The sequence below is a fragment of the Ostrea edulis genome, chromosome 3, assembly GCF_947568905.1.
Source record: "Ostrea edulis chromosome 3, xbOstEdul1.1, whole genome shotgun sequence".
NCBI lineage: Eukaryota > Metazoa > Mollusca > Bivalvia > Ostreida > Ostreidae > Ostrea > Ostrea edulis.
In genome coordinates, this window is record NC_079166.1 from 95,689,923 (window position 1) to 95,762,011 (window position 72,089).

General features: G+C 34.7%; 1 protein-coding gene and 1 long non-coding RNA gene across 2 annotated transcripts; both read right to left on the reverse strand.

Annotated features, from left to right (window-relative positions):
* Window positions 1-24,092: 24,092 nt before the first annotated feature.
* LOC125674353 (uncharacterized) lies at window positions 24,093-30,494 on the reverse strand. Its single transcript, XM_056161104.1, has 6 exons — window positions 30,327-30,494; window positions 29,852-29,980; window positions 28,698-28,889; window positions 28,282-28,534; window positions 26,695-26,886; window positions 24,093-26,517 (listed from the first exon to the last, which is right to left on the reverse strand). Exons 1-6 carry the CDS (start codon window positions 30,492-30,494, stop codon window positions 25,700-25,702), a joined length of 1,752 nt encoding a protein of 583 aa, XP_056017079.1. The 3' UTR covers window positions 24,093-25,699.
* A 4,491-nt stretch (window positions 30,495-34,985) lies between these two features.
* On the reverse strand, window positions 34,986-40,083 carry LOC130053048 (uncharacterized). Its single transcript, XR_008801498.1, has 3 exons — window positions 40,038-40,083; window positions 35,871-36,065; window positions 34,986-35,410 (listed from the first exon to the last, which is right to left on the reverse strand). It is a non-coding gene; the product is annotated as an uncharacterized LOC130053048 (long non-coding RNA).
* Window positions 40,084-72,089: the final 32,006 nt, after the last annotated feature.

The following is a 72,089-nucleotide window of genomic DNA, read 5'->3' on the forward strand; positions in this document are numbered from 1 at the left end:
GTCAAGGTCATCGTGAAAATTATTAATTAAATTTTCTTGGTCATTTTGAGTTTCGTATATCATCTTAAATATTCTTTAAATGTCTTTTTTAAAATCATTGCAGGTGGAAAGCCCTCTAATTGTTCGCGAACAATTAGGATCACTAGTTATTATTATTATTCTTTTTTTTTCTCCTTACCGATTTTTGTGCAGAAGATTTCTCGGAGATGGCTGGATCGATTTGCTTGAAATTTTCAGGATTGATGCGTTGCCATTTGAAGTTTGTACCGCCATTTCAATTTTTGAAAAACCACTTCCGGTTGGAAGTTATCCCTCTTTTATCGATTTTCAGATGACCATTTTGTCCAGACAAAAACTCAAAAACGATAAAAGCTAGAATGCTGAAATTTTCAGTGATGTTAGACGACATGTTGTAGTTGTGCACCTGGGTTTTCAAAATTTCCGGAAGTGCCTAGTATGGAAGCTCGGTAGGGGTCGAAAATGGAGTTTTAAAAAGTGTCCAATTTTTTTCCACGTTTTGAATCATAACTTTTTACTCGTAAATATTTTGTTTAGACATATATAACAAAAGTTGTACAGTTTATTAAGATCTTTCGTGCCATATCAAGAAATGGGCCCATGGGCCTCATGGCTCGCCTGAACCATTGAATTTCTGTTACAATGATTAACTTTTTTCTCAAGAAACTTTTGATAAAACATGTAGAATAAAAGTTGTTCAGTTTTGCAAGTTCTATCTAATGATATCTAAAAATAGGCCTCCGGACGTCATGGCTCGCCTGAACAGTGGAATTTGTATCGCAATTAATAACATTAATAACTTTTTCCTCGAGAAACTTTTGACGAGACATGTAGAACAAAAGTTGTTCAGTTTCGCAAGCGTTAACTAACGATTTAAGAAATAGGCCTTCGGGTCTCATGGCTCACCTGAACAGTTGGGTTATTGTTGCAATCTATCACATTTTTGTCAAGAAACTTTTAATAAGACATCTAGAACAAAAGTTGTTCAGTTCTGCAAGATCTTTCCAACAACATCATGAAAAAGGCCAACGGGCCTCATGGCTCGCCTGAACAGTTTGTTAGTGTCACAATTACTAACTTTTTTCTCGAGAATCTTTTGATAAGACATGTGGAACAAAAGTTGTTCAGTTTTGCAAGATCTTTCGAACGATATCAAGAAAAAGGCCCACGGGCCTTATGACTCGCCTTAACAGTCTGATAAATGTCGCATAACTTTATACTGGTAAATATTTTGTTTAGACATATATAACAAAAGTTGTACAGTTTATTGAGGTCTTTCATGCCGTATCCAGAAATGGGCCAATGGGCCTCATGGCTCGCCTGAACCATTGGATTTCTGTTACAATGATTAACTTTTCCTCACGAAACTTTGATAAAACATGTAGAATAAAAGTTGTTCAGTTTTGCAAGTTCTATCTAATGATATAAAAAAAGGCCTCCGTGCGTCATGGCTCGCCTGAACAGTGGAATTTGTATCACAATTAATAACATTAATAACTTTTTTCTCGACAAACTTTTGACAAGACATGTGGAACAAAAGTTATTCAGTTTCGCAAGCGTTAACTAACGATGTTAAGAAATAGGCCTGCGGGTCTCATGGCTCAACTGAACAGTTGGGTTATTGTTGCAATCTATAACATTTTAGTCAAGAAAGTTTTAATGAGACATCAAGAAAAAGGCCCACGGGCCTTATGACTCGCCTTAACAATTTGATAAATGTTGCAATCAATAACTTTTTTCTCAAGAAAATTTTGATAGGACATGTAGAGCAAAATTTGTTCAGTTTTGCGAGATATATCTAGAATGATATATATATATATATAAAAAATAGGCCTCCGCGCGACATGACTCGCCTGATGAGTCGAATTTGTATCGCAGTAAATAACATTATTAACTTTTTTCTCGAAAAAAGGCTGACCTCTTTAATTAGTGGCCGAGAGGGACAGAGAGTCTTTAATTTATAACACTTAAATGATTAATATTTATAAAACATTACTGACGCTAAATTGTACGTTTAGACAATATATTTGTATAATTATTTATGAACGAAAATCTCAGTCAAATTCTTATCTCATCACATCTAAAATTGGACGGAAGACCCACTCGTTGCTCGCAACGAGATCGCATCTAGTTATTATTATTATTCTTTTTTTTTTCTCCTTACCGATTTTTGTGCAGAAGATTTCTCGGAGATGGCTGGATCAATTTGCTTCAAATTTTCAGGATTGATGCGTTGCCATTTGAAGTTTGTACCGTTATTTCAATTTTTAAAAAATCACTTCCAGTTGGAAGTTATCCCCCTTTTATCGATTTTCAGATGACCATTTTGTCCAGAAAAAAACTCAAAAACGATAAAATCTAGAGTGCTGAAATTTTTAGTGATGTTAGACGACATGTTGTAGTTGTGCACCTGGGTTTTCAAAATTTCCGGAAGCGCCTAGTATGGAAGCTCGGTAGGGGTCGAACATGGAGTTTAAAAAAGTGTCTCATTTTTCTCCACGTTTTAAATCATAACTATTTACTCGTAAATATTTTGCTTAGATATATATAACAAAAGTTGTACAGTTTATTGAGATCTTTCGTGTCATATCAAGAAATGGGCCCATAGGCCTCATGGCTCGCCTGAACCATTGAATTTCTGTTACAATGATTAACTTTTTTCTCACGAAACTTTTGATAAGACATGTAGAATAAAAGTTGTTCAGGTTTGCAAGATCTATCTAATGATATCAAAAACTAGGCCTCAGGGCGTCATGGCTCGCCTGAACAGTCGAATTTGTATCACAATTAATAACATTAATAACTTTTTTCTCGAGAAACTTTTGACAAGACATGTAGAACAAAAGTTGTTCAGTTTCGCAAGGGTTAACTAACGATGTTAATAAATAGGCCTGCGGGTCTCATGGCTCACCTGAACAGTTGGGTTATTGTTGCAATCTATAACATTTTTGTCAAGAAACTTTTAATAAGACATCTTGAACAAAAGTTGTTCAGTTTTGCAAGATCTTTCGAACAACATCATGAAAAAGGCCAACGGGCCTCATGGCTCGCCTGAACAATTTGATCAGTGTCACAATTACTAACTTTTTTCTCGAGAATCTTTTGATAAGACATGTAGAACAAAAGTTGTTCAGTTTTGCAAGATCTATCAAACGATATCAAGAAAAAGGCCCACGGGCCTTATGACTCGCCTTAACAGTGATAAATGTCACATAACGTTATACTCGTAAATATTTTTTTTAGACATATATAACAAAAGTTGTACAGTTTATTGAGATCTTTCGTGCCGTATCAAAAAATGGGCCCATGGGCCTCATGGCTCGCCTGAACCATTGAATTTCTGTTACAATGATTAACTTTTTCCTCACGAAACTTTGATAAAACATGTAGAATAAAAGTTGTTCAGTTTTGCAAGATCTATCTAATGATATCAAAAAATAGGCCTACGGGCGTCATGGCTCGCCTGAACAGTCGAATTTGTATCACAATTAATAACATTAATAACTTTTTTCTCGAGAAACTTTTGATAAGATATGTAGAACAAAAATTGTTCAGATTCGCAAGTGTTACTAACAATGTTAAGAATAAGGCCTGCGGGTCTCATGGCTCACCTGAACAGTTGGGTTATTGTTGTAATATATAACATTTTAGTCAAGAAACTTTTAATAAGACATCTAGAGCAAAAGTTGTTCAGTTTTGCAAGATGTTTCGAACAACATCATGAAAAAGGCGAACGGGCCTCATGGCTCGCCTGAAGAGTTAGTGTCACAATCAATAGCTTTTTTCTGGAGAAACTTTTGATAAAACATGTAGACCAAAAGTTGTTCAGGTTTGCAAGATCTTTCAAACGATATCAAGAAAAAGGCCCACGGGCCTTATGACTCGCCTTAACAGTCTGATAAATGTTGCAATCAATAACTTTTTTCTTAAGAAAATTTCCATAGGACATGTAGAACAAAATTTGTTCAGTTTTGCGAGATATATCTAGAATGATATAAAAAAATAGGCCTCCGGGCGGCATGACGCGCCTGATCAGTCGAATCTGTATCACAGTAAATAACATTATTAACTTTTTTCTCGAAAAAAAGCTGACCCCTTTAATTAGTTGCCGAGAGGTAGAGAGAGTCTTTAATTTATAACATTTAAATGATCAATATTTGTAAAACATTACCAAAGCTAAATTGTACGTCTAGACAATATATTTGTATCATTATTTCTGAACGAAAATGTCAGTCAAATTCTTATCTAATCACATCTAAATTTGGACGGAAGACCCACTCGTTACTCGCAACGAGATCGAATCTAGTTATTGTTATTTTTTTTTTCCCTTTCGTCTCCGAGACCGTAGGATGGATTTTCCTGAAACTTTCACAGGTTATAGGGAACGATGGTACCTCGAGGCATTTTTTTCATTTTTTCAAAATTCACTTCCGTTCGTCAGATACGTCCGATTTTCCGGTTTTTGAAAGAAACTTTGTCCGGGGGTAAACTTGAAAACCACTAAAGATAATCGAATGAAACTTTCAGGGATGATAGATCTATTTTCTCTATGGTGCATGCACGTAATATTTTTTGTCGCCGTCACTTCCGGTCGTCACCGGAAGTGATCAAATAAATCATCAATTTCAAACTTTTTTCTTTCAAATTGAAACCTACTTTGGTTTACTATATCTCGTTGTAATTTTCAAAAAATGTTGACTCCACCGGAAGTTGAATCTCCAACTTCCGGTTATATCAAAGAAAGACTATTCATTCTCTCATTTTTCAGTGCCATAAATCTCGGTCATGAAACTAGTTAATGAGTTGAGTTTTACATATATTATAGTCACTATAAATGTCTAGAGTAACGTCAAATATTTTTGTAAAATTCACTTCCCGTCGGCAAATACGGCTTATGAGCTGTTTTCGTTGTCAATCGTTTTTCTCAGAAACGGTAAAAGATAGAGTCACCAAAATTTCAGAGTTAATAGATCTCACTTTGTAGGAGTGCAGTAGGGGGGTAAGAATGTCGGCCGTCACTTCTGGTCGTCACCGGAAGTGATTAATAAATCATAAATTTCAAACTTTTTTTTTTCAAATTGAAACCTATATCGGTTTATTAGGTCTCGTTCTAATTCTAAAAAACTATTGACCCCACCGGAAGTTGAATCTCCAACTTCCGGTTATATGAAAGAAAAACTATTCATTCTCTCATTTTTCAGTGCCATAAATCTCGGTCATAAAACAAGTTAATGATTTGAATTTTACATATGTTATAGACATTATAAATGTCTAGTGTAAATTTAAATATTTTTGTAAAATTCACTTCCGGTCGTGAGATATGGGGTGGACATATTCAAATCTTGTTTTTTCAGTTTCTCAATAATGAATATAGATAGACGCTTGAAACTTGTAGAGTTGATCAACTAACATTAGTCCATTGTACACATACATTCAATTTTTTCGTTCGTCACTTCCGGTCTATACCGGAAGTATTTGAAAAATGTCGATTTTCCGATTTCTTCGAGTGATTTCTCAGAGATGGTGGATAGATTTTCTTGAAATTTTCAGGAATAATGTCTTATGAAAGGACCTTCCTATAACTATTTTTGTTTTTACAAAATTCACTTCCGGTCGGAAAATATGGCCGATTTTCTGTTCTCAAAAGGAATTTTGTCCAGCATTTTTCTTGGAAAAGGTAAAATATAGGTTCATCAATTCTTCAGGAATTATAAATCTCCGTTTGCAGTCGTGCAGTAGAGGGTTGAACATGTCGACCGTCACTTCCTGTCGTCACCGGAAGTTATTGAAAGAATCGCAAATTTCAAACTTTTTCTTGTAAATTGAAACCTATACTAGTCTATTAAGTCTCTTTGAAAGTGTCAAAAGAATATTGACTCCGTTGGTAGTCAAAACAACTACTTCCGGTTTCTTGATAAAATACATTTTTACTTTTCATCTCTTTGTCACCATAAATCTCGCGTATATTTGAAGTTTTTCATATGATTTTCACATGTCATAATAAAAGTATCAACTTCTAGAGTTTGGATCATTTTGTTTTTCAAAATTGACTTCCGGTCGATAGTAACCTACTACTTTTTCTTTCTTTAGTCTACTTCTTTTTGTTGAGAACTCTTTCAGATAGAGACGTGAAATTTTCAGGGAATATAGACAGTAAATAGTCGCTGTCATTTATAGGAAAACGCATCATAAAAGTACTTCCGGTCATCACCGGAAGTTACGAGAAATGAGTAAAAAATTCGATAATACATTTCTCATTCATTGTTAAGGCACATTTTCTGATATATTTAAATGGTTTTCGTAGGAACAGAAAGCTCTTTACCGGAAGTGATCTAACGGAAGACCTACTCATTACTAGTAATGAGTTTCTAGTTATTATTATTATTTTTCCCCCTTTCGTCTCCGAGACCGTTGAATGGATTTTCCTGAAACTTTCACAGATTATAGACAACGATGGTACCTCGAGACATTTTTTTCATTTTTTTCAAAATTCACTTCCGTTCGTGAGATACGTCCGATTTTCCGGTTTTTGAAAGAAACTTTGTCCGGGGGTAAACTTGAAAACCACTAAAGATAATCGAATGAAACTTTCAGGGATGATAGATCTATACTTTTTATGATGCATGCACGTAATATTTTTTGTCGCCGTCACTTCCGGTCGTCACCGGAAGTGATTAAATGAATCATCAATTTCAAACTTTTTTCTTTCAAATTCAAACCTATATCGGTTTACTAGGTCTCGTTCTAATTCTCAAAAAATGTTGACCCCACCGGAAGTTGAATCTCCAACTTCCGGTTATATCAAAGAAAGACTATTCATTCTCTCATTTTTCAGTGCCATAAATCTCGGTCATAAAAGAAGTTAATTTTTTATTTGAATTTTACATATGTTATAGACACTATAAATGTCTAGAGTAAATTTGAATAGTTTTGTAAAATTCACTTCCGGTCGTGAGATATGGGGTGGACATATTCAAACCTTGTTTTTTCAGTTTCTCAATAATGAATATAGATAGACGCTTGGAACTTGTAGAGGTGATCAACTAACATTAGTCCATTGTACACATACATTCAATTTTTTTGTCCGTCACTTCCGGTCTATACCGGAAGTATTTGAAAAATTGTTGATTTTCCGATTTCTTCGAGTGATTTCTCAGAGATGGCTGGATATATTTTCTTGAAATTTTCAGGAATAATGTCTTATGAAATCACCTTGCTATAATTATTTTTGTTTTTACAAAATTCACTTCCGGTCGGATAATATTGCCGATTTTCTGTTTCTCAAAAGGAATTTTGTCCAGCATTTTTCTTGGAAAAGGTAAAATATAGGTTCATCAATTCTTCAGGGACGATAAATCTCCGTTTGCAGGCGTGCAGTAGAGGGCTGAACATGTCCACCGTCACTTCCTCTCGTCACCGGAAGTGATGGAAAGAATCGCAAATTTCAAACTTTTTCTTTTAAATTGAAACCTATACTTGTTTATTAGGTCTCTTTAAAGGTGTCAAAAGAATATTGACCCCGTCGGTAGTCAAAACGAATACTTCCGGTTTCTTGATAAAATACCTTTTTACTTTTCGTCTCTTTGTCTCCATAAATCTCGCTTATATTTGAAGTCTTTCATATGATTTTCACATGTCATAATAAAAGTATCAACTTCTAAAGTTTTGATAATTTTGTTTTTCAAAATTGACTTCCGGTCGATAGTAACCTACTACTTTTTCTTTCCTTAGTCTACTTCTTTTTGTTGAGAACTCTTTCATATAGAGACGTGAAATTTTCAGGGAATATAGACAGTAAAGAATCGCTGTCATTTATAGGAAAACGCATCTGAATAGTACTTCCGGTCATCACCGGAAGTTACGAGAAAGGAGTAAAAAGTTCGATAATACATTTTTTATTCATTGTTAAGGCTTGTTTTCTGATATATTTAAATGGTTTTCGTAGGAACAGAAAGCTCTTTACCAGAAGTGGTCTAACGGAAGACCTACTCATTACTAGTAATGAGTTTCTAGTTATTATTATTATTATTATTATAGGGTCTCCGTGGCCGAGTGGTTAAAGCATCGCGCTCAAAATCACACGGCCTCTCACCTCTGTCGGCGCGGGTTCGAATCCCGCTCGCACCGGTAAGTGAGAAAGTTTCCCAGTTTACTTTAGGTCGGTAGTCTCTTCCCAGGTACATTGTATCTGGGTTCTCTCTTCGACCAATAAAAACTGGGCGCCACCAGATAACTGAAAAATTGTTGAGTGTGGCGGAAAACATCAATCAAACAATCATTATTATTATTATTATTATATAATATTATGATTATCATTATCATAATTATTATTAGTATTATTATTATTATGCATGTATATAGCGCTTTATCTAATAAAACAATTACTCTAAAAACAACTTTACATCTAAAATAATAAAACAACCTAAAACAAAGAATAATAAATACATAGAAAAGGGAATAAAATAATACTAAATCTGAATTTTTTCAAACCGTATTTATCAATACCCAATGACAGATTAAATGCAAGTTTAAAAGCTATGGATGTTTTTAGTTTGTTCTTAAAACAGCTAATGAACCATTGACCAGGAGATCCAACGGGAGCCAGTTTTTAAGAAACATTAAACCTCTTTCGCCATATAGTTTAGTACGAGCACGTGGCTTTAGAAGGTATAACGAATCCGCAGAACGAAGTGTTCGCTATGGATGTTAGATTTGAACTAGTTCCTGGATGTATGCTGAAGCTAATCCATATAAGGCCTTGAAAGTATATAATGGGATTTTATATTTCGTTCGATGTGTCATAGGTAGACTTATTCAAGTCTCTATGTTGTTTTTATCATTTCTTCGAAATTATCTGCTCTCTGCCATACTTAAATGTCATCAAACATAGAGACTTGCAAACCCTTAGCAGGGCTTATCAGCATCCTAGTTAAATATCTCATCATATGCACCTTTGTAGGGTGCTTTCCCCAAATCAAAATGTTTTAGGTTAGCTCTTGCATTCCTAGTGTTTCCATTCTTAACTGATGATGAATTCACTTGGCAGTTTCTAAACTGAGGAAGGTTTTTGAGTTTTATTAGGTCACCTTAGTAAACTGAAGTGACCTATTGCAATTGATCTGCGTTCACCGTGCATTAACAGTTTCTGATAAATACCACTCCAATTCTTTTCAAATGATATGAAGCATCCTTGGGATAAGGGGGGCATGGATTGTAATTTCCAGTACTCCTACACCACTTGTGCCTTAGGGCAGGGCAAAACTGTCAAAACATCTTCTTCTCGAGACCCACACATATGTAAGAAAAACTAGATGCACTGTGATGTAGAGCTGGAAGGACTCTACCAAAATTGTAAATTTCATAATTCCCGGGATAGCGGTTCTGACCCCAGGGAAGTGCTTAACCTACTATATTGTGTCAATGTGTAAAACACTTAAATAGCATCTTCTTTAGTGCCATTGGTACTTAATTGAAACTAAATGAATATTTAGAAAGAAAAAGTAATCCTTTACCAAAATTGTAAATTCGATGATCTCAGCTTTGGTATCAGGGTGGGAACAAAATGGTCAGTTAATGAATGTGTGAAAAATAGAACTGTTTTAACTGCTTCTTGATAACTACTATTCCAATTCCTTTCAAATTTGGTATGAAGCATCTTCAGGACAATCCCGTGGGGATCCGGGTTAGAATAGGTCCGCAATACCCCCTTCCTTGTTGTAAGAGGCGACTACATTGGGCGGTCCTTCGGATGAGACCGCGCACACTGAGGTCCCGTATCGCAGCAGGTGTGGCACGATAAAGATCCCTCACTGCTCAATGGTCATAAGCGCCGAGCATAGGCCTAAATTTTGCAGCCCTTCACCGTCAGTGGTGACGTCTCCATATGAGTAAAATATTCTCGAGAGGGACTTAAAACAATATTCAATCAATCAATCAATCTTCAGGACAAGGTAGACTCAAATTGTAAATTTCAGGACTCCTTCACCCCTGGGACCTTAGGGCGGGACAAAAAACCAAAACTCCACCAATTTGCAAACTCTTCCATACAATTGAATATCTTTTAAGAAAAATTAAATGCATAGTGATATAGAGCATGAAGGCCTCTGCTAAAATTGTAAATTTCATGATTCTAGGTGGCACGACTTTGCTTTTATGGTGGGACCAAAATTATAATAGTGATTATGGTCTTTATCGTTTGAAGGATTTATGATCATTGTCTTTATCATTTGAAAGACTTCTTTAAGTTTAATGATACAGTATAAAAACGGATTGCATAGTTAGAAAAAGTAGAAAAGAATGTACAAAATATGGCGAATTTCCCAAAATTATTCCAAGGATCATATAAGACAGAATAATGTGTGTTAATTGAGAAATACTTGCACATTGACATAAATCCGACACCTATACTGATAAAGTTTGCCGTAGATATGCATGAGCAGTCAGTAAGGTGAATGAACGTGTTTTTAAACTTTAGAAAATTATTAGCGAACAATAGGAAGTCTACTGGAGTTTAATGGGTATGGAACATTTAATAGTTTGGTTTCTTGTTAAATCATGGAGACTTAAGCAAGCCAATGTCACGTGGAAGGATATGAGAATTGGTGTAATTTACTCTTGTTTCCATGAACGTGTAACGTGTTATGAACTTTCTGTAACTTCTGCAAGGATGCTGAATCAACAATATAAAGAAGTGCATTTCCATAATAAGACGTGATGTAATCAATGATCTGACAAGTGACATACACGCATCCTCCGTTATAAGATATCTAATTCTACTGATATTATGAAGTTGGAAATAACATGATTTATTCGATGAACTTATTTGGCATTCAATGCTAAGTGTGCTGTCGAAAAATTTTCCAAGATTTTTGACACATTTAGCACTAGTGACGACAGTTCCACTGAACGCCAACTGATATCCTGAGAATTCACTAGGTTTACGTTTTGGTGTAAAAATCATAAGTTCTGTCTTTCTCTTATTTAGCTTGAGTATGTAGTTTTGCATCCAGTTTTCAATATCAGAAAAACACCGTTGATGTATTACTGTAATGCTGTCCCAGCTGTCGTTTGGATTTATAATCAAGTATACCTGAGTTTCATCCGCGTAGTAATGATAACACAGAAGAAATCAAAATTGATCGGATTTCATTTCGTATATCATGTTTTTGGTCTATCGTTAAACACGGATGTTACAATACCTGTAGATAGTTACTCTTCCTTATTCAAAGTATAGAGCAGAGATGTCACTATCGTAGAATTTAGTGTACAATGAGACACGGAAGTCAGGAATAGTTATGTTGTATCATTTCTTTCACCGAAACATTGTTAGTGATTGGTATGAAGTTCTTTGGATTATATGACCTACATTGATAGCATTTATTTTTGTAATCTAACGCGCATTCAATCTCTCCCCCTCTGATCGTTCTCATTCTAACCAGTTCCCTTAAAAATATCAGGAAAACAATCATTGCCGTGTATTAGCACTTTGTCAAATTGAAATATGTATGCACTTTCCTCTCTCCAACAAGTATGGACCGGAAAATTACAATAGCAATATCTTCCTCAAACTTTCAAATTCCCTTATTAACTTTGATACTAACGTAAAACTATTTAACACAAAAATAAATGTAAATTATTCTCTCCTGATCCTTTTAATGGTAAAAGATATACATTTATATGGTGTGCATGATTTTCCTTCGAAGGGCACACACACGAGCGATTGATAATACCCCCGGTAAATGTGTTGCGATTAAATGATTACTATTTGGAAATCGTACTCATCGAGTTCCAAGTTCCTCTCAGTGCTGTAGGATTTAAGAATTTTGCTGAAGCCAATCAGTGCGTGTTACATTCATCCGATGGTCTGATCCACTGTAATTCACTATTGACTATATATTTTGAATAACAAAGGGAAAACAAACAATATGAAATTTGTACTGTAAAAGCATTAGGGAATTTAGCTTATGTTTAATGCAAGCTTTTCTGTTCATGTCTAAGTCTTTTAACATCACTAATGTAAATCGTTTTGTTTTGTTTGTCCAGCAAAAGGGATAGTTAGTTCCCATATATTAAAGGGACTGGTTCACGTTTTTCGAAAGAAATATGTTTCACTTTTTATATTAAAAAATTAAAAATATAACTCATTTAATGTTGACAACCAAACTTTGGACCGTCTGAAAGCAAGGCTAAAAGCAATATTTCAACTTTGGTTCCGTGTTATGTAAACAAAGACTAGAGTCTTTTTACGTAAACAAACAAACCAGTCAAACGTTAATTTTGTAATTTAAAGCATCTGCATTTTGTACTTTTACATGTTTCAACTTTTAGATGACACATTTTACCTAATGTGATATATATAATAACCTTAAATCAATATCCATTTATTTTGAAAACACCGTAAACAATAACACACCCCAATCTTTGTTTTCAAAACAAATAATAAACTCTCTATAATGAGCTTTTGTCATAATGAATAACCTTATTTTTTTGTGAAACCCTCTAAACATATTAGAATGTTCATTTTGATCATCTTTAGTGAAAAACATTTTTTTTGGGGGGGGGGGGGGGAGGTGTCGTATATCAGTCAATTTAATGTTTTGCATATAATCAATCTTAGGATTTTTAAACCCAAGTCTAACACTTGTATTGCAACTTTTCAATCACTTTAAACGTGATAGAATTTGCGAAATGTCGACTGTTCAAACCCTTGTGGTTGCAAATCATTCATATGCCATTTTGAAATATTCCAGTGAACTTGACGAAAAAATCACCACGAAGTCGTTGAAAGCTGTTTTTTGTAATTCAACTTAAGAACAAACCACGTGAACAAAACATACTTGTCGCACGGTCATATTTATCCTTTTGTATTGCTTATGGGATTTATGTGATTGATCTTTGTTCGTTATCTTCACCTTTCACGATAAAAGGTGAAGACAAGCAATACAAAAACAGCCGTTGGGCGATCACGGACCCCCGCACACACCAGAGGTGGAATAATGTGCCTAGAAAGAGTAAACAATCCCTGTCGACCGGTCACACCCACCATGAGCCTAGAACTTTTGCACCTGGTCATACTAGATAATTTGTTAAATTTGGAAGTTTTCCAAACACTGACACTTCCCAAACACTCATTGCCATGAAACGGAGATGTAAATACTTGTTATGGCAATTTGCTTTATTGAGATCCTCCGTTTTCAACAAAAAGACGTTGTGGAAACAATTTCTCGGATAAGCGTCGGCCGATTTTCGGCAGATTTTCAGGGACTTGAACTCGATAGTTTTTTTTTAATATTTCGTCACCTAATACGTAAGATACTGTATGACAAACCGTATGATTTCAGCTTCTCTATCGTCAACTTCCCATATTCATGTAGCAATATTCCAGTATCACCTGCTTATGGTGTTTATATATCTCAACTCATTCGATATGCAAGAACTTGTTCTGGGTATAGTCAGTTTTTAAATCGAGGTAAGCTACTGACAAACAAGTTGATGGTACAGGGGTTTCAACAGTCTCGATTGAAGTCAGCATTTCGCAAATTCTATGGTTGTTATAACGTTCTAGTTCGTCAATACAACCTATCCTTGGGTCAAATACTGTCTGACTTGTTTCATACCGATTGTTAAGCTGTTCTTGGCACACTGGTTTGACTGCGGATAACTCCGTTTACCTGATCAGGATATGGGGCTCACGGCTAGTAGGACCGGTCAACAGGGGATGCTTACTCCTCCTAGGCACCTGACCCCACCTCTGGTGTGTCCAGGGGTCCGTGTTTGCCTAACTATTTATTTTGTATTGCTTGTAGGAGTTATGAGATTGATCACTGTTCGTTATCTTCACTTTGCATCACCTCTTGAGGAATTCAGGGGATAACTCCTAAAACTGAATATCATTTATATTTAGAAAACTGAAAACCTTTTCTGAAACGTTATAGCACAAAAGCTGTAGTTACTGTCATGAGGTACATATGTATTCAATAATATCAAGTTTTGGGGTAAGCCCCTGAAATAAAGGGGCAACAGTTGTTCAAATATTTTCTTAATATCATAAAAGCTGAAAAAGAATTTGGTAAACATTATTGAAGTAAATTTGTTTGTTTTGACGACCAGTAACTGATGACGTGGATTGTTCCAATCAAGATTTTATCTGATCAGAAATCTGACGGATTTGCTCGCAACGAGATGGTGTTTCCGTCTAATTATTTTCGCTTTGAAATGTTTCCAACAAGTCCAATGAATAGCTGATTCAAATTTCCTTGTTTACTCTTTTGATTTCATCGTGATCTATGTAAAACTGATTTCCGTCCTTAACAACGGTCATTCAAATGAACAACATAGTATGTTACTTGTTTGTCTTATTTTAGACATCAGCTAACCCATGCATCGAGTTGGGTGTAAGCAACAGGTATTATAAAACTAGTTTTAACAGATTGTTAAAACTTTTCTACCTGTGTAACCACGATTCACAAATTTCACAGATGAGGAAGTCCACTACTTTAGAAATTGAAATGTTCTACAACCATTATTTTCTCCCCTTGCTGTTAATATTTGAATGCTAAGGTTAATTATGTTTTGATGAGGACAATTCACACTGAACATGCCGCGCGTAAATCCATAATAGATTGAAAGCCGGCGCTCTGAAATGGGGCCCACAGGCTGATATAACCTAAACTATGAATTCCAGTGCGTGCTATTCTCTTCAACACATACTTAAATATTGTCTGGATACAACAGCTTGTTTTAGGAGGAAATTCTTATTAGATTTTACATACTGATAACGTATCTTCCTTGTGCAAACATTCTTGGAAGTCGGATAATACTTTGTATATAGTTAATATTCATTATTAATTATGTAAGTCCGACTTTAATAAAATATTATTCATTTATATTATCCGTTGCATGCGGATTAATTTTTGCAATTTCAATGTGGACCAATGAATATTTGTTGAATACCTAAGTAGTGATGATTATAACTGTTTTAGATTTCATTTTTTTCACCAATCATACGAATAAGAGCATTACTTGTATTCATCTCACAAAACACGACAAAGGCTTACTTGCTATAAAATTAAAGATAAATACATACTCTGATTGATATCTATCATGGTAGATTTATGAGATTGATCAATGTTACTTAATAAGTTTGTCACTGACTGTCTACGAATATATACCTGATCAATCTCATAGATGGCAAGGCGGGGTCAGTCAGTTACAAAACCAATCAGTGATTTATTTTCTCGAGGATTATTATGTAATCAGAAAGGTTAAGATAACGAACAGTGATCAATCTCATAACTCCTATAAAGGTGAAGATAACGAACAGTGATCAATCTCATAACTCCTATAAAGGCGAATATAACAAACAGTGATCAATCTCATAACTCCTATAAAGGCGACGATAACGAACAGTGATCAATCTCATAACAACTATAAGGAACAGAAAATACAGATTTGAATAAACACCATACCAGAGCTGGAGTCAGTTGCCTAGGAGGAGGAAATATCCCCGGTCGAATGGTCATACACAGAACAAGCTCTTGCGTCTCGAATCATTTGAGAGATATAAACGACATATGCTGGTAATGATGGGATAGTGCTGCATAAAAGAAAAACATATGGAAAGTTGACGATGGAGAAGCGGAAATCATCCAGTTCATCATCAGCTATAATCATCCTAATGTCATTAAAAGAGAAGAGACATCAACAGCTGAAATAAACAACATAAAGTGTTGATTGCACGATTTCAAGTATACCTCCTTTGAAATGTTTCCGAAAAGTTTAATGAGTATGTGGTTCAAGTATCATGTTTGTGTATTGTGATTTCATACATATGTAATTGACACTGATATATGTTCCTTTGCCAGGAAGAAAACTTATTAAAGTGAACAATACACTATGTTACTTGTTTTGTCTTATTTTGGATATCAAATAATTTGTTCATCCAAATGTATATTACACAAAGCAGCAAAAGTGATAAAACCACATTATTTAATAATGTGTTCAAACGGTTGCCAAATACCAAATTGACGAATGTTTATAGTTGGTATATGAAATGTGAAGATAATGAAACGAACAGTAAATACGGACCTCTGGACACACCAGAGGTGGGATCAGGCGCCCAGGAGTATGTAAGCGCATTTTCAAAATATAACGCCTTTTTAAAAAAGAAATAGTCCTATCTTTCATGTTTTGCAACATGAAAATTAGCAGGAAATCGACGTATTTTCCATTATGGCAGATTTCTGATACATTGAAACATACACAGGTATAATAATTGAATATCTCTCTGACTGTCAAGTCCAGCGTAAATATCACGATGGGATTTCAAAAATTGAGGAAGTTTTCTGCGTTTGAATTTTAAATGTTGTATCAATAAAAAACACATTGATCAAAATTCTGATGTGCTAATATCAATTGTAATTAAGTACTGAAAGAGACCCATGAGCCACATTGCTCACGTGAGTCACCTTGGCTCATATTTAAAGATTTATCCTATATTATGTAAACCTGTGATCCCTATTGTGGCCCCAACCTACTCCCGGGTGCCATGATTTTTACAAAATCGAATCTGCACTATGCCATGAAGCTTTCCTGTAAATGTAAGCTTTTCTGGCCAGTGACTTTTCAGAAGAAGATTTTTAAGGATTTTCTCTATATATTTGTATGTAACATTTTGATACCCTACTGTGGGCTCATCTTATCCCGGGGACCATGCTTTTTACAAACTTCAATCTTCACTCTGTCAGGAAGCTTTTGTGTAAATGTAAACTTCTTTAGCCCAATGGTTCTCAAGGAGAACATTTTTAAAAGTTTTTTTTTCCCTATTTATTAGGTATGTAAAACTTTGATCCCCTATTGTGGCCCCATCCAAATCCGGGGTCATGACTTTAAAAACTTTAATCTGCACTGTCAAAACGTTTTCATGTAAATTGCAGCTTTCCTGGTTCAGTAGTTAAGAAAATGTTTCCTATACATTTGTATGTAAAATTTTAACCCCTTATTGTCATCTCATCTTACTCCCGGAGTCATGATTTAAAAAAAACTTCAATCTGCATTATGTCAGAAAGCTTTCATGTAAATTTCCACTTTCCTGGCCCAGTAGTTTTCGAGAAGATTGATAAAGATTTCCACATTATATTTGTATATAAAACTTTGATGCCCTATTTAAATACTGTTAAATTTCTATTTCACAAACTATCAGAAACAAGAGGCTTGTGCGCCACATCCCTCACCTGAGTCATCTTGACCATTATTAAAAGATTTTTCCTCTATATTTGCATGTAAATTATTATCATAATTATCATTATAAAACGTTGACCCCTATTGTGGCCTTAACCTACCAGCAGACGCTATGATTTTTTTACAAACTTTAAGCTTTCATGTGAATGTAATCTTCTTTTGCTCAATGGTTCTGTAGAAGAATATTTTAAAAGATTGTCTCTATATAATTGTATGTAAAACTTTGACCCCCTGTTGTGGGACCCATCATTACCCCAGGGGTCATGATTTTAACAAACGGGAATCTGCGCCATGGCAGAAAGCTTTCACATACATTTTAGCTCTTCTGGATCAGTGGTTCTTGAGAAAATTTTAAATGACCCCATTGTATTTTTGCATTTGTGTGGTTATCTCCCATTTGAAGGGGGCATGGCCCTTCATTTGCACAAACTTGAAAGCCCTTCACCCAAGGATGCTTTTGGTCAAGTGTGGTTGAAATTGGCTCAGTGGTTCTGAAGAAGTCGAACATGAGAAAAGTATACAGACGGACGGACAGACGACGGGCAACAGGCGATCAGAAAAGCTCACTTGAACTTTCAGCTCATGTCAGCTAAAAATATCTTATGTACAATATTATAAAGTAAATGAATTATTTCTTTATACTGAATCAGACTGTCCCTGACCGTGATGACTGTACATGTGCAATCTGGGGGAAAGAAAATGATCTTGTGTATTGAAGACCATGCAATAGATGAAAGGTGAAGAAAACGTTATACTCGTATACCTTGCCCCAGAATTAAAGTCAAATTATAAAATATATAAATAATCCATGCATCATAAAATTCTGCATTTCTACAAATTATACATGCTTTTAAAATACCCTTTTAAATTATGAACTTGAATTCTCACAATGTAACATCGTTAAAAGGTCAGTTTGCATAATTAGTAAAATATTGTCCCTTCCTGATATCAATTTTGTGTTCTTTATCTTCATATCATAGATAGAAGTACAAAAAGAGAAAACCATGTAACCATGCTTACTATTTCATTTTCAGACTACTGAAATTTCTTTTGTTCACTCTGTTAAATATACATGTATGAAAACATATAGCATATAGAAGTAATTGCAAATAGTAGAGTAAGATTTATACAATCTATTTAAATGAACTGTAAATAAATGTGTAATATACCTTATGAAGTAGGATTGGAATACAATTTTGACATACCTGATTTGGGATATCATTACAACTTTCCAAGAACTTTGAAATGTAAAGCTTCTACGGTACCAATTTTGATGCACCAGTTGCGCATTTCGACAAATAATGTCTCTTCAGTGATGCTCAAGCCGAAATTCGAAATGACATAAAACTTGTAAGAGCTAAAAGGAGGTTGACAGTCTTGCATACGGCTAGAAAAAGAAAATTATCAAACTTAGATACATACATAACGCCCCCCCACCACCTTATAAAGCAGTTTCCCAAATTTGCATGCCCACTTGGATAAACAGATTTTACATTTGATAATCATCAAGCATTCCCGCCAATATTAAGAATATAAGTTAGGCTAAAATTAAATATTGTAAGTGTTCTGTTTTCGGTTTCCTACCCATAACTACTTTTTTGCTGCTTGAACCCTGTAGATTTTTTGACAACATCAATGAATAAAATATAAATCGGTAATTCTCAAACTGGATTTTTTTCTTCTTTTCGCATTCAAGTTTCTCTGATTTACACTTTTACTGCTATTGATCGGGTAATGTATATAGCAATGTATTGTGTATCAAAAAACAAGATTTCAAATAAAAAGTCTCAATAAAATCTAAAATGTTTTTACCTACCTACCCTACCTAATTTTATTTAACATTTGTATATATTTTATTTTAGTCTTATAGTGATTTTAGAAAATTAGAATTGCTATTATGTACTTTCCCTCTATATCTATCAACATAGTAACATATTTCCTAAACAAAGAAAAAATATTACCAGGGGGCTATTGTAATGTATGTAATCACTAATTTAATTGAGGAACTGTTTTACAGGTCGAGATGGTGTAAATCATAAGCCTGATATGTTCAAAAATTTCATTCCCATATGAGAGTAAAGTTGTTCTTACTAACTAAAGAATAAATTTTTAGAAATAGAAAAATCTAGATACCTAAAATAAATACATTGATTTCATTTAGAAAGTAATATCAAAATTGTAATTCAGGACACTGAGCTCTCAGAAACTATATCTAAAGAAAGTTTACTGATATAATGTTACAGAATGACAAATCAATAAAACATGTTCATTGGTGATAACCACAGTAGACAAAACAGAGTTCATTGTTTTTTTTCACAGAAAACCATAGTCACTGACTCACCATCGTACCATCTGAACTTTGCCGACACTATTATCAGTGAGACACCGTTTGTGAAGAACCTAGGTGTATGGTTTGATAAGACACTTTGCAGGCAAAAGCAAATCTCATCTGTGTCTCGTGCAAGGTGAAGATAACGAACAGTGATCAATCTCATAACTCCTATAAGCAATACACAATAGATAGTTGGGCAAACACGGACCCCTGGACACACCAGAGGTGGGATCAGGTGCCTAGGAGGAGTAAGCATCCCCTGTTGACCGGTCACACCCGCCGTGAGCCCTATATCCTGATCAGATAAGCGGAGTTATCCGCAGTCAAAATCAGTGTGCCAAGAACGGCTTAACAATCGGTATGAAACACGTGAGACAGCATTTGACCTAATGCGAGGTTGTATTGACGAACTAGATCGTTATAACGACCATAGAATGTGCTTCCTGTCATCAACTACGTTACATCGGACGAATACGGTCGCTCATCACAGAAGATACGTCCAAGACCCTAGTATGTGCCCTCGTGACATCTCGGCTCGACTATGCCAATGCTCTTCTTTTCGGTATTAACACAACCGACTTGGCAAATCTGCAGCGGATACAGAATATGGCAGCACGAATCATCACTCATGGCAAGAGAAGTGATCACATAACTCCAGTGCTGATTTCTTTACATTGGCTTCCTATTGATAGGCGCAGCCAATGCAAAATTATCCTCTACGCATAAAAGGTGATTCAGAAGATGGCACCAAAATACTTGGAGGAGGTGATCACTGTTTACCAACCAAATCGTTCCCTAAGATCTGAAAATTTACTGACATTAGTTAGACCTAGATGTCGAACCTCCACATATGGAAACAGGTGCTAGAATGTGGCAGCAGCCACACTCTGGAACTCTCTGCCTGGTACCGCCTGCCGTTGTCAGAATTTGGACACTTTTAAAAAACATTTAAAAACACATCTTTTTAGACTTGCAAATTATTAGTATTAAAGATGGTTAAATCTTTATGGTTTCTTTACCACCATTTTAACATGACTTTTTCAAATGTATAATTGTATATTTATTTCAACTATTGTATTTTATATCATTTCATTGTAAGGCGTGTAACTTTTTTCATGCATATCATGTTTTAGATTTTAGTAATTTTACTTCACATTATTGATGTTTTTCTAGCATTCTTTTGATATTATCTGTCTTAATGCTATTATAATTTCCCTTTACTACGTTTAAAACATGATGCATCATTTTTAATTGTGTATAGCGCGTTAGCGTGGTTATTTATAGTTATATAAGGGCGTTATATAAATAAATATTATTATTAAATATTATTAGTAGACCTTTAAAAAGTACACATTCAGTAAAAAAAACCCAGAAAACGACAGAAAATAGCAAAGACAATGCATAACCGATGGGCTTGATTAAACCAATTCAAACGAATACATTGAAACACATCACAAATAGGCTAAATGAAACATGGGAACAAAAGCAAACAAACCAAAACACATTTAATTATCTAAATAAATCATTGTTTTTCTTATTACACAGTTCTCTAGAACATGTAACAAAATATATATTATCTAACCAGGCATAGAACATTAAAACATCCTGCATTAGTTTTGAAAGTAAGGGGCCGGTCGATATCTATTACGGGTTGGGACCAGTGCATTCCATATTTACCCTTTTTAAAAACCCTAAGTTCTATCTTCTAAGGATTCAAAAAACGTTGTTGTCCTATATCAGATGTTTATTAAAAAAAGTGTGTGTGTGTGTGTTATATCTTATGAATAAATATGTATGATCAAACAATAATTTTACGTCATTATTAATTATTTTTCAAAATGCGCATCTGGTGCATCAAAATTGGTACCGTTTTACATTATGACCCCTGGGTCGAGGCCTCTGCTGCTGGACTGTTAGTCCCCGAGGGTCTGTACAGTCCAGTAGCTAAGTACTTCGTTACTAGCTTGAAAATACGGATGTATATTTAATTGCTGTTACAAAATTTAGAAATTCATTTCAAAATTAAGGATTATTTCCCTCACGCAAAGGCCTCAACCCAGGGGTCATAATGTAAAACTTATACAGTACCAATTTCGATGCACCAGATGCGCATTTCGACAATATAATGTCTCTTCAGTGATGCTCAAACTGGCAATTCAACTGTATGACAAACGGGATGATTTCAGCTTCTCCATCGTTAACTTCCAATATTTATGTAACAATATTCCATTATCACATGCATGGTGTTTATATCTCTTAACTGATTTAATACACGAGATATTGTTCTGCTTGTGATCAGTTTTTAAATCGAGGCAGGCTACTGAAACACAAGTAGATCGTGCAGAGATTCCAACAGTATCATTTAAAGTCAGCATTTTGCAAATTATATGGTCGTTATAACGATGTAAAACTTATACGGTACTAATTTTACGATCTGGTTTGCCAATGCAACCTAACATTTGGCCAAAGGTTGTCTGACATGTTTGCCCAACTCCCAAATTTGTATTGCTTATAGGGGTTATGAGATTGGCCACTGTTCAATCCCTTCGTATTTCATTGATTACTATTCGTCATTATCTTTTTTCATTAAAGTTATCACCGGTCATTATTTTGAACTATTCATAATTTTTGCATTCATTATTTTCGTTAACTTTTCTGTTAGAAAGGTTATACCATGAAAGGCAAATACAAGGAACAACAACCAGTCCCACAACTTCCACAAGCAACACAAAGCATACACCATCTTCATCAATGATTAACCAGATCAGTCAGTTTCTAAAAAATGTTTTACTACCAAAATGACGATCAAAATCCAAAATAAAAATAACGAAACCTAACAGCATAGAATCGCCATTAATTACAATTTGAAATATGAATTCCTTCTCCGTGTTATAAAACAAATTTGAACAAGCAAAAGAAGATATTTAAAAACATGTGTTGCAAACAAAATATCAGGGCAGCTGGTATAGATATAAAACACGCTATAAGCAAATCCAGCAATTAAAATCAGCAGATTAATTTGAAAATTGAACAATCCATTTACAACTCAAAACCATCGTCATTATCAATACAACATAAATGCATGCACAATCGTTAAATACTTATTTAACAAGTAATAACGTTATTTACTGAGTGTTTTAGTTATAAAATGGTACCTGATATCATGCCTCTGTCCCAATTTTCGTTTATTTCTGTGAATTCGATAGTGTTGACAAATGTTTAGCGTCATTAACAATGTATATGTAAATGAATCCAAAACTTGAATCGATTATCAGAAAAGCCAGTAGAATATATTCCATCTCCCTTCCACACAGACCAAATGTGATGATTTTATCAACATACTATATAGCAGATAATATTTGTGTAGGGGATTTTTTTCTTCGAAACGTTGTTTGAAATTTTAGCGCTTTAATTTTTTGGCGCGGTTCCATTGAAAAAGTGTATCAATTATTTTGTATATATATTTCAGTCCTTTTAGATTTGTCATTTTTTCTAAATTCGTTTAATGGGCGTAAACAAAAAACAAAATGAAAGACATGCAAACTATGATAATATAGCCAAATTTCCATCCATAGAAACAATCTATGAACTCCCTTCTCCGTGGTATAAAATAAATAAACACAAACAAAATAGCATATTCAAAAACTTGTGTTACAAACAAAATATTGATTAAGCTGTAATGAATTAAAATACACAATATGCAGATCTAGCAACTGAAATCTGCAAATTAATTGGAAAATTGAATAATCTACTTACAAAACCAAACCATTGTCAGCATTAATAGAACATGAATATATACACAAATCGTTATCTACTTATTTCAGAAATAAAAACATCATTTACTGAGTGTTTTCGTTCTCAAATGGTGACTAATATCCCAATTGTGTCCCGATTTTCCTTTATTATTATGAAAACGACAGTGTTGACAAATGTTTAGCGTCATTTACAATTTACGGCGGGTGTGACCGGTCAACAGGGGATGCTTACTTCTCCCAGGCACCTGATTCCACCTCTGGTGTGTCCAGGGGTCCGTGTTTGCCCAACTATCTATTTTATATTGCTTGTAGGAGTTATGAGATTGATCACTGTTCGTTATCTTCACCTTGCATGTAAACGAGTTGTTAGTCTAAAACGTGAATGCATTATCAGAAAATCCAATATAATAGGTTTAATCTCCCTTTAACAGAGACCCAATGTGTTGTATTCATCAACATACTATATGGCAGGTAATATTTGTGTAGGGAATTGTTTCCGTCGAAAAGTTGTTTGAAAGTTTAGCACTTTCATTTTTGGCGCAGTTTCATTGAAAAGGTATATGATGTATATGGATTTATATGTCAGCGCTTTTAATGTGGTCATTTTTTTGTTATGTCCTAATTGGCTTAAAACAAATCTCGAAATTAAAGACTTGCAAACTATAATAATATAATCACATTTCCCTTCCTCAAAATAAACTATTAAATCCATTCTCGGTGGCATAAAACAAATAAACACAAACAAAATAGCATATTCAAAAACTTGTGTTACAAATACAATATTGGTTTAACTGTAAAAGAATAAAACACATAACATGCATATCTAGCAATTGAAATCAGCAGGTTAATTGAAAAATTGAACAATGTTTTTACAAAACAAAACCATTGTCAGCATTAATACATCATCAATGCATACACAAATCGTTAGCTATTTATTTCAGGAATAAAAACATTATTTACAGACTGTTTTCATTCTAAAATCGTAACTATTGTCCCGCCTCTGTTCCGATTTTCTTTTATGGTTTGTTAATTCGATAGTGTTCACAAATGTTTAGTGTCATTTACAATTTACACGTGGATGAGTTGTAAGTCCAAATCTTGAATGCATTATCAGAAAATCTAATAGAATAAATTCCATCTCCTTCAACATAGACCCAAGGTGATGTATTCATCAACATGCTATATAGCAGGTAATATTTTTGTAGGGACTTTTTTTCTTTGAAAAAGATGTTTGAAATCTTAACGCTTTAATTTGTGGCGCAGTTTCATTCAACAAGTGTATAATCTTTATGGGGAGCTATTTTATCATTTTTATTTTTAGCAGATTTTGCTATGCGCCTAAGCTCAGCGTGTACAACGACAAATATAGTGCCGAGGTAGCGTAGTACTTAGAACACTGGCTTCGTGACAGAGGGAAAAGGCTTAAATTTAATCTACAAGCTCCCAGCACTAGGAGTAGAAATTACAGATCATTTGGATTTGATCTTAAAAACGGTCTAAAGTGCATTTCCTAGGTAAAAAAAAATATGGCAACACAATTCTTTAACAACATGCGACATCTGTAAATAAGAGACATTTTCTCTAAATGACGTAAAACAGTATACCAAAACAAAGACATATATACTATGAAAATACAATAACAATTGCATATATTGAATTATAAACTCCCTTCTCCGTGTCACAAGGAAAATAACAATTAAAATCACGTGTTAAAAACAAATTATAGGGGCAGCTGTTACGGTTTTAAACACACAATATGCAAATCCAGGAAAAGAAATCACCAGATTATTTCGAAATTTGAACAATCTATTTACAAAACAAAGCCATCGTGAGCATTGCTACATTATCAATGTTCAAATCTTTAACTAGTTATTCCAGAAATACAAACACTTTTACTGAATGTTTCCGTTCTAAATATTAACTGATTTCCATGCCTTGTCCCGAGTTTCCTTTTATCATTGTGAAATCAATAGTGTTGACAATTGTCTAACATCATTTACAATTTACATGTACATGTCTTGTAAGTCTAAACATTGAATGAAGTAATCAGCAACTCTAAAAGAATGAATTACACTCCTTCGACATTCATGTAGTTCCATGTTAAGGAATCATTAACATATCGTATACCAAGTTATGTTTGTGTAGGGGCTATTTGTGTTCTTGAAGAAGCTGTCTTGAGATTTTAGCGCATTGAATTTTTTCGCGATTTCATGCAATAAGTGTATCATTTACATGGCTAGATATTTTAGTGCTATTCTTTCTTGGCAATTTTTGTTATCTGCGTCTTGGCGTGTACGACGATGAGTACACTTGTCGTGGTATCCTAGTAGTGCGGGCAAAATTGTGTATTCCATGTTTATTTCTCATCCGAGCCATCATTATCAGATTGCAAAACCAAAATATTGCCTCGTTCAAAGGTATCTCTACCGACGTGGTGACGTGAAGCGTTGTAATTTTCTCCAATGCTTTCTGCCAAATTCATTGAAAACTCTGTATCTATGTCTTCACATTTTTCGAATTCTTCATTCTCATATTTCGTTGCACAATCATGAGATTCTTCACTGACACTCTCCGGGTAAGTTTCATTGGGTAAAATGACAATGTATCGATTTCTTTTCTTCATGGTTGGTTCGTCGTGGCAAACGACACTAGATATTTCATTTTGTCGAGTTTTAGCTAAATCGAAACATATTTCTGCTCCAGTATAATCATTTTCGTTTTGATTTCCTGCAAGAATTGCCAATCTCTTATCATTCATTTCACCTGGAGTACTGTTCTCGTTGGAATAGATTGTGGATTCTTCATTTTCGTCACTTATCTCTTGGGTGAATTTAGTATTCGCACGTTCATCATAGCTCAAAATAGAATACTGTCTTCTCAAATCTAAAAAGACAGAAGAAAGTTCCACTCCGTCATCAGGTCGATGGAGGAGTCGTGGATTGAGAACGCATTCTGTGTGAGATGAGATATAATCACGATTTCTTAATTCTATGCTTTCCATGTCTTCATAAACCGTTTCCATCGAATGAAGTTGCATTGGTTCCTCTATTTTGTACATTTTTCTACTTGTTCTACGCTGATATATTCTGGATGCAATCAGACAAAGGAGGGTTGTCAAAATGCACGACACCACAATAAAAATGATTACCGTCTTGTCAGCTGTCTTTTTGACCCCTTTTAATGTAGATTAAGGATATTAAATTTTATACTATTACAATGAATTCATTGATTTTGTTTTATCAGTGGAAATATGAAAGAATTTCCTTTGTTTACATATACTGGAAACTTTCTGAACAATTTTACATTTGAAGATGACGTTACATAGTATTTGATATTGTAAAAACTTCTCACCTGGACAGATGTTTGAATTACATTTCCTACTAGCAATTTCTTCCACCGACCCTGTGCAGTTGAATCCGTTGTGTTCTGGACGAGGGTTATCACATCTTCTTGTTCTGGATCGTGTTTGATTTCCTCCTCCACATGTAACAGGGCACGTGCTCCATTCACTGTATGAATTGAATTCTGACCAACCACCATGAACTGAAAGAAAAACAATTTGGATGCCCGGGATATGAGATCCGCTGGAATCATCATGTGCAAAAGAGAAGTGTTATTTAGTTAAAACTTCTGTCATGTATAGAAAGGTGAAGATAAAAACAGTAATCAATGTCAGAACTCCTATAAGCAATACAAAATAGATAGTTGGACAGACACGAACCTTTCGATACACCAGAGTTGGGATCAGGTCGGACCAGGTGACTTGGGGGAATAAGCATCCTCTTTCGAGCAGTCACACACGCCGTGAGCTCTATATTTTGCTCAGGTAAATATAGTTATCGGTAGTTAAAATCAGTGTTTCAAGGACGACCTAACGATTGGTATGAAACAGATCAAGCAGTATTTGACCCGATGATAGGTTGTATTGGCAAACTAGATCTTTATAACGACCATAGAATTTGCGAAATGCTAAATTTAAAGGAGACCTTTGAAACCCCTACACCATCAATTTGTTTATGAGTATTGACAATACGCTGAACAAGCTCTTGTAGATTGATCAGTTGAAATGGATTGATTCTATATTGTTTAACAATGGGACACTCGAGAATGTTTCATTCACATGGGGATATTACCATTGCCCATGATGGGGCTACGCTCGGCGCTTACGGCCTTTGAAAAGGGAGGGGTCTTTATCGTGCCAAACCTGCTGTGACATTGGACGTCTGTTTTTGGCACAGCGGAAGGCGTGTTTCTTCCTCCTGAGACATGCGAAACTTCTAATTTCAAGTTTCTTATCATGTGGTTACTGTATTTTGACTGCGGATAACTCCGTTTACCTGATCAGGATATAAGGCTCACGGCGGGTGTGACCGGTCAACAGGGGATGCTTACTCCTCCTAGGCACCTGATCCCACCTCTGGTGTGTCCAGGGATCCGTGTTTGCCCAACTATCTATTTTGTATTGCTTATAGGAGTTATGAGATTGATCACTGTTCGTTATCTTCACTTTGCATTGCGAATATTAGGATCCCATGACCTCTTGTTTTGCGCTATTCAAGAGTATATTCATAAGGATAACCAAAAGTGGGCATGAGATTCAGAGTATGGCAAACATTGATCCCTGGACATACCGGAGATATGGAAAGATGCCTAGGAAGAGTAAGCATCCCCAAATGAGCGATATCACCCACCCTGACCACAATATCTTTATGAATTCAAATCAGTAAGAGAGTCAATTTATATCCCTTTGAAGTGTTTGCCTGCTTTTGTAATTAAATATTCACAGCACGAAAAAGCAAAAATAAGGAACAGAGATCGTTCTTAGAAATCAGCTAACAATGCAAATTAAGAAAAAAGGCAAACACGTACTTTACGATCGTTAATGAGTTTGTGAAACATTAACCAACATTGCGATTACTTTGCTATAAACTAAATAACCTGGACATGGTTGTGTGTTACACTTCCTCCTGTCATTGAAAATTCTGGATCCTTTACACGCTTTTCCACCATGTTTTGGTGAAGGATTATTACAAACTCTGTAACGAGAGCGTTCCTGACTTCCTTCTCCACACGTCTCAGAACATTCACTCCAGTTACTGAAGGCTCCAAACACTGACCAAGCACCATGTACTAAATCATAACCAGAGGCAATGTAAATCAATGTAGAGATAAACGAGATTAAATCTTCAAACTAATACCATGTAAGCCACCATTGTATTTTAGGAATAATAAAGGCTGGCAGAATAGAAAAGATGTTAGTCAAACTTTCAAATAAGATTGCATAACTGTATTACACAGAGTTGCCTAATTACAAAATGTGTTCCTTCAAGAGTTTCATATTAAACATATCTTACCCGGACAGTCTGCTTTAGTACATAGTTGTTGTTCACGTCCTGTGCTGCGACCAATACAATGTTTACCCCCGTATAGAGGTGCTGGTTCAGAACACGTGCGGATTGTGACACGTGTCTGGGTTCCATTTTTACATGTAACAGAACATTGGCTCCAGTCTCCATGAGGAATGAATTCGGACCATCCACCATCAACTTGGTTACAAAATACAAAAAAAAAAAGACTTATCCCTTGGAAATTGTTGCGTGATTGCAAAGTATCAATAAAATTGCCATTACAGTTTTCATTGAAACTAACCTCCCTGTTTTGAGTGGGACTCTCTTTTGTATTTAGAAACCACACTACATGAAAGCAGCTTTTGTTTTTCATATCATAAGGAGTACGTATGTCTGTGTATATTATCAAACTTGTGCGATTTCTGATATTTTTAAAGTCGTGTCATGATTCGTTATTATTATTTTTTTTTTAATAATTTGACTATTGTTTAAAGAAACAAATAGTGGGTGTTAATACTCAAAGATTTAGTGAAGCTGACTTTCTTGTCAAAAACTTTCAATCTAAAAATGATAATGAACTTACATCCTACAGTTGTTTCTTTTAGAGTATTTTATCATTTTGTAATAATGAATGGTGAAGACAAAGAACAATGGTGGGAGCAGATGCCTAGGAGGAGTAAGCATCCCCTGTTGACCGGTCACACCCGCCGTAAGCCCTATATCTTGATCAACTAAACAGAGCAATCCGCAGTCAAAATCAGTGTGCCAACAACGGCCTAACAATCGGTATGAAACAAGTCAGACAGCATTAGCCCAATGATAAGTTATTAAATAATTATGTACATTGTATAAAGCAAATTAAATTGGAGTACATATAGTCAGACATATGCTGCTCACTCTAACCATGCGATAACTTTAACCGTTTTTAGTTATATTAGAAATGTTGTTACACTAAATACATTAAATAGCATGTTTTGAAATTCAGCATCCGTTATCAATCCAAATGACAGACTTTCTCAATAAATGTAAGATTATGTTTAATTAAAGTTCTAGGTCCACTTTGTGATTGCTATATATAGGACCGGGGCAGATAAAACATTAACGTTTGACTATCTATTGAGTTTGTTTTATGTCAGAGTGCTATTTACATAAAATGTTACCTGGACAGGGATTTGAATTGCATTGTTTTTTCTCAGCATGGACATTACTTCCTGGGCAGTTCTTTCCACCGTATTGTGGAGCTGGGTTATTGCAATATTTCTTTCGAACACGCTTTTGTATTCCTTTTCCTACACCACAAGATATAGAACACTTGCTCCACTCACTAAGATGGTAATACTCTGACCAATGTCCATTAACTAAACATAATTCACAATGCATTTAACGCAACAATAATTCCGGTACTTTACATGTCGTGTATATAATGCATTGATACAAGTTATGACACCAATTTCATTTTAAATTCATTATGCACATTTGAATGAATAAGTGTTGAGTCTTATTAACCATGTCAAGGACAAAAAATTAAGACAATGTCAAACAAGTACCGCAAATTTCCGGTTCATTTGTGAAACACTATCCAACATGATACTTATTTTGCGATGATTAAATAACCTGGACATGGTTGTGTGTTACACTTCCTCGTCTCATTGACAATTCTGGATCCTTTACACGCTTTTCCACCATGTTTTGGTGAAGGATTATTACAAACTCTGTAACGAGAGCGTTCCTGACTTCCTCCTCCACACGTCTCAGAACATTCACTCCAGTCACTGAAGGCCCCAAACACTGACCAAGCACCATGTACTAAATCATGATAAAAAGCACCGTGAAAGAATGCAGGAAATAGAAAAGATTAAATCTGGATACTAATAGGATACTAGTTACCATTGCATTTTAGGAAAGACAAAGGCTGACAAAATGGAAAAGATGTTATTAGAACTTCCAAATAGAATTAAATTGCTATATTACACAGAGTTATCGAATTACAAAATTTGTTCCTTCAACAGTTGCATATAAATCACATCTCACCCGGACACTCTGTCGTAATGCATTGTCGTTGTTCAGTTCGTGTACTTCTACCTGTGCAAGTTCTACCACCGTATAGAGGTGCAGGCTCAGAACACGTGCGAATTATGACCCGTGTCTGTGTTCCTTTATTACATGTAACAGAACATCGGCTCCAGTCTCCATAAGGAAAAAATTCGGACCATCCACCATCAACTTGGTTACAAAATACAAAAAGACTTATCTCCAGGAAATTGTGTAGTTATTGTAAAGTATTTGTGTATCGTTTATTAAAGTTTTCACTCAAACTAATATCTTTCCTGTGTTGACTTCGGAAATTGTGTAGTTTTTGTAAAGTATCTAAAAACTAAAGATTATTTGTTGGGGTTTTCATTTACACTAACGTCTTTCTGGTTTACTTGACTGGCTCTTCCATGGTGTAAAACTTATACGGTACCAATTTTGATGCACCAGATGCGCATTTCGACAAATAATGTCTCTTCAGTGATGCTCAACCGAAATGTTTGAAATCCGAAATAACTATGAAGTTTTAGATCTAAATATAGCCACAAACAAGTGGAGCCAAATTCGTCCAAGGATAAGAGCTATGCATGAGGGAGATAATCCTTAATTTTGAAATGAATTTCTAAATTTTATAACAGCAATTAAATATACATCCGTATTTTCAAGCTAGTAACGAAGTACTTAGCTACTGGGCTGTAGAGACCCTCGGGGACTAACAGTCCACCAGCAGAGGCCTCGACCCAGGGGTCATAATGTAAAACTTATACGGTACCAATTTTGATGCACCAAATGCACATTTCGACAAATAATGTCTCTTCAGTGATGCTCAACCGAAATGTTTGAAATCCGAAATAACTATGAAGTTTTAGATCTAAATATAGCCAAAAACAGCGTGCCAAACAAGTGGAGCCAAATTCGTCCAAGGATAAGAGCTATGCGTGAGGGAGATAATCCTTAATTTTGAAATGAATTTCTAAATTTTATAACAGCAATTAAATATACATCAGTATTTTCAAGCTAGTAACGAAGTACTTAGCTACTGGGCTGTAGAGACCCTCGGGGACTAACAGTCCACCAGCAGAGGCCTCGACCCAGGGGTCATAATGTAAAACTTGGCAAATTAAATCGTTATAACGAAGTGATGAGTTTAAACGAGAATGTTGAATATATTTCAGAAGATATCGCATAACTGTTTTAAATTTACCATATAAATATTGACATATCAAGCCCTACCTGCACATGATTTGAACGCAACTTGCACCTGTACTGGAAAACGCCGCTTACCTGATCAATATATAGGGCTATATCTTGATAAGGTAAACGGGATTATCCATAGTCAAAATCAATGTGCCAAGAAGGCTTAACAATCGACATGAAACACGTCAGACAGCATTTGACCCAATGGTAGGTTGAATAGACCAACTAGATCGCTACATCGGCCACGGAATTTGTGAAATGCTGATTTTAAACGAAACTGTTATACCACCTGCACCATTTGTCAGTAGCCTTCTTCGATTTAAAAACCGACCAAACGCAGAGCAAGCTCTTGCGTATCAAATCAGTTAACACCATATGCAGATGATAATGGAATATTGCAAAAAAAATGGGAAGTTGACGATGAAGAAGTTGAAATAACCCTGTTTGTCACAAAGTTGAGTTGTTAGTTTGCAGTTAATATCTACCTTCAATAAAAGATCAAATATATATGGATATGGGGCTCACGGCCGGTGTGACCGGTCAACAGGGGATGATTACTCCTCCTAGGCACCTGACCCCACCTCTGGTGTGTCCAGGGGCCCGTGTTTGCCCAACTCTCTATTTTGTATTGCTTGGAGGAGTTATGAGATTGATCAATGTTCGTTATCTTCACCTTGCATAGATGAGTTCAACTTGTTAATACCTGTGTGTACAGGAGGTATTGAAGAGGTACATGTATGTGGAGAGAAATTTCATGTAAACATTCCGAATGTACAACGTTTTAATCAACTTTGAATAACTTGCAAGATATTTAGAAACTCGGACGGTGTTACTAGTATTTCTGTTAATTATTCAAATGCAAGATATGATACATTTATTGTCCATATGAATGTAAAGGTGAAGATAACGAACAATGATTGATCTCATAACTCCTATAAGGAATAAACAATTAAGAGGTGGCAAACACGGAGCCCTGGACATACCAGATGTGGGATCAGATGCCTAGGAGGAATAATCATCCCCGATCAACGAAAAAAAAAACCCAGATATCAATTAACCTACTGTTGCACGTGAAACAGATCGACAAATCAATAAATGCGCCCTTCCTAGATTGTCGGTAAAACGGAAACTCAGTGTGATTTTAAATGAAACGTTGAACGAATGAAGTAATATAAAACCTCATTCACATAGAGAGGTTAACTGACATCAAATTAAAGTGGCTTATTGCTCTAAATTTCTATTTGATGGCTTGTTTAAGTACCACGGTTGAAATACGAATTCACTATCGAAAAAGTAGCCCATGCTCTGGATTATTTTATATGTTGTTTTTTTTATTTTCCCGGAATAATGAAAAAAAATTGCAAATAGGAGATTCTATAGAACCTATTTGGGCAGATTTTATCCGTAGATTTAAAAGATATATCAACAGGGGATGCTTACTCATCCTTGGCACCTGATCCCATCTCTGGTGTGTCCAGGGGTCCGTGTTTGCCCAACTATCTATTTTGTATTGCTTATAGGAGTTATGAGATTGATCACTGTTCGTTATCTTCACCTTTTATCAACAAATAACCTTTTCATTTTTCCTCAATATTTCAATCTTAAAAAATGAGAACATCTTTCCAAGTCGTTTAAGCATAATCTATCACGCATTCTTACTATGCACCAAATATCACAGCGATGAAATTTGGACTCGAGATTCTCTTATTTGCAAACAAAACACCCTTTTCCATTCCGGAAAAATCACAAAAAATCACCGGGATTAATCGAGAGTTTGTATTACTCTTATGGTAATGAAATCATACTCATGAGGTGTTTAACAAGCAATCAAACAAAATGTTGGTTCGATGATCTACCTTAAAGCGTGATAAGTTAATGCTGAATAGAATAGAAATCACGCGTTGAAGGTAAGCAGAAACAGTTATGAAATCTGATTCTACTTCCGGTGATTACATTCGTGCGGTTCCCCTCGTTTTCGATTTTGCAATCTTTATAGGATAATGAGATTCTTCACTTCTCTTCAATTTTAATCTTTTAGTGTTACGGAAATTCTTGGGAGGAATAAGCAACCCCTGTTAGCCGGAGCTGTTAGCAATGAGCCCTGTGTCTTTATCTAGTATACGGAGTAATCTCTACTAAAATAATATCTAAACCACCTAATAAATGGCATGAAACACGTCATACAGCATTGACCCAATGACAGGTTGTATTTGTATATCTTATCGTTATAACGACCACAGAACTTGCGAACCTCTGGATTTAAAAGATACTTTTGCAATTCTGTAACATCAACGTTTTTGTCAGTAGTTTGCATCAGATAAATCTTATCATACGCGGAAATGCGTTAGCCTCACGAATGAGTGAAGATACATAAAAGTCATATGTATGTGTTAAATGAATATTGCTGCTTGAATATAAAAAAAATGATGTCAAATGAAAAGTCTGAAATATTGTCATCAAGCTGAAATGTCAGTGTGTTGTTAACATCTATATTATACAAGTGCAGAGCAGATGTGAACGATTCACTGCTGTCTTTGATGTTGGTCCAATGGAATATATAGAATTGAAATAAAATAGAATTAATATCTTTAATAAATAAAACGTTGTCAAGATATCTAAATCTCGAGTTGTAGATAATAGCAAGAGCTTCTTTCTTTCGTCTCAATACAACATATCAATGGGTCAATTGTTGCCTGACGTGTTTCATACCGATTGTTTGGCGGTTCTTGGCACACTGATTTGGCTATGAATAACTATGTTTAATGTATGGGGCTCATCACGGGTATGACCGTTCGACAGGGGATGGTTACTCCTTCTGGGCACTTGATCCCACCTCTGGCGTGTCCTGGGGTCCGTTTTTGCCCAACTATCTATTTTGTATTGCTTACAGGGGTTATGAGATTGATCACTGTTCGTTATCATCACCTCTCATACAGAAGCCTTGGAAAGAATTCTGCCTCGTAAAAAAATATATATAAAAAGACAAACATGTCACCTAATAAATGAGCAACATTCCAGATGACTCTAAATATTTTTAATTATATTCAAAATGTTGTTACACGGATACAATTACATAATGTGCGATAAAATACAGCATAATTTATCAAAAAACATATCGACCAGACTTTTCGCAATCACTGTTAAATAAGTTTCTGGGAAAGTTTTGGAACCACTTTGTGTTTGATATATGCCTTTCATACCTGTAGATCAGAGGCAGAAATAACCTGAATTTTGGACTTTGTATTGAGTCTGTTTTAAGGCAAGTAATGTGTAGTATATGCAGATAATGTTACCTGGACAGGGATTCAAACTGCATTGTCTTCTCTCAGCATGGACATTACTTCCTCTGCAGCTTTCTCCGCCGTATTGTGGTGGTGGGTTGTTGCAATCTCTTTTTTGAAAACGCTGTTTTGTTCCTTTTCCCACTCCACAAGACAAAGAACACTTGCTCCACTTACTGAATGGGCCGTACTCTGACCACTTTCCATCAACTAAACATAATTTAAAATAAAATCCACTTAGCAATAATTCTGTATGTTTATGGGTTTACAAATAATGCATTTGCACTAAATGTCATACCAATGTACTATCGAATTCATTATGTGCATTTGAATGAACAAGTGAAAAATCCCATAACTCCCTAAAAGGACACAATCAAGAGAAGAGCAAGCACTGACCCCTCGACACTAGAGGTGAGACCAGGTGCATGGGAGGAGTGAGCCCTATATCCTGATCAGGTAAACGGAGTTATCCGCAGTCAAAATCAGTGTGCCAAGAACGGCTTAACAATCCGTATGAAACACGTCAAACAGCATTTGACCCAATGCGAGGTTGTACTGACGAACTAGATCGTTATAACCGAGTAATCCGTAGTTAGAATCAGTAAGTGAAGAATGGCCTAACAAATGTCATACAATGTAACAACTAGACATGATGACAAAAATACAATACCTGGACAAGGATGTGTATTACAGTTCCGTGATGCTTTTCGTCGGTGAAGAGATCCCACACAGGGTTTTCCGTCTTTGGAAGGACGAGGATTTGTACAGGTGCGATGTTCCTGGCCTGATTGTATACCTCCTCCACACGTCACTGTGCACGGATTCCACCAGTAGGTAAAGTTTGTCCACCCCCCATCAACCGGTTCTTTAATATTGAGATGCAAATTGCTTTTATATTCAAACTTGAAGTTTGTTTGAGATATAGCAAAATAGTACAATGCAACACAATTCAATAGAACCCTCTGACTTTATGATTACAACTAGAGGAGCGTCTAATAAAAAAAATCTAAATTTTTCACTGTTGTCCTATCCTTACCCCGGATCATTGTTTGAAATGTGGATGCCAAAACATGCATCCCGTTGCTTTTAGACTAACACCCCCGATACCTTAGGACACATAAACAACTCAACATCACGGCAAATGAAACTACTTCAGCTTTCCGATAGTCGACTCCCAATATCTATACACGAACAGTAATTAATTTCATAACTCCTATAAGCAATACAAAATAAATAGCTCGGCAAACACGGATCCCTGGACACACCTATGTGCCTAGGAGGGGTAATCATCCCTTTTTGACCGATCACACCCGTCGTGAGCCCTATATCCTGATCAGGTAAACGGAGTTATCCGTAGTCAAACTAGTGTGCAAAGAACGGCCTAACAGTCGGTACGAAACACGTCAGACAACATTTGACCCAATGATAGGTTGTATTAACGAACTAGATCGTTATAACGACCATAGAATGTGCGAAATGCTGACTTCTATATAGACTGTTGAAACCCCTGTACCATCAACTTGTTTGTCAATAGTTTGCCATGATTTAAAAACTGACAACACACAGAACAAGTTTTTGCGTATCGAATCAGTTGAGAGACGCAAACACCATATGCAGGGGATAACTATATTCCATTGTTTGTACTTTGTATCAATTTATCTTGACTGATTCGATACACAAGCAGTGAACCAATCTCCCTTGTCACATCAGGTGGGGCGCGATAAAGAACCCTCCCAGTTCAAAGGCACCAAACATAGACCTAAATTCTGCAGCTTTTCACCGAAAAATCTCGTGAAGGACGTTAAAGAACATACAATCAATCATCTACAAAGTTTTATTCAATTTCATTGACATTTTGATTTAATATATGTCAATGAACTCAAAGTAAACATTTTAAAAACAATAGACAAGATTTTTCATGTGTTTTACATTTGATTGTTCAACTAAACATAGATGTTAATGACAAACTAAAAACTCAGCTTTATAGCAAACATAATGACTTCGGTGTCACTGTCGTCCATTACTGCATTATTCATAATATTTTTAGTAGCATGTGTACATTGTGCTTATATATTTCAAATGATTCCATAGACGGGGACGATTGGTTAATTGTTTTGCAGTTTTCCCCTCCCTGGAGATCCTAGGGTCCCACAATTTACAATCTGTATCCCAGATAAAAAGCTAGAAATGTTGAATAGGTGATATCAGTGAATTACATCCCCCTGTTCCCGATAGGAGACGATATCCATACCGATCGTGGACTTTTTGTTTAAATTGGATGAAAGGCTAAGATAGCGAGCAGTGATCAATCTCATAACTCCTATAAGAAATACAAAATAGAAAGTTGGACAAACACGGACCCCTAGACACACCAGATGTGGGATCAGGTGCCTAGGAGGAGTAAGCATCCCTTGTCGATCGGGTCACATCCACCGTAAGGTATCCGTAGTCACAATCAGTGTGCCAAGAACGGCTTAACAATCGGTATGAAACATGTGAGACAGCATTTCACCCAATGATAGGGTGTATTGACGAACTAGATCGTTATAACGACCATAGATTTGTGAAATACTGATGCGAGATAATGAAAGTTTAACAATATTTTTCTTCACTTCAATTTTGAATCGGTGTTGTGAAATTTGCAAACGACGAAACACCCCAAGTACGGTTTAACCTGTAAATGTCCGATTAAAGAGGTTTGCACCTGAGATTTGGAATCATGTCAATTTTATGTGAAGCGTCTTTCTTTTAATATCTACATTGAAGACACATTAGAAAATTAAAAAGAAAAACTGGGGTCATAATGCTTGTTGTTTGGCTACAGTGTTCTAAACATGACCTTTCTGCATTTATAATTGACTCAAGATTTATTAAATTAAACATTATTTGTCTGTAGCATAAGCAACACCAATCAATCGTTACATCAAATAGATACATGTACATATCCATGTCTTCTGACGATAGGAATCTAAAAGGAGTTTAATATTAGTAATGGAATAAATAATGACCTTTATGCACTTGATATACGTAAAATTCATGAGTTTTAGAGTTTAAAAAGACTTATTAGGATAAGCGAAGACACCAAACTGCAATCAACCCCACAAGGTGTAATGTTTTCTAGAATTTCACATCTTTTTAAAGTATTGTCTTAAAATTTCAAATGGAACTAAAATGGGGCTAGGGATAAAAATTTCAAAGGCGAAACCAATGAATTGTTTACAAAATTTCAAATGAATTGATTTAAACTGTTTTTAGAATCGGTGTTCTGTTTGGAAAATATATCAACCAAATTAATGCATTAAATTACTAATTCCATTCTCATGATACACGGCTTACGGCTGGTGTGACCCGGTCTACAGGGGATGCTTACTCTTTTAGCCACCTGATTCCACCTCTCGTATGTCCCTATTTGCCCAACTATCTATATTCCTGATCACTGTTCGTCATCTTCACCTTTAATTATAAAACTGAAATACAAGTATAGGAGTAAACAAAATAGAAGAGATATTAGATAGAACGGAAATAGTACTATGAAGATTACGAACTTTTTGATTAATTAATACTGCTGCCATAAATATAAATACATCGTCAATCTCTTTTTCAACATTGGAATGGGCACAAGTTGTTGTTTTTTTAACTGAATATAGTTAGATTAATAGATGTGTAATATGTTTGCATCGGTGGAATCAGTGTTGGACAAATAAATACTTAGTTGTAGCAACTTCGACAGTTGTGTTCAAAAGCCCAGGAGCTAATTTCCTTAACAAGGAAGAAAGAAAGAGAAATGCAAAAATCTTAGGTCGGAAGAGAGAACTTGTCGAAGGGTAAAAAACGCATGTTATATTTAGACATACTACTGTTGCAAATAAAATCAATAAACGTGTTGTACTTTTTCAAAAGACTTGTGGCATAAGGCAGAAATGTCAAATCTGACCTAGATATCTTTATGATTGTGTGAAAACTAGTTTCTTCACATAGCAGCAATTACTCTGCGTTGTTTCGTGATCTTATTCATCGAATACTGATCCTGATGAGGAACGCTAGATCCCTACTATACAACATTTTTAACACATGTCAGACTACACACCACGACGGACGTAGAATAATTGCAATAGTTCACCTGAGTGACATAAATTGCGGTTATGAAATCGTCACATCCCGAAACATTTATCATTAGAGTTATTTCCCTTACTTTATATATTACTTCAGGCACCTCATTTTCGGATGTACTTTCATCTAAGGCATTTGAAACAAGCAAAACTAAGCTTGAAATCTCGAAAGCATTAATAAAATTCCCAAGTTCAATTTTAAAGACATTTCCAGCCTCCTAGGGTATAACATTTCTTAAAAATAATTAACATGACCTAAAATTTCTACCTGGTTGTAAATTTTGCTCAATTTTCAACTCCTTGTTGTTTCACTTAAAACATTGCAAGAATCTAAATTACAGAAATATTTCCCTTACATTTTCAAGCGGACCAGTTTCACTTTATCTCTGTTAAGTTGACGGGATTTATTGATTCTAATTTGTCTAATTTTTCTTCAATTACTAAGCTCTAAAGCTTGTTCTCTTTTTCGTAGAAGGAATATGAAATTGTGATATCTAAATGAGTTTATATCTCAGGGTTGCTAATGTTCCTCATGTAGCATTGAAATGAAATACAATCGGTATAAATAATGTATCTATCATGCCCTTCACACGTAACATATACTTGACAACAACTAGCAAAATTGAAAAGATGAGTAATTTCATGAAAAAACTGCACATTTAACAAGCATTTCAGATCTGTATGCAAATACTGTTTTAAAAAATCAATGTATAAATTATAGCTTATACCACATTCAGGATCTGCCAGATAACATCTGTTGACTTTGCTTAGTCGGAGACAGGCTGGATCTTCAATGAATATACATTATTTTTCAGTTATAATAGCATCGCACATTTTAATCTTAATTTACACAAAACGCACACCAGTGCATTAAAACATGTACTATCGATTAAGCATATCGATTACTTTTTTTAATTCAGGGCATTCAAAGGATTTTCTGCGCATATTCGTTCCTTTGTTACGAAATACAGACCGTGATACTCTCGCCATTTCTAAAGGATTCCTTTGTCGAAAATTTCACACACAGCTGAATTCATTCAATATGAAGTCAATAGAATATCAGTTTGTTATAGAAAGCTTTGAAATGTGAATGTAAAATGTGAACATCGACCTAAAATTGGTCAGATCACACGTTTGTTTATACCTCCTAGATCTTCTTCATGTCACTCTATCCTCATCTGGGTTCAAACGGCTAATCGTTTCTGATTTCTATTTGATACATATGTAGTTTAATTTGATTGATAACCAAAGAAAATCGGATAAACAGAACCATGTTAGTATGAATTCAATTCTTTAAAGAAAATATTGACCTAAGATCGTCATCAAACCGTACTAATCAGTAACTTAATCCGATTTTCTTCTGTAAACTATACAATACAGTTACATGTGCATGTAGCAATTGTCATCTCACTATAAAACCAATCTCATAACTCATATAATCAATTTCAGGGAAACCATGTTAGTGGATTTTGACCCATACATAACTATGATTATAAACACTTGCTTCTTTACATGTTCAGTAACTAAAATAAAAGTAAAACTCCTTTTTATCTTTCAAATCAATATCAGCAAATTAACATCTCAATTGCTGAAAATTCATACGAATCTGAGTTTTATCATTAATAATGAATTAGGTAACGTTTTCATGGAAACATAAGCTGAATTACTCATTGTCAAGTGCTGGAGAAGTAATGAAATTGATATAATCATTTGATATTCAATAGCAGGCTTCAATCTTCTAACTTTACATTCAATTCTGTAAACAATCATTGATCTAAAATAATCATTTCAGAAATGTCATGAGCCCTATATCTAGATCAGATAAACGGAGTTATCCGCAGCCAAAGTCAGTGTGTCAAGAACGGTCTAAAAATTGATATGAAACACGTCAAACAGTATCTATTGATCTATTGATCAATCATCCAAAAACTTACTTTGTTAAACACAACTCTGAGTCCATGCACAAGTACTCTGAACTTGAAAATAGAAATATGCTAGAGTTCCTCATTGACAAAATCTTCGTGGTCTTTGGTGATCAGGTCTTCCAACAGTCTGTTGGAATTCCCATGGACATAACTTGTGCTGCTTTGTTAGCTGATCTGTTTCTATATTCATAAGAAGCAGGATTTATTAAAAAAAAACTTATATGCAACAAGAAGAAATATCTTGCTATGGCCTTAAATTCGACATTTAGATACATCGACGACATATGTGTATTAACAATGATAACTTTCATTCGTATGTCGATTCGATACATCCCTGTAAGCTCGAAATAAAAGACACCACAGAGTCGTCCACTTCTGCTTCATATTTTATTGAAATTAGATATCAAAGGTAAACTGACAAATCAACTGTATTACAAATGAGATGATTTCAGCTTATCCATCGTCAACTTCCAATATTTTTGTAGCAATATCCCATTATCACCTGCATATGGTGTTTATATCTCTCACATGATTCGATATGCAAGAGCTTGTTCTGCATATATTCAGTATCTAGATCGAGACAAGCTACTGAAAAACAAGTTGATGGTACAGGGGTTTCAACAATCTAGATTGAAGTCGGTATTTCGCAAATTCTATGGTCGTTATAACGATCTAGTTCGTCAATACAACCTACCATTGGGTTAATTGCTCTGTGACATGTTTCACACCGATTGTTAGGCCGTTCTTGGCACACTGATTTTGACTACGTATAACTCCGTTTACCTGATCAGGATATGGGGCTCACGGCGGGTGTGACCGGTCGACAGAGGATGCTTACTTCTCCTAGGCACCTGAACCCACCTCTTGTGTGTCCTGGGGTCCCTGTTTCCCCAACTATCTATTCTGAATTGCTTGTAGGAGTTATGAGATTGATCATTGTTCATTATCTTCACCTTTCATGTAACTAAATGATAGGTTGCATTGGCAAACTTGATCGTTATAACGACCGTAAAAGAATTTGTGAAATGATGACGTTGAACAGGACTGTTGAAACCCCTGCACCATCAACTTGGTTGTCAGATATATTTTTGTTTCCGTTTGGAATCTGCACGTTCTCATTTGATCAAGGATTCCAACAAAACATGATTGTTGCTACTATTGCCTTCAATGTTTTGTGCAATATCAGGCTAAGCTGTATATGGTGAAGTTGAATGGGCTGGTCGAGGAAATGTGCATATGTGAACCATATAAAAGAAAGTTATATCTATCTATCTATCTATCTATCTATCTATCTATCTATCTATCTATCTATATATATATATATATATATATATATATATCCAATATTACTGGGAAATGTTTGAATGGAGTTTTATCCAATTAACTTTGATCATCTGGGAGTCTTGGATGACACCCATTAGTATATATCAGACATCGGGAAAAATCAATCCAGGCAATTTTTTTATGCTTTTTCACTGATCTTTGCAAGTTACCTTGGTTAATTGTTCCGGCACAATTTCTGGTCTATCTGTAAGTTGTTTTTTTTTTGTGTGTAAATACATTGATATATATGTATGTCTCTCAGAGTTACAACTTTTTCCATTTTCTAACTTTGTCATTGACCAATTTAGAAAGTGGTGCGGTAACAAATGATTATATCCTCTTTTATTAATGACTTTGAGTAAACCACGTATAGTTAGAAATTGATGAGAAATAATTGCCATATCGCCAATTGTTAAACGAAGTTCTTCTTAGTTTTAATTTATGTGTCGTTTCGATATATCGATATATGTTAACTCGAAATGAAAGACACAACGTTTTGACACAATCGGAGCAAACTGGTGTATATACCCTGGATTGTATAGAGTAAAGGGAGCTTATAAAGCAGCCATACATTCCTGATTGCTCGCCTCAAACTCTCCAAACGTCGGTATTAGTCGTGATATTGCATCAACATATTTATCCGTTAAAACCCCGAGCATTGTTCTGTTCTGTAACACAAAAATCGCATATAGCAGGTGAAAACGAATGATCCCACTTCTGGTATAGTCAGGGGTCAGTATTTGCCTAACTTTCTATTTTGTATTGCTTATATGAGTTATGAGATTAATCAGTGTTCGTCATCTTAATCTTTCATAGTTATAAATATGCGCTCGAAAATCGAAGATCGAAGAGTAGGATTCCTTTAATAATGTACAAAGACATCAAACGCCGATTTACTAATTTGAAAAAATGCTATAATTTTGTTCATCACTGTAAACAATATCCACTAGTAACATGACAAAATATTTTGGCATATTCAGGCAAGAAATAACTAATTTTTTTGGTATTTTGCTAGCCTAGACATATATACGGTATATAAAAACCGATCTTATAATGATAATTTAATGTACTTTATCAAAATCTTTTAAACTATGATAGTAAACTGGAGGGGGGGGGGGTTGCAAAAATTTGATGACTTGATTTCCCTTTAAAGATATATCTTGTTAATAAATGTATATTTCATATTGTTTATAATAGTTAAGTTTAATTTGCTATATAACACGTATACTTTGCAGCCAAAACTGACTCAAAACTTATATACAAATTATACCACTCACATTTGTATAACTCATCACTTAAGTAGTATGTTTGGGGGCATCCATAAACAAAAAACTCGCACCCCACTTCACCGATATAGCCGTCACTGTTGAGCACCAAACAATATCCTACAACAGTAATAATGATTTATTACTCAATTACTAAAATTGACCAACGACACGAACAACAGTAAATTGTCAAATTTCCGGAACAACTAAACTACAAATCTGATGACAAACAAAATGTCTACATATTCAAATCAACAAGTGTAATATGTGTCAATAGAAAAGTATGTTCTAACTGTCAAAACTAAACTCAGTTTGACAATTCATTGTTGTCCGTATCGTTGGTCAATTTTAGTGTTTTATATATATATATATATATATATATATATATATATATCATCCTATCTGATATTTTAGATATGACATATATATATATATATATATATATATATATATATATATATATATAACTCTAAACACTTTGTTGAGATATTTCGACCGTGTTACCGCAAACTCCATACAGCGTCAAATTCTCCCGGACTACTTTCCCCTACGAATAATGACACTGCCACAGGCTTTCCAAACTTTTGCAGAAAAACGCAAGTTACTATACGCGTGTGATTCGGTTTCTAAAATATCAGATAGGATGGTCGCGTAGGGTTTATTTATTCCAGAATTAGTAGAAATAAATTCGTCTACACTTTGTGTAACGTTTTGACTGATTAAAAAATTGACACTACTGGCCTTGACATTGAACTATAATTTTGAGCGGAGCGTCATCGACGTAGTGATGATGATGCCGAGGCGTCTGTGGAAGCAGGAGGAAGATTTTATCGTATCAGGGCCACACCTTTGTGTATTGCTGTCATATTTGAGAAGGAATCCAGCCAAAAACGACAGATACACCAGGGACTTCTTTACAGATGGATAAGTTGTCCAGATAAAGCGAGAACATTCAAACAACCAGGTTAGTGACTCGAATTTTCTCAGAGATCTCGTATCTTTTGAAAAGTCCGTCAGCTGTCCGTAGTGCCATAGAGAATGACACTATCGAAGATACTTTTAAAAGCGTAATTTCGTTTTTAAAACAATCTTGAAATTGTTTCTAAAATCAAACTGCTTGAGGAATCGCTAATATCAAACACTAGATCTATATTGCATTACTTTGATTATAGGTAATTCAGATTTATATCAATAAATCTGTTGATCTATCCAAACAATTTTTTTTATGGGAAATGCCTCCTCTCTCACCCCTTCCCCAAATTAACATTGTGGAGGTGCTCTTTCAAAAATTACTTTTCAAATATTAATTGTGTCATGCTTGTTCCCAGTGTCTTGTTGGTGAACATATAGATCTGGTACAGGATTTTAAAAAGCCATATGACTGTATCAATGACCATGATATGGTCTAGATTAAATCATACATATATGATATAACTTTGTACACCTTACTAGATTCACACCTTGTGTTTACACACCAATACAGATAATTAGTGGCTCAAGAAAAAAAATCCAAAGAGAACAAATTCATATGCAGTGTAACTCAATTAAAACACATGTCTAATATAGATATCAGTTTAATACCTGACATTTTTTTAATGAAATTAACAATCCAGTATTAATTAAGATCAATTGTAAGTGAGATATAAGGTCTATGACTAATGTAGTAATGAAATAATTTCAATGATTAATAAATGTGGTAATTTATATTATGACAGGACCGAAAGTTAACATACAGGGAAATTGATAATTATACTCTCACCATGGAAATTTCATCACTAAACATGTGAAATTTCTATGATGAGACACGAGACAGTTGGACAGAATGTACATATATATGTACAAAGTATTCACCAAGTGTTCATACATTATGCTTTGCTTGTCACTGAAAATCCATGATGTAATGAATAAAAATCATTACATAATACATATTTATGAAGTTAAAAGTCAACCAATGGAAATTCGGCTAAAACCAATGTAAGAAATTTTTCCTGTTTCAGATGTAAACATCATATTGTATACATCATCATCAAATGTAATGTGTTGCAGATTTTTTTCAGATTAAATTTGTATTAATGCAATTTTGCAACATTGAACCACACAGCTTTATTTAAATTGGATCAGAAATGTCTAAACTATGAGCATATAAATAAGACATGGTTTATATTTTTGTAGGAATTGCATCATTGCAATCACAAACCATGATTTTGAGTCCACACCAGCTTTCGCAATCTGACAAAGGAGAGAATGTATGGGAAGCATCCATGGGTAACTGATGACGAGGAATTACAAGATGTGAAGGATTTCCACCAATTTGAATTAAACTAATTGGAATGAGGTTCTAGTACTTGTCTTTAATACATAGAAATGTTTAAAATGAGAACAGTAAAAAATCATGATTGTTATGAGAGTAGCAATATACACTTATTAAAGCTTTAGAATTTATTATTGCAACAAGGTAACTTAAAATTTGTGTATCACAGGTCATCGCTTTGCACTGTGATACATTATTGATATATACATGTTTATTGAATTTTGAGTTGTCTGAATTTCTGAAACAACATTCGAATGTAACAAATAAATTTCTTCATTTCAGTTCCTGACATATGAAAAAATTGCCATTTTTCGCCAGTTTACAAATATGTGCAAGAAGTATAAAGGGATTGAAAGCTGAGAAAGAGACAAAAATTCCTTTCCAATGTTACTTATTATATATAATTATATATGACAGTGCCTGAGGCTATCAATAGTGTAATAATGATAAACATGTGAAGTGTTTGCTAATAAAACATGATAAATTTTCTGAATGTGTTGTTTGGATGTGTTTGATAGATACCTGTAGTTCTCATACAGTACATATTGAATAAAAGCCTTATGGGAGGCAAATTTAATGAAGAGGACATGCATAGATATATACGACATACCGTACATATATAATATTTATTGACTTTTTTGGTATACCTATAGTAGGGACAAATGGTCAAAGCAAGCTTTTCACACAATTTTTTATTTATAAAGGGGGATCTTGGACCCCTTCCAAGGAGAAATAAATGCAAAATAGAATGGGTCATTCAAATCTGCTGTAAATCAACAGGAACAGAAATGACAAAACTGTGTGAATATTGTTGTATAGGGTTTTAAAACATGGTTCTTGAGGACATGATGGGACCATGTAAGGGTTCATTTTATTAAATTTTAGGAATTTTACTGAGGAACACAAAATACATATGCAATATACATATATGTAATATACATTGTATATTCATTAAACATTTTCTAAAGCAAGTGTTTATCTACAAAATAGTTATTATTCAGAATTATTTCCTGTTGAATCTTTGAAAAAACCAAGAACAAATTGATTACAATATAATATCAAATTATGCATACACTGTAAGGGTGTGAATTTTGATTCGTTCAGACAGTGGGGTATTTTGGTGTTGGATGACAGTTTGCAGGGGACTTAAAAATAATTCCATATCAAATTCATAAGATACTTATTTTTCTTATATAAACATTGATGTGAAATTGTCACATATACAAAAGTAATGAAGTCAATTAAGTACAAGTAGACTGAAAAAGTGTGGTGCTGAAAGATTCAATGTATTTCTGCAAGAAGTTTTACCGTCTAATTAGAAGCGGTCTTTATAAAATAAGAAATGAATTGTTGCTTGAAGTTAACTTGCTTTCCTACTTGGTCTTAATTTCATAAAGATTTTATATGTTAAAAAAGATGTTTTCTAGAAAGCTATAAATCATTGAATTTGTTCAATTCTGTAAGAAAATATATAATTACATGGGGGACCAGAGTCATATAATTACAAACATCATCTCAGCAAGGCGTACATTCCAAAGAATTATACTTCCGGCTAATAGAACTTGGGAGGGGGGGGTACCCATCTTTTCCACTTTTTATGACAAATATGCTTTCCATGTAAAATAATACAATGGACAATATAATTTTAAAATATCATGAAATCAATAAACTAAATTGCTTCATGCCAACAAGAGTAACAGTGTGTGTGTGTGGGGGGGGGGTCTCTCTTCTTCATTTTTTGCTTGTCGATCCCCCCCTCTTTTTTGTTAAAGCAAAGCTACATGTATGAACTGTACTTATATTATGTGTCTCAAATGCAACCTGCGAATAAACGCTGATGTGTCTTAGAATATAGATAATGGTGACTGCAATTTTTGTTCGTTTAATTTGGGTGCATGGTGGGTTGTAATACACCTCAAGTTCATATGTTAGTTTGTTTCGATCTGGGATGTTGAGTAAATTTTTACCCCCCCCCCTCCTCCTATATGCCCATCTTCATAAATGTGCACCAGATATATACGTAAATTTCTTTATATTGCTGTGCACACATTTCTAAATGTAAGTTAATTATCAACGTCGCCTCACATATGGATCACGAGAGACGTCAAAAGATGAAAACGTAAACTATGATTTTAAAAATCCACATTGTGTACACAGCGACAAGGAATAGGCCTGCATCAAATTCTTTTAAAATGAATACTAATGGACGTTTTCTTATCTGATTCTAGTGAAATTGCATTTATCTGAATCAAATAATTTGACTCTACATATTCTCCTTAACTTTACTTACCTTCTCTTTCATTGATTTATACGGTCTATGAATATTTATTTGAAGAATTGAAAGAAAATGATAATCTAAGACTTGATAATCTATTAGATGCAAGGGAAATGATATCGACATTAAGGAACCACTACGTGCACAATGAAATTGAATGATCGAGAATGTGATACATTTTTTTCTAAACATCAGCTTTATAATTTACCACACTTTTGCAACTGTGACGTCATGCCGTCAACACGTCTCATATCTGAAAGCCTGTGGTAGCGATGATATTGGAGTTGTAGCGTAACGGAATATACTGAGCTGACCGGAGCTTGGTGTTACCGGCCTTCTTCAGTCGTGTTTATCTCTCATAGCAATGTAATGCACGACTACATACACGAAAATACTATGACCTCACAGTAAGTATGATAAACGTCAAAGTTGATATTGCGCGAAAAACATTTGAGAAAGGTAAGAGTCGTAATAATAAAATGAACAATACTCACCCACCTCGTGGACACAACCTAAAATATGACTATGCATACAATTGAATATTTGGTATTAGTAATGAAACAGAATTTTAGAAATGCTTGTTCACAAACTTTGACGTTTATAATACTTACTGTGACGTCATAGTACTTTCGCGTATGTAGTCGTGCGTTACGTCGCTATGAGAGATAAACACGACTGAAGAAGGCCGGTAACACGATCGAAATATTTCTACAAAGTGTTTAGAGTTTTTTCTGTATTGTAGTTCCAAAATTGAGACATATATATATATATATATATATATATATATATATATATATATATATGTATATATATATATATATATATATGGTTTTTAAATCACAGTGCCCTGTATAATATATTAAAAGAATTAAAATACACAGTACACAAAGTTAGAATGTTAAGTCAAGCGCTTTCATTTCATAATCCTCATGCGTTACAGTTTAGAATAGTTTTGAAATGGTCTGACATAATAAAGGCGTATTGACATTTCACGTACGTAACGACGTCATAAACGAATGAAGGGAAAAAAGTTTTTATGCTAAGAAGTCATAGATGAAAACAGTAAACATATTTCACAGTAAGCTATTGAGAGCCAGTTTTAAAGTCTTTCTTTTTCTCGTCGGGAAATAGTATTTTCTATATAAATTTATAAAGTGGAAATACACTGAATTGTCTGTAACCACTCTAATTGTTCACTAACTTTAATTTCTTTATATTCAGGTACTGAAATCTGTTGTTTATGAACTCGTCTACGAGTTTGCAGAACAGTCCCCATTTCACCGATATAATGTTTTCCACAACTAGCACATGTTATCACATAAATAATTTTTTGGTGGAACACGTCATTTCTGAATTCACCGTACATTCCTTGTTGTTAAACTGCAACGAATTTCCTTTCCTTAAATATGGACACGTTCAATTTATATGCAGCTAATACCACGCAAGATGTTTCTGATAAATCTTTAGATGTGATAAAAAAAGTGAAAGGATGATCTTTTAAATTCTATGCAATGAATGCAAAAGAACAAATTGACAATAAATTTAAAGAAAACAGAATGCATTTCAATAGGAACGTCACAGGAATTATCGAAATGTAGAAACCTTTCTATTAATGTTGGTGAAATGTTTATAGAAAATGACAAATGTGCCAAACTTTTAGGTGTTTACATCGATGAATGTCTTACGTGGTCTTATCACACAGATGCCTTATGTAAAAAACGTAGTCAGAAACGTTTATGTCAAAGGAGGCACTACTCAAAATTTACAATACTATTGTTTTTCCTCATTTTATTTATTGTTGTACAATATAGCAGGATACAAAGAACAAGAAGAAATGCTCAAGCGAAATGTTTGAAATCTGAAATAACAATAAAGTTTTAGAGCTATTTTAGAGGAAAGCAGTGTGCCAAAAAGTGGAGTCAAATTCGTCAAGGATAAGAGCTATGCGTGAGGGAGATAATCCTTAATTTTGAAATGATTTTTTTTTTAAATTTTATAACAGCAATTAAATATACAGCCGTATTTTCAAGTTAGTAACGAAGTACTTAGCTACTGGGCTGTAGAGACCCTCGGGGACTAACATTCCACCAGCAGAGGCTTCGACCTAGGGGTCTTAATGTAAAATCGATCTACATATATGTTATAGACAGGACCACAATGTAAACTAGTTTATATAACTAATTGTGCAATCCTGTATAAATAAAGGATAGTATTATTACTATTATTACGTTCCGCATCGCCGATAATCACGTTTAGTAACGATGAAAAAAAAATTGTTGGACTTTTCCTGAAAATTGGACTTGCATAACAGTATTCTGAAAATTTTTGGTTGTCTCTTGTTTTTGATAAAAGTAAATTTCTTCATAATTTCCCCATTTTTTAAACTAGGTTGCTGAGTTGCCGCACGAAATGTGTAACATTAGAGTTTCTTGGGTTATGCAAGGTGAAGATAATGAACAGTGATCAATGTCATAACTCCTATAAGCTATACAAAATAAATAGTTGGGCAAACACGGACCCTGGACACACCAGTGGTGGGATCAGGTGCCTAGGAGGAGTAAGCATCCCCTGTTGACCGGTCACACCCGCCGTGAGCCCCATATCCTGATCAGGTAAACGGAGTTATCCGCAGTCAAAATCAGTGTGCCAAGAACGGCTTAACAATCGGTATGAAACACGTCAGACTGTATTTGACCCAATGCGGGGTTGTACTGACGAACTAGATCGTTATAACGACCATAGAATTTGCGAAATGCTGACTTCAATCGAGACTGTTGAAATCCCTGTACTATCAACTTGTTAGTCAGTAGCTTACCTCGGTTTAAAAACTGACTATACGCTGAACAAGCTCTTGCATATCGAATCAGTTGAGATATATAAACACCATATGCAGGTGATAATGGAATAATGCTACATAAATATTGGAAGTTGACGATGGAGAAGCTGAAATCATCCCGTTTGTCATAGAATTGAGTTGTCAGTTTGCCGTTAATGTCTACTTTCAATAAAATATCTATGTAAGAAGCAGAAATGGACGACTCTGTGGTGTCCTTTATTTCGAGATCACAGGGATATATCAAATCGACATATGACTGAAAGCTATCATTGTTAATAAACAAAACGTCATCGATATATCTAAAAGTTGAATTGAAGGTCACAGCGAGAGATTTTTTCTTCTCACGTAGAAGTTTTTGAATAAATTCTGCTTCATATGAATATAAAAACGGGTCAGCTAACAAAGGAGCACAATTTGTGCCCATGGGAATACCAACAGACTGTTGGAAGACCTGATCACCAAAGACCACGAAGATATTGTCAATGAGGAACTCTAGCATAATTTTTATATGTTTTAACAAACGTTAAAATGTCTGAATTTACTGTGAAATTGATTTTAAATAAAATTTTCTCTATTGCGTTTTCTGGCAGTCTTGATCCCGTCGTCTATAAGTTAGATTGGATAGTTCTGGTTTTTTGGAAATAATTACTTAATTCTGCTAAACTTTGTTCTCTGGTAGATTCCTCGCTGGTGAGGTTGTAAGGAATGGCTCGTTTTGTGTGTCTTGGATGCGTGGGTGAAAACTGTAAATACTGGTGAGTCCCCGTGTGTTTGTAAAAACATCTATAATTATTTTATCCTCCTTTTTTATAACAGAAATATCCAGGAATGGTATACAGGATGCACTGTAATTCATTTTAAATTTTAGATTGATATCCAATTTGTTCAGAATGTTCTTTTCTTTTAATCCGTAATGTCTCTGTTCCAAATAATGAAGCAATCATCCAGGTATCTTTTCCAATTTTACTTTATATATAAACACAATTGTTCATCAAATGATTCTTTAACATTTAGGTATAATAATTCTTCTAAAAAGTCGAGTGTAAGTGTGACATATGTTGGAGCCATTTTAATTCCCCTTGCGGTACCTTTATTTTGAAAATAGTGTTTGTTGTTAAATGTAAAAAACATTGTTTTGTAATACAAGCGTTGTTGCCTCTAAAAGGAAGTCTTTAGAAAAACGTCCATCTATTTGTTCTGGATTTTAATCTATCCAATATTCTAGTTCTAAAAACCTTAGTGGACAAATAATATTAGTATATAAATTAACAACATCAAACGTTGTTAATATTGCGCTGTCGTTTACCTTATCACGTTAGTGCCGTGAGAAGTCTAAATCATCACGAACACAATTGTTGACTTCATTGCACAGAGGTTTGTATGTAATGTCCAAAAAGGTACTCAGTCTTTGTGTTGTGGCATACCCACCCCCGTACAATTGGATGAAATTTCAAATCATCTGATCTAAGACAAGTACTGTATTCACAACACAATTTTGAAGTTGAATTCCGTGTTTTATTTCATTAGATTTGTGAACTTAAAGTAAGCCGTAGAAACTGCTTTTTTTAGAATCAAAATTTGTGATAAAATTTTCTTTTTCGTCGTTTGTGAAATGTTTGCTAGAAAGGTTGATTACCTTTGGGACGTCTTAATGGAACATGTTTACATTGTTTTAAAATCTACTGATGAGCCTGCAGGGAGAAAGCTGTATAGATAAAAGTTTCAGTATTGGATTTAATTATATATATATATATATATATATATATATATATATATATATATATATATATATTTAGAAGGATTATAGAAAAATAGAGGCATTCTTCAATGTTGTTAATGTGTTTTAAAATGCATAATGTTGACAGGTTAGACCTATCTACGCTAAAGGTGACACCTTAAGAGGCAGCCACCAGAATAGCTCGTCATGCCATACACTATTCTCTAGCATTCATGTTGTCATACTAACATATTTCTTATTGATGCATCATTCTTTTCAGACAGATTCATTTCTGGAACATCCAGTTGATATTAAATAATAGCTAGTATATGCACTGGGCTCTGCCCCATAGAGAGGTAATGGAATAGACTGTATATTTTGTATATCATGATATTTATTACTTTCTTAGCTCCTTGGCACCTGATCCCACCTCTGGTGTGTCTAGGGGCCGTGTTTACCCAACTATCTATTTTGTATTGCTTATAGGAGTTATGAGATTAATGACTGTTCGTTATCTTCACCTTTAATTAATCCTTATGAGATTGAGTAATTGATTGTATCTTGTTTAACGTCCCTCTCAAGAATGTTTTACTCATATGGAGATGTCATTAAATACCGGTGAAGGGCTTGAAATCCAGGTATATGTTCGGCACTTACAGCCATGAAGCAGTGAGGGTTTTTTACCGTGCGACACCTATCGTGACTCGGGACATCCGTTTCCTAAGGTCATCTCCGAGGACATATGTAGGTGATGCAGGAATACTTATCTAGCAGTATTCCTGCATCACCTACATGTGTTGTTTGTGTCTCTCAACTGATTCGATAGGCAGGAGTTTGTTATGCATATGTATTTATATTGACACATGCTACTGTCAAACAAGTTGATGGTGCAGAGGTTTCAACAGTCTCGTTTAAACTTAGCATCTCACAACTTTTATGTTCGTTATAACAATTAAGTTTGCCAATGCCACCTGTCATTGGGGCAAATGCTGTCTGAGTTGTTTCATATCGATTGTTAGGCCGTTCTTGACACACTGATTTTGAATATGGATTACTCCGTTTACCCGAACAAGATATGGGCTCAACGTGGATGTGACCGGCCGAAGGGGGATACTTACTCCTGCAAGGCATCTGATCCCACCTCAAGTATATCCAGGGGTCCATGTTTGCCCAACTCTTTATTTTGTATTGCTGATAGAAGTTTCGAGATTGATCACTGTTCGTTATCGTCACCTTTCATGTCGACAATGAAACAAATGGCCAGCTGTTTATAAAACATCAGTATTACTTGTTGAAATAAAATACCTCTTGGATGGAATCGTATGACTCCACGATAGCAGCCTTCGATTAGACCTGTCAAGTCGTGCTTTGGAAGACAAACGTAATGGTGGTTTCCATATGCATCTTGAAAGCAGTTTAATCTACTGCTAGATTCAGCAATAGATACGCTACTATTAGGGCAAGAAGTAGTCTCCTGTGCTGCATAAATCTAAATGTTGAAAACACATTAGTAATGATAATGAAACATGAATTGGAAATAACCATCATTTTATGGATTAAGTACCAGAGACTGAATCCGAGATCACATATTCCTCTGTCAAAATAACTACGGCTGATTCTCCAAAATGGATCGTTCTTTGGCATGTTTTAATATATATTCACAAAATTCTTACACTTCTCATTAATGCTAAGAGCACTGTTGCAAGAATTCTTCTTGATGAATGCATCGTAAAATCCAAGGTCGTTCTCCAAGTGTAAGCTCTATTTGATTCTGAAACACAGAGAATTTTCGAACAATATATTTGTGTTTTATTTTCCGTGAATTTGCTACAGCCTTCGTAATCCAGTATGTTACTAATATACAAATACCTATACATACACATATATGATGTGTTTGATTATATTTGATCGACATTGTTACTGCTAAACTTTTTAATAACTAAGCTTTGGAATGGAATATTTATTTATGTTGTTTTTAATAAAAGATAGATTGCAAAGAAATATAATAACGTACAATGTTCAGCTTAAACAATCTGATTTAGCATTAGTCAATTTATCGGTGAAATATATGAGGTAGGGCTTTGATTGATTGATATGAAGGTACATCCATGTACCCAACCTAGCGCAGAATTACGACGCTGACAGATATGTAAGAGGGAACAAGGAAAGACTCGCCTTTCAGAAAACAGCGGTCGTGATAATTTTTACATGTAATTATGACTATCATAAAGAAACAAATGATAAAGTTACACATAATATAAAAGCTTTCATCACTTATGGATATTTCTAAAACGAAGCGAGGCAACGGCATACCAATCGCACATTCTTGGGCCTTTCCGGCAAGCCGAGACGATGCAAATGGCCAGTAAATTATTATTACCATTATTATATTATCATTATTATTATTATGTCTTTTCACCTTTCTGTTATTATTAGGTATTTCCACCTTTCTGTGGAAATACCTTTTGATATTTTTCTGTTTATTATTATATTGTTATTATTATTATCATTTGCTTTCCGCCAAAAATATGTTTCTACGCCTCAAGACTTATCGAAAAATAATGTAAACCATCATATTCGACATTTTGAAACATGCTCAGATTTTACTCTGCGTACTTGATTTTTGACCCCTAGCAAACTTTTGGGACTTTACCGAAAAAACCCTTGTTATCGATTTACCTCGAAAACCGTAAGTGATAAGAGCATGAAACTTTCACTAAATTCTTTAGTCGATCAAAATAAAACCTTGTAGTGTTTACTTTTAAGTTTATTGTGATCCCTAAAGGGAATTAATGGCCCTGAAAGCTTACAATTTTCACGAGAAAATTCAAAACTCCTAAAGTATAAGTAGTAGAAAGACGGAACCAACTGGAACGGAATCGTTTACCTTGAAAATTGGGTCAAGGTCAAAGGTCAAGTTCATCTAAAATACGACAATGAACACTTTTCATACCGTCTAAAGCATATAAAATACAGATAAGGTATGATATACACAACTGTGACAAATAGTCACTCACAAACTACCACTTTGAACTTTGACCTTTCTTCGATTTACAGCGACTTCCGTAAAAACCATTGTTATCAGTGCAGTATGGAAACCATAAATGGTAGGAACATGAAATCTTCACTAAACTTATTGCTTGATCAAGTGTAAAAGATAACTTCCTCTTTGTGATGCTTCGTCAATCCCTAGCGGGAATTAATGCCCTTGAAAGTTTTCGATTTCGTTTAGAAATTTACAACTCCTAAAGTATTGGTGGTAGAAAGGCAGAATCAACTGCTGTGAAACCCCTGACCTTTGATTTTGCAAATTAGGTCAAGGTTAAATGTCAAGGTAGTCTAAAACTGCAAATGAGCAATTTTCATATGAAATACAGATAAGGTATGATATGCACAAGGAGTCACATACCAACTTATTCTAACGCATTGCATTACGACTCTGAACTTTAACCTTTCTTCGATTAACAGCGACTTGCGTGAAATCCATTGTCATCAGTACGGTATCGAAACCGTAAACGGTGGAAACATGAAATTTTCACTACATTTACTGCCTGATCACGTGTAAAAGATAATGTCCTGTTTTTGATGGTTCGTTAATCCCTAACACTAATCCTTCACATAAAAATTTACAACTACTAAAGTATTGGTCGTAAACACATAAAACAAACTAAAGTGACATTCCTAACCTTTGACTTTGAAATATACTGTTTACTGTTCGTTATCTTCACATTGCATAGATCAATGTCAAAGGTCATGGTCATTTAAAAACTATGAAAATGAGCATTTTTCATACCGTCTTCACCGTATCAGATACAAAAGAGATATGATATCCACAACTAGTCACATCCCAACTTAAATCAATGGGTTACATATCGACTCTGAACTTTGACCTTTGTTGGATCTACAAGGACTTGTGTATAAATCATTCTTATCCGTACAGTTTCGAAACCATGAATGGTAGGAACATAATAAGATCTTCACTATACACATTGCTTGAACAAGTGCAAAAGACCATTTTGAAGATTCGTTAATTCCTAATTCCTATCGCTGTGGATGCTAATGCCCCTAAAAAAATTAATTTAGAGTGAAAGTTCACAACTCCTAAGATATTAGTCATAGGGAGATTGAACCAACTGGAATACGATCCTTGACCTCTGACCTTGAAAATAGGGTTAATGGCAAACGTCAAGGTAATCTAGATCTATGAAAATGTGAAGTCTTCATACCATTTTCAGCATAATAAATACCTTTGATACATAATAAGCTCAAATTGTAACATCGCAACAGATCTTAACGAACAACATTATGACTCTTAACATTGACATTTTCTTGGATTTACAGTGGCTTTCGTAAACACAATTGTTGTCACTACCCCACCAATTAGAGATTGTTTGAATGTCTGAAAACCTGAAAAGGTGGAAAGACCTATAATTGTTTGTGAACAATTAGTATCACTAGCTATTATTATTATTATTATTATTATTATTGTTTTTATTATTATTATTATTTATTATTATTATTATTATTATTATTATTATTATTATTATTATTATTATTGTTGTTGTTTTGTTTTTTATTAATAATAATATGATTATTATTATTATTATTTTTATTATTATTCTTTTTTATTATTGTTGTTGTTGTTGTTATTATCAGAATCATCATTAACCAGCATTATCATTATTATTATCATTTTTATTATTGTTGTTGTTGTTTTTATTATTATTATTATTATTTTTATTATTATAGAGGTTTCCGTGGCCGAGTGGTTCGAGCATCGCGCTCAAAATCAGACGGCCTTTCACCTCTGTCGACTCGGGTTAGAATCCCACTCGCACCGGTAAGTGAGAAAGTTTCCCAGTTTGCTTTCGAAATGTCGGTGGTCTCTCCCCAGGTACATTGTATCTGGGTTCTCTCTTCCACCAATAAAAACTGGGCGCCACCAGATAACTGAGAAATTGTTGAGTGTGACGGAAAACATCAATCAATCATTTATTATTATTATTATTATTATCATGCATGTATATAGCGTTTTATCTAATTAAAACTTTCTAAAAAAAAACGTAACATCTAAAATAATTAAACAACCTAAAGCAAAGATTAATGAATACACAGAAAGGGGAATGAAATAAATCTGAGTTTTTTCAAACCATATTCATCGATACCCAGATACATATTAAATGCAAGTTTAGAAAATGTATGTATTAAGTTTGTTCTTAAAACAGCTAATAAACCATTGACCCCGAGATCCAACTGGAGACAGTTCGATAGAGTTTATGAAGAACCATCAAACCGTATTTCGTCATATAGTTTAGTACGAGCACGTGACTTTAGAAGGTATAACAAATCCGCAGAACGAAGTGTCTGCTGTGGATGTTAGATTTGAACTAGTTCCTGGATATATACTGAAGCTAATCCATGTAAGGCCTTGAAAGTTTATATTGGGATTTTATAGTTCGTTCGATGTGTATCTAAAAATATAGAAATTCATTTCAAAATTAAGGAATATCTCCCTCATGCATAGCTCTTATCCTTGGATGAATTTGGCTCCACTTTTTGACACTCTGTTTTTCCCTAAAATAGCTTTTACAACTTTTTTGTTATTTAGGATTTCCAAAATTTTGGTTGAGCATCACTGAAGAGACATTACTCGTCTAAATGCGCATCTGGTGCATCAAAACTGGCAACGTATAAGTTCTACATGTGATACAGGTAACCAGTGAAACGATATGAGAATTGGTGTAGTTCACTCATGTTTCCATGAATGTGTCACGTGTTTTGAACTATCTGTAAACTGCAAGATTGCTGAATGAACAATCCCTCACGCATAGCTCTATGGGACCCGAAGGTCAATATAACATACCTTATGGATTCCAGTATTTGATATTTTCTTCATCATATTTTGTCGAAATGAGCATATTGTGCATCAACATTGGTACCGTATAAGTTTTACATTATGACCCCTGGTTCGAGGGCCCTGCTGGTGGACTGCTAGTCCCCGAGGGTCTCTACTTCGTTACTAGCTTGAAAATAAGGATGTAAATTTAATGTTAATATAAAATTTAGAAATTCATTTCAAAATTAAGGATTATCTCCATCACGCATAGCTCTTATCCTTAGGCAAATTTGACTCCAATTTATTGGCACGCTGTTGTTGGCTATAATAACTTCATTGTTATTTTGGATTTAAAACATTTCGGTTAAGCATCACTGAAGAGACATTATTGTTCGAAATGCGCATCTGGTGCATCAAAATTGGTACCGTATAAGTTTTACATAAAGAAGTGCATTTCTATAATAAGACCGGTGATATCAGTGATCTAACACGTGACCTGTACGCATCCTCCCTTATAAGAGATCTAATTCTGCCGATATGACGAAGTTGGAAATAACATGATTTAATGGATGTACTTATTGTGCAGTCGAAAAACATTCCAAGATTTTTGGCACATGAAGCACTAGTGCCGACAGTCCCACCGAAAGCCAGTTGATATCCTGAGTATTCACTAGCTTTACGTTTTACTGTAAAGATAACAAGTTCTGTGTTTCCCTTATGCAAGGTGAAAATAACGAACAGTGATCAATCTCACAGCTTGAATATGTTATTTTGTATCCAGTTGTTATTATCTAAAAAAAAAAAACGCTGTTGAAGGATTACTGCAATGCTCTCCCAGCTGTCGTTTGGATTTATAATCAATTATACCTGAGTGTCATCCGCGTAGCAATGATAACACATGTGATGCCTCTGGCAAATTTATCGGATTGGTTTGGAGAACATGCAAAATAGACGAGGTTCTAACATAAAACTGCTTGGAACACCAAAGTGGAGTGACCCCCCCCCCCTTTCCCCAGTCTGCAGAAGACATCAAGATTGATCGGATTTCATTTCTTATATCATAATTTGTTGTTTTTTTTCTTCTATCGTTAAACACAGATGTTACAATACCTAAAAATAATTGCTCTTCCTTATTCAAAACATAGAGCGGAAATGTCACTATCGTAAAATTCAGTGTACCATGAGACACGGCAGACAGGAATAGTTATTCTCTGTCATTCCTTTCGCCGAAACATTCCCAGTGATTGGTACGAAGTTCTTTGAATTATCCGAACTATATTGATAACACTTATTTTTGTAATCTAACGCGCATTTATTCTCTCTCCCTCCTACTGTTCTTATTCTAGCCAGTTCCCTTGGAGATATCAGAAAATAATAATTGTTGTGCGTGAGCAATTTGTTTATCAAATTGAAACGTTTATGTATTCTCCTCTGTCCAGCAAGTATGGACCGGATAATTGGAATAGCCATGTCTTCCATTATTACCTGTGATGATAACTTAAATATTAAACATAAAAACAGATATATATTATTCTCTCCTGGCTATTTTTATTGTATGTGTTTATGGTATAAGCCATACATTCATATAGGGTACATATTTTTTTTCCTCCACGCACATACACGAGCCAATGATACCCCCTGTAAATTTGTTGTGACAAAATCATTAATGTTTGTAAATGGTACTCATTAAGTTCCATTGTCCTCTTAGTGCTGTAAGGGGTAAGGGTTTTGCTTGAGTGAATTTATAGAGTAACCACCAAACGAATCAGTATGTGTCGCATTCCTCCAGTGATCTGAGTTGATGATTTTCACCATTGAGTATACATGTGGAATAGCAAAGAAAAAGCAATCAACATAAAGTTTGTACTGTATACGCATTAGGAGATTTAGTTTATGTTTAATGCAACCTTTTCTGTGCATGTCTTACTTTTTTTTACCTCACTAATGTAAACCGTTTTTTGTTTGTCCAGAAGAGGGGATAGTTGGTTTCCAAAAAGTAATGTTTTGAATATGGTCCATCTCCATGCTTACTCGTCCTACGCACCGGATCTGGTATGGCTAGGGGCCCCTGTGTGCCCAATTCACTATTTTGTATTCCTTATAGGAGATATGAGATTGATCACTGTTCGGTATCTTCACCTTTCATAGAGCAATTTTCATTGAATTCAATTTTTGACGAGAGAATGACATTAAATCCCCCTTAAGATGTGCATTTGAATCAATGAAGCGAAGTAAATTTCAGTGCATTATACCGTATTTTGAATTTTCTCTGCCCAAACAATCATTACATGTTTTCAACATGTAATTCAAATATGAAAATATCTGAAAGAAGTATCAATACATCTCAAATGTTGGAAATGTACCACAGCTTGATTGTTTGACTAAATATCTGTCTGTTGTGTATTAGATATAGATACTTTCTACCACCCCTGCCAATGTTTGAACTCTTGAACAATAAGAGTTGCATATTCTCGTTCTTCTACCCGGTTTAAAAAGATGATAATTTGTATAGCATATATAATTCATCCAACACTAACGTTTTCCAAACAGTTATTGCCAAATAAGAGAACTGGTTATTTGCTTTTTTTAAAATTATATTCGCTTTGAAATGTTTCCGAGAAATCCGACGAATATCTGGTTGATATATCTATTTTATTTATTGTGATTTCATATGATCTATTTAAGACTAGTCTCCGTCCTTCACGAGTTTAGGAATAACTTTCAGTCAAATGAACAACATAGTACCTTACTTGTTTTGTTTTATTTTATATATCAGCAACGCCATGTATCAGGTTGTATGTAAGCAAAACAATTATAAAACTGCAGTTTTAACAGAATGTTAAAATTTTGTTCAGCGTGAACACTACTGTGGGATTCCACAGGAAGTCTACTACGTTACAAATTGAAATGTTCTTTAACTTGTATATTCAACCCCTGGTCTTAATAATTTAACAGTATTCTTGGGATTGACAATTTGGTGAGGACAATTCATACAGAATAGCACATGCTTAAATCTCATAGCGGATGCTCTAGCAGTAAGATCGGCCCCATATCAGCCCGAGGGCTGAAGGCCAGTGTACTGACAAGAGACCCTAAGGATGACAGAACATATGCCAGGAGTTCCAGTATGTGAGATTATCTTCATCGTATACTTAAATATTGTATAGATATAGAACAGTGTTTTAGGAGGAAGTCCTTATTTTATTATGAACACGGTGCTGAATTGATTTAGGAGGAATATCTTATTTTATTATGGGTCTAAGGTCTTATTTTATTCATGGGTCTGAGAGCTGATTCTACATACTGATACCCCCTCCCCCTGCGCAAACATCCGTGCAAATCGGTAAATAGCTAGTATATAGCTAATATCCATTGTTGATTTTGTAAATCCGACTTTGATCAAGATTATTTCCTTATGTTATCCATCACATGCGGGTTAGTTTTTGTATTTTAAAAGTAGATCAGGGGATATATGTTGCATACCTAAGTGAAGTTGATTATAGGTGTTTTAATATGTTTTAATTGTAGGAATGTACTAATTATGCGTATGTATATCATAAAATACGACAGTCTTATTTGCTATAAACTTGAATCTAAAAGCATAATCCGAATGACTTCGTAAATACAAATGTCATATCATGAAACATTTTCAAATGCATGTAGGTAACCAATCCTATTTCAATTTATTACTCTTGCTATTTTTCACTACTAGCCAATACTACTTATTAGGTTTGTGACTAAATGTCTATGAATATATGGTAGGCTGATGAATTTCATAGACGAAGACACTTAATACGGGATTAATGGTATCCCGCCGGTAATTATTTTCACTATATTTTACTATAGAGGAAAAAAATCATTAAAAATCAGTTTACAGAATTAATGCCGAATAACACAGTCGGAAACGTTCTATGTTACCTATCTCGTTTTCCGACACCAGAAAAGCAACACCCCACGCGGCATTTTCGAAAACATATTGCCCTCAAACAAGACTACCCTCAAATCCATGTGTTTTTCACATGTGTGTAAACAGCCGGAAGTTACCTCAGGAAGTAGCCTCAGCTACCAACAGCAAATAGTTCCTTTGTATACACTTGGTTATTTCTAAAAAATACACAAAATTTCCTAATCAGGGGTACAAAATTAAGAGAAAAGAGGAAGAGGAAAGGAAAAAAGAAATCGCGGAAGGAAAAAAATATTTCTTGAAATATATGGAACTACAATTGACTAAGTTCATTTTGATTGGACAATGACCGGTGTGATACCTTGAACACAACTACATTTCAATAAAAAAATGTCAAATTTGCACAGCAGGTGCCCGTTTCATTCATCAATAGTATACCCCATTGACATAGCGATCGGAGCAAGATTACTGACGTAACTGGTGATTTACTTCCACTTGGGACTATCGTGATTTCTGCCTGTTCCATCAGTGAAATATGAGGCGCGTGTGGTACTTTTTAAATTGAAATAGCTTTGTAGAAAATCAAGATATTTCCGCAAAAATGGTTTCATATGAAAGAAAAATAACGAAATTTACCATTTCAATCACTCATTTATCCTAAATTATTTTATAAAAAATTTAAATTGCTAATTATTTCAAATTTCTTGTGAGTGAGATCTTTGGTTTTGTGAAAATATTCAATTTTCGGTACTATAATGGAATTTGCATCTGATCAATTTGGTATCCTAGAAGAGCCCGTTAATTACGCTTAACAGATTAAACCAAGTTGATACTCACGGGTGATTAGTGTTTCAGATAATGGCCCGCAAATCTGTCAGGGGTTGTGCGTATTTAGCCTTTCTTCAAAGCAGGGGTAACACATTAAAGAGACTAAATACTGGTTAAAGCAAATAGATAAGACTAAAGTCTGGCTGGATAATATGTCGTTTTAAAACGTGTACACAAATCATACAGAAATCATCTATGTAACAGCTCATTACAAAACAATTAAGCTAAAACATTTTCTAAATTTTGGTTTTAAAGAAAAGTTAGGCTAGGCTAAATATCAAGGCCGCTAAGTATAGTGACACAGAATTGCAAGTGTTCAAAATGCTCAAAACGGTAAGAATATTTAGTGACAAACTTGATCTGCAGGACAGAACACAAATTTTTGGTCAAGGCTTTAGAAGCCAGCAACAGAATTATGGCCTACGCCGTCAGAGCCTAGATACCCTGCTACGGAGGAGACTGTCGTAAATCGTGCCAGAAATACTACTTCGCGTGTTGGGCCCTTAAAACGAATCATTTGAAATCTTCTGTGTTAAGGAGACATTTTGATGTTCATATGAGTGACCTTGACGAGCATTTACCATGAATTATCTGAATTCTTCTTAGGATATACAATTAAAAATAAAATAAAATTCTTAAACTCTACGCAGAAATACGAAATTTCTTAATTGGGTTAATTTACAATAAGGACATTGAATCAAGAAGTAATATAGGTATGTATGATGCTAATGGATGTCAAGGAAAGTCCATCTAATGGTTGCGCAAGGCAGGAAGAGGGGGTTATTGTACAATATGCGTATTGTAAAATCGATGCGAAATTTTGATACGTCTTCGGATGTGTTAAGTGTTAAAACCGCCGGTGTATGCTATGTAGATGGGTGTTTATGCAAATATTTACGATTTTCTAGCTGTATAAGGCAAAGATACGTTGTTCACACGTATTTAGATGTAATGGAAATTTCGCATTGTGTATTGCGTCATGTTTCTTGAATGACCTATTAAAACACCGTTTTGTTTTTCAAACCTCGTGTTTTGATTTCCAGTGCTGATTTGAGCTAACGAAAAAGGAAAGGACTGAGAAAAACGGGAAATTGTGAAATTCACGACTTCCTTCAAGGTATCACACCAGTAATTATTTTGACTATATATTACTATAGAGGAAAAAATCATTAAAAATCAGGTTACGGAATTGATGCCGAATAACGCAGTCGAAACCGTTCTATGTTACCTATCTCGTCTGCCGACACCAGAAAAACAACACCCTAACCGGCATTTTCGAAAAAAAAAATTGCCCGCAAACAAGACTACCCTCAAGTCCACGTGTTTTTCACATGTGTGTAAACAGTCGGAGTGCATCTCAGGAAGTAGCCTCAGCTATACCAACAGCAAATGGTTCCTTTGTATCCACTTGGTTATTTCTACAAATTACACAAAAGTTCCTAATCCGGGGTACAAATATTAAGAGAAAAGAAGAAGAGGAAATGAAAATAATCGCGCAAGGAAAAAAATATTTCTTGAAATGTATGGAACTACAATTGACTAAGTTCATTTTTATTGGACAATTACCGGTGCGATACCTTATCTTCTTGAAGATAATTTTATGATAAGAAGTAAATTATGCACAATAACTGATTATTGCAATATTGAATGCAAGGATTACGAAAAATAAGTAAAAAAATCAAGAAAATTGAACGCAACAATTTCCACTGTTTTATTTTTTAACAACAACGCCCGCTCCCTCAGTATTTCTTCCTGTAACCAGTTCTAAAAATTAAAATTTCAAGATTTCAGTGATGACAATGACAAGATGCAAGTCAGTGTCCAATATAAAAATAATGTGACCCCCCCCCCCTTCCTTCCTCGGTCTGCAGAAGAAAGCAAAATTTATCTGATTTGATTTCTTAGGTCATAATTCGTTTTTTCTATCGTTACAAACGGATGCCACAATACCTAAAAATAATTACTCTTCCTTATTCAAAGCAAATGGCGGAAATGTGACGATCGTAGAGTTTAGTGTACAATGGGAAACGGAAATCAGGAATAGTTATTCTGTATCATTAGTTTCACCGAAACATTGTCAGTGATTGGTACGAAGTTCTTTGAATTCTCTGACCTACATTGACAGCATTCATTTTTGTAATCTGACGCGCACTCATTCTCTCTCCCTCCTATCGTTCTCATTCTAACCAGCTCCCTTACAGATATCAGAAAATAGTCATTGCCGTGTATTAGCTCTTTGTCAAATCCAAACGTTTATGGACTCCCTTCTCTCTAGCAAGCATGAGCCGGAAAGTTTGAATAGCCGTGTCTTCATGGTTTCCCCCAAAACGTTTAAATTCCAACATTAACTGTGATACTAACTTAAAACTATTTACCACGAAACTAAATGTGAATTATTCGCTCCAGCTTTCTTTTTATTGCATATGGTATAATATATATTTCTATATGGTGTACATTATTTTCTTTCTCGACACGCACGCACGAGTAAATCATTATAGCCCTTATAAATTTGCAAGATGTATGAAGTTCACCCAAGTCCGTTTATAGAGTAAGCAAAAAGGAATCAGCACGTGTCGTATTCTTCTGATGATCTTCTCCACAACTTGTGTAATGCACTCTCGAGTAAACATATTGACTAGCAAACTAAGAGCAATAAATATGAAATCTGTATTGTAAAACGTTAAGAGAATTGGTTCGTTTAATTCAAGATTTTCTGCACATCTCTTACTCTTTTGACCTTACTAATGTAAACCGTTTTTGTTTGTCCAGAAGGGATAGTTGGTTTCTGAATATTAATGTTTTGCATATGATCTATCTTTAAATTTTGAAATCTAGGTCTGACAAGTTGTATAAAACTATTGAATCATTTCAAATTTAATGATGGGTAGTATTTACAAACAAGATTATTATTACAACGAAACATGAAGATAACAGAGATCAACCTAATAACTCCTATAAACAATACAGAATAGAAGGTTGAGCAATCACGGACATCTGGACACACCAGATGTGGGATCAGACAAACACAGACCCCTGGACACACCAGATATGGGATCAGACAAACACGGATCCCTGGATACACCAGATATGGGATCAGACAAACACGGATCCCTGGACACACAAGACATGGGATCAGATGTCTAGGAGGAGTAAAACATCCCCTGTCAAATTTGCAAAATGTCAATTGTCGAAGCCCTTACGTCGGTATACCATTCATATGTCATTTTAAAATATCCTAGAGAACTGAACGTGAATTTTTCCAGAGAGAATTTCAGAGCTGTTTTTTTGCCCCGATTTAAGAACAAAACATGTGAACAAAACAAATACTTACCACACACTAATATACAAACGTATGCTAGTTACATCAGGGCTTTAAACTTAACACATCTAAAATATCAGGATTCACGACATCAGTATTGTTAAATACGGGATTGTTTAAATTGGCGAATCTAGAAATAGGTTGACCTGTATGCTCTATCTTTACAGGCCAAAGATGGGGTCGGTGGACTGCACCTGTGAAAGCGACATATTTCTAACCCTATAATGATAATATGTATTTTAAACAGTTTAAGAATAATTTCCTGTTGAAATATATCGAGATAAAGGGCACACAACTTGTGTGGCCGGTCGACGGGATATGCTAACTCTTCCAAGTTACTGTAAATGGGGAAATGATTGCGGTGGTTTCAATTTCACTATGTTCGTGGTCGGAGATTTCCCCGCGAAATTAAAACAACCGCAATCATTTCGCAAGTGTGACACAAAACGTTTTGTGTTTGTCATAAAATTTGAATTCACGAAAATAATACTACTGCAATTAGATCAATATGAAAAACTGCGAACGTTTAGCACCGAGAAATTGAAACCACTTACAGTACCCGATCCTCTCTCTCGTATGTCCAGGGTCCGTGTTTGTCTGATCCCCTCTCTCGTATGTCCAGGGTCCGTGTTTGCCAAGCTCTCTATTTTAGTATTCCTTGTGGGAGTTTTGAGATTAATCATTGTTCGTTTTTCTTCACATTTCATGGAGCAATTTTCATTTCAGTCAATTTTTTTATGACAAAGTGACATCTAATCCCCCTTATGAAATATCTTAAATTAATAAGGCGGGGTAATTTCCCGTGCAGTATTCCAGTATTTGGAATTCAATCTGCCCAATAAATTACTACACGTTTCAACATGTAATTCAAATATGAATATATCCGAGAGAAGTATCAAAGAATCCCATATGCTGACGTTCTACCACAACTTGACTTTTTGACTAAATTTCTACCTATTGTGTATTATATATAGGTACTTACCACCACCTTTGCCAAAGTTTGAACTTTTGAATTGGGTATCGTTCTCCTAGACAATTTGTAAAAGTTCGTTTTTCTATCCAGTTAAACAAAGTAATGCTTTGGAGAGCATATAGAATGTTTGTAACACTGCAACACTCAAATTTCCCAAATAGTCATTATAATGACAAGGGCATAAAACTAACCGTAATGCTTATTTACTTTATTTTAATTATATTCGCTGTGAAATATTTCCGACAAGTCCAATGGATATCTATTTCGGGATTTTTTTTTGGTGCTTATTGTGACTTCATGTTGATCTATTTATAATCTGATTCTACTGAGTTCCGTCTTGAACAAGTTGAAGGAAGAACATTCACTCAGATGAACAACATAGTACGTTACTTGTTTTCCCATATTTTAGATATCAGCTCAGCAACAAAAATATAAAACTTCAATTTTTAACAGAATGTTAAGACTGTCTCTACCTGTTAAATCCAGTGTGAACACTACTCAGGAATTCCACGGGAAGTTCACTACGTTAAAAAGTTGAAGTGTTGTACAATTAGTATTTTCAACACTTGTTTTTCATAATTTAACGATATCGTCAGGGCTGATATTTTGGTGAGGACAATTTATACAGAATATCAAATGCTTGAATCCATACGAGATGCTATAGTAGCCTGATATCAACCAGATGGTTGCAGGTCAGCGGGCTTTTATGGGACCCGAAGGTTAATATAACATACGCTATGGATTCCAGTATTTGATATTCTCTTCATCATATTTTGTCGAAATGAGCATATTGTGCATCAAAATTGGTACCGTATAAGTTTTACATTATGACCCCTGGGTCGAGGCCTTTGCTGATGGACTGATAGTCCCCGATGGTATCTACAACCCAGTAGCTAAGTAATTCGTTACTAGCTTGAAAATACGGATGTATATTTAATTGCTGTTATAAAATTTAGAAATTCATTTCAAAATTAAAGATCATCTCCCTCACGCATAGCTTTTATCCTTAGACGAATTTGACTCCACTTTTTGTCACCCTGTTTTTCTCTATAATAGCTCTAAAACTTCATTGTTATTTCGGATTTCAAACATTTCGGTTGAGCATCACTGAAGAGACATTATTTGTCGAAATGCGCATCTGGTGCATCAAAATTGGTACCGTATAAGTTTTACATTCTGTCGTATTGTATACTATATTGTATACATATCGTATACACCCCACTAGAGGTATATAAGCCTACCCGAAATCTTAGGTCTATAAAACAATCAGTCACTCTAGTAATTCCAAAAAGTCGAACCGTAACACACGGGGATTGGTGTTTCAGAACAATAGCTCCAAAAATGTGGAATGCCCTTCCAGAACATGTAAGGAATTGTAGAACGCTGTGTGCATTCAAGAAGTCACTGAAAACACCTTTTTTCTATCAAGTTTTCCAGGACCAGTTTCTATCGTTTCAATTTTTCGGGTAGGTTAGATTCTGTGAAAAACTGTGAAAACTAAAGAGTGTGTGTCTTAGCTTTCGAGTACTATTAAATGATTTCGAGTACAATTTTGTGATGTTTTATCAAAACAAAAATAATTGTATGTTTTAAAGGGAAGGTAGGGTCGAAAATCAAATTTTGATATGTGAAAACTGGTACCATGCAGACAACAAAATCTAACATAGAAAAAATAATTGCTGCTGAAAACAAGATTTAATCTGTCATTTACACTGAAAACGGAGCTGAATGGTAGACTCTCTTATCATGGCAGCTGATGACGTGTATGCGGCAAGTCATTACAACTGCTGTTCCTATAGCACTAAATGGGTTACAGAGTATCTAGGAGTTCAATCGACATTTTGCACTGTGGACAAGGGAAAAGGAATACATGTATCTACCTTTTAGCATCCCTGATCTCCCCCCAAAACTATTAACATTGTGCAAGAATTCGATACATAACCTTGGAAATGAATCTTTTGTTTTGGACGGCATTTTGAGAAAGATTCTTTTAAAGAGGATATCAGGGTAAGTGTAAATTATATTTGCCTTTTACTTGGTAAATGCTAATGATTCTTAATGTGTAAATAACCAGAGTTTATTTACAACAAACCTTTACTTATATAATAATTTTCTAATTAATCTAATTCAGTTTATTTTAATATCCTTATCCAGTGAACATGTTGTACAAGCTAAATATAAAAGTAAACACTAGGTAAACAATGCTTTTTAAATATTCAAAGTTAAATTAATATTTAATTAAGTTAAGATATTAGGATACACACCAAAACCTATTAAAAAGTAGATGCAGTAACTAAAATCTTTGATGGCAGCAAGCCTAAGGAAATAAGAGAAAATAGCTCAAAAAGATGAGGAAAGGCAGGATACATGTAATACTTTCACAAATCGTCACAGCACTAGCACATTTTGTATTATACTATTGTTTTTAAAGAAATTGAAAATGTACAAATGAAATATAGTATATATATGAAGTATAGTATATATAATTAATTAGTCATTATGAGTATTTTTCATTTTTCAGCTAATCCACTTTCTTTTGGAAACCAATGAAAACTCCTATGCAGAACCTACTGACCATCCTGGACTATCAGCATCTAAGGAAACAGGTAATTTTATGCATTTCTCTATTAAATGATTAACACAGTTTTACAACCAGGGTGATTTCAATTCCCCCTATGCAGTTAATCTTTCAAGTCTTGACATTTACGTGGCAATCGCTGCAAGGGTGTAGTGATGCTGTATACAGGTTCACATTGCAAGATTCTCTTGTAAACAGATGTACTAATACATCAGAAAGAGAGAAAACTACTATGAAAAATAAACTCTTTGTTGTGTGAAATACATGTACATGTGCATGCACTTTCATAAAAATTCATTACTCAAGTTATAAAGTACATGTAATGGTATGATTTGATTTTTATATTTTCAGCTCAATGAAGACATGAATAGTGATAAAAATATCCCACTCTCAATCCATATTGAAGAATAAATCAACTTTGTGCAACATATACAGATAGAATTGCCCTGTCATTGTCCATCATATGTGCTAAGGAATGTTCAAGTGAAGAATGAAGAAGTGAAGATAATGGGAATACAAAATTAAAAGTTTGAGAATTAAGAGTGTCGTTTTCATCAATCCATCCCAATTCACTAGTGTTTTCATTTGAAGCTGCTAATAATTCCTCTTCATTATAATCAGGCTCATATTTATATCCTTTGCAGTCAGACATGATCAGCTGCTTTCACTGAGGAGTAATTGCCCGGTATACGTCATAAGCAGATGGGATTGTGGGAAATATCTTAAAGAGCGATAACTTTATATATAGAACAGTGTTTTAGGAGGAAGTCCTTATTTTATTATGAACACGGTGCTGAATTGATTTAGGAGGAATATCTTATTTTATTATGGGTCTAAGGTCTTATTTTATTCATGGGTCTGAGAGCTGATTCTACATACTGATACCCCCTCCCCCTGCGCAAACATCCGTGCAAAATCGGTAAATAGCTAGTATATAGCTAATATCCATTGTTGATTTTGTAAATCCGCCTTTGATCAAGATTATTTCCTTATGTTATCCATCACATGCAGGTTAGTTTTTGTATTTTAAAAGTAGATCAGGGGATATATGTTGCATACCTAAGTGAAGTTGATTATAGGTGTTTTAATATGTTTTAATTGTAGGAATGTACTAATTATGCGTATGTATATCATAAAATACGACAGTCTTATTTGCTATAAACTTGAATCTAAAAGCATAATCCGAATGACTTCGTAAATACAAATGTCATATCATGAAACATTTTCAAATGCATGTAGGTAACCAATCCTATTTCAATTTATTACTCTTGCTATTTTTCACTACTAGCCAATACTACTTATTAGGTTTGTGACTAAATGTCTATGAATATTTGGTAGGCTGATGAATTTCATAGACGAAGACACTTAATACGGGATTAATGGTATCCCGCCGGTAATTATTTTCACTATATTTTACTATAGAGGAAAAAAATCATTAAAAATCAGTTTACAGAATTAATGCCGAATAACACAGTCGGAAACGTTCTATGTTACCTATCTCGTTTTCCGACACCAGAAAAGCAACACCCCACGCGGCATTTTCGAAAACATATTGCCCTCAAACAAGACTACCCTCAAATCCATGTGTTTTTCACATGTGTGTAAACAGCCGGAAGTTACCTCAGGACGTAGCCTCAGCTACCAACAGCAAATAGTTCCTTTGTATACACTTGGTTATTTCTAAAAAATA

What these genes read in the sequence shown, in the direction of transcription:
- LOC125674353 (XM_056161104.1), bottom strand. Translation starts at nt 30,494, where the DNA reads ATGGTGCTTGGTCAGTGTTTGGGGCCTTCAGTGACTGGAGTGAATGTT. An exon ending in TAACACACAACCATGTCCAG is followed by an intron (nt 26,887 to 28,281) that starts GTTATTTAGTTT and finishes TTTTTCTTTCAG; the next exon opens with TTCATGGTGGTTGGTCAGAA. An exon ending in TAATTCAAACATCTGTCCAG is followed by an intron (nt 26,518 to 26,694) that starts GTGAGAAGTTTT and finishes CTACATTAAAAG; the next exon opens with GGGTCAAAAAGACAGCTGAC.